The sequence below is a fragment of the Pinus tabuliformis genome, chromosome 7, assembly GCF_031772625.1.
Source record: "Pinus tabuliformis cultivar Carrire ecotype Pingquan chromosome 7, CPIR1, whole genome shotgun sequence".
Classification (NCBI taxonomy): domain Eukaryota; kingdom Viridiplantae; phylum Streptophyta; class Pinopsida; order Pinales; family Pinaceae; genus Pinus; species Pinus tabuliformis.
This window is the reverse complement of record NC_142293.1, coordinates 1228117051-1228189139: the sequence shown is the minus strand read 5'-3', so window position 1 is coordinate 1228189139 and position 72089 is coordinate 1228117051. Positions and strand designations below refer to the sequence as shown.

At 35.9% G+C, this 72089-nt stretch overlaps 1 protein-coding gene and 1 long non-coding RNA gene across 2 annotated transcripts; one reads left to right on the top strand and one right to left on the bottom strand.

Moving 5' to 3' along the window:
* The first annotated feature begins 22253 nt into the window (after positions 1 to 22253).
* On the top strand, positions 22254 to 65985 carry LOC149251815 (uncharacterized). The gene is made up of 2 exons (XR_016266910.1): positions 22254 to 22447; positions 65932 to 65985. It is a non-coding gene; the product is annotated as an uncharacterized LOC149251815 (long non-coding RNA).
* LOC149251814 (tobamovirus multiplication protein 3-like) lies at positions 43458 to 66977 on the bottom strand. Its single transcript, XM_089459580.1, has 11 exons — positions 66102 to 66977; positions 63412 to 63502; positions 62991 to 63043; positions 62742 to 62834; positions 62531 to 62602; positions 44850 to 44922; positions 44629 to 44674; positions 44419 to 44482; positions 44222 to 44275; positions 43929 to 44006; positions 43458 to 43810 (listed from the first exon to the last, which is right to left on the bottom strand). The coding sequence occupies exons 1-11, from the start codon at positions 66225 to 66227 to the stop codon at positions 43718 to 43720; spliced, it is 843 nt and encodes a 280-aa protein (XP_089315706.1). The 5' UTR covers positions 66228 to 66977; the 3' UTR covers positions 43458 to 43717.
* Between the last annotated feature and the right edge of the window lie 5112 nt (positions 66978 to 72089).

The following is a 72089-nucleotide window of genomic DNA, read 5'->3' as shown; positions in this document are numbered from 1 at the left end:
TTTTTGTTGCCTTCTACTTTGGTCTTTGAACTTTGCATAATGATATTTTGATTATTGTTGCAAAGTATATCTTTATTGGATTGCATGATGGTTGGTTCTTGTGTGACAACCATGATTTTGTTTGTATCCAATTTATCCTTTAAGCACTTTTTCAAAAGCCATTGTATGCTCATAATAGCAATGTAATAGTTAATATATGTTGGAAGCATGTGGGCTCCTGAATATGATATGGACATGGCAATATATGAATATGAATGTATTCCCCCCCCAACTGATGGTATTGGCAATTTTATGAAATGAGGAAGAGAAATGTTTTTCCAACAATTATCATTCTAGCTTTTTATGGAATTCTATGGTCAAAAGTTAGAAAATGACGTACCTTCACTTACCCTTTGGAATGGATGAGTTGTATGTGTGGTGGCTGAAAATTTCTGATCATATTCTTCTTCAGGTGGCTGAACAAGAGGAATCATGGATAGAGAGATAAGATGACTTTTTATTGCTTCTACTAAAACTTGCTGAATCTGCTCCAAAATGCTAAAAATAATAGTCTTCATGTCTTCAAAACTCATTGGCACAATTCCTACTATGTGAAAAGATGTTCTGATATCGAACATAGTAGGAAATTGTTGGCTTAGTGGCCATTAATGGATGCTACTAGTCAACACGAGAACTCTCACCATTGATGACAATGAGAGTCAAGATGCCCAAACACATCTTGCTAGGTACGAATGAATTTGCTGAAGTCGAGTCACCTAGAAGATCTGACGAACAAGGGGACATTAATGTATTCCCATTGTTTATCAGCATGAGGACTTGCCATTAAGGCATGCAAGCCTCAAGGTGTTTTTACAAAAAATTTAGACTCAAAGGACTATGGACTCAATAATTTGCATTGAAGCAGGGCTTATTTGCGGAATGAAAATGACAAGAAATGGAAGATGGCAATGGAGAGTAGAAATGGCAATGGGCAATAAGCATATGAATGAGCCTCTTGCTTTTATTTGTGGGTTATGAATGGACAAAAAGAGATGGAAAGTGTATGTAAATGTAAGTGGAAAGTATGGAGTGGAATGAGGTGAATGGTTTATTATGAAGTATGGATGTGATGGACGGATGTGATGGAGACAATAGTATCTGAAAGTTTTTTTTTCAAGTGTTTGGATCTGATTTTGCCATCAGCATATTTCCTCTTTGTTGTTGATCATCCTCTTATGAAACAAATTGGTCTCTTAGAGAGAGACCATTCTCTTGTAGTCATTTGTCCTTTCTCCTGGAACCTGCAAAGAAAACTAATACTTTTTCTGCAATGGAATGTAAGATTATCAAAGGAGAGAGATGGCCAATCTCTCTAGTTATGATATTTACACAAAAAACTAAGAATTTGTATTAATGAAACAAGTTCTCAAAGGAAAAATCAAAAGAATTTATACCTGATTTGGAATTAGTGCCTCAAGTTGATGTTGCTTCTTTTCAGCAATTTATTTTATTATTTTCCATTTGAAACTCAAATGATAGATTTCTCATTGTGTAGATCTTGTTGAGATCTTTCCAATGGTACTTAAATCATCGAAATCTGATTTTGTATGAAAAAGTTAGGTTGATTTGAACAATGAGGTTTTTCTGGCTGCGGAATTGGAGAACAGCTGCGGAATTGGACTTTAGCTGCGGAATGTGCACAGTTTTGTAGCTAAAAATCTTGGATACAAAGTTAGCCATTCATCTTTTATCATCAGTCCAAAATTAATCAATACCTTTAGAAAAGTGAACAAATAACTTATTCATTTCATTGATTCAAAATTATTATTTTTTCTTGACATGCAGTGACTTAGTGTGGCGACTTTGTGATAACACTCAACTTGACTTCCCTTTGACCGGGGTCTTTTTCATCAAATTTGACCGAATGAATAGGACACCATCCATGTACTGACATTCCCCTAGCTACCCATGTGGCTTGTTTTGCTTGATGAACCTGCAACCTAGAGTTTAACAAAACAACTGCGGAAAGTTGAGCCAGCTGCGGAAAGTTAAGCTAGCTGCGGAAAGTGGCTAGAACAGTCAACCATCAGTTCTACGCATATTTTGGATATTTTTTTCATGCATAGCTTTTTATCTCTTTTGCACTTTCCTGTGGAGTTTCTGTAACCTTAAAAGTGAGTGATTCATCTTTAAAACGGAGGTTTTTAGTTGAAACAAAACCAACCAAAAAGATATTGATCCCTTCTCTAATTGAAAATGCCAGTGTTACTACACAATAAGCCCCAGGGTTCCCATACAGACAACAGATAAAATCTGATAAATAGTCAATGATACTAAGGTCGTGCTCAATAATAACATAATTGTTTGGCCTGAGCAGGGACTGGACTATTTGTGCAACTTTATGCTGTAACAATAGGTTGTTTTGAATCCAAGTATGCAATTGTAACTCGTTGTAATTTTCCATCAGAAAAGATTTACTATATTAATTTTTCAATTTGAAGTGGTTTCATGACATTAGATGTGAATTGAGTGTGCGTATATGAATCACGGTTTTTTTTTTGTGTGCAATAAATGCCTAACAGTTGACTGGAACTTCCGTTGATCCTCTATGGTTTGTATGACACATTGGATTCAAGATTCTCCACATCTGTCTACAAGATCTGGTTTCAGCATGCGTATAATCATTATCTTCCCTATTCCATTTTCTCCCAACATTTAACCGGAAGTAACGGAACAGGTACAGATGGGTGGCAGCGACTTCATGGGGTTTAATGACAGAGAGTCGTGTTCAATTGGAATACGTCTCTAAACAGGGGTGAGTTTATTAATATGGAAGGCGTGTAATCAGGTTTTAGATTCCAGCATATAGTTGATTCCCAATTAGAATTCCCTTCCTTAGGCACGCCGAATTGAATCACACATCAAACTATCAGTTAATTAATTCAAATTTCGTTTTCCTTCACGCGGCGACAAAAAAGAGGCTCCAAAGAACCGAGGATTTCTCCCAGACCGCCACAAATTTCTTCAAACGGTTTCTGGGTTATCTAATTAACCCAGCTGGCGAAAAAACCCATGTTTTATTTTCTTGAAATTCGCCTCCGTTTGAGCAAATCGAGCATTTGAAACTTGACGTTTTTCAGCTATTACGCATTTTTGGATTAACTGTTCTGTATTTTGATGAATTGCTGCATTCGGCTTTTTGGCTTGATTTGCAATTTGGAACACAGGAAATAGAAAATGAATGGTGCTATAATTTTCAAGGACATCTTGAACAAGTATTTTGCTCTTGGTTATATGTTTTTGCTTCCTGGACCGTGCTCCCTGCTCTTTGTATAAATACGTTGTAATGAACCTCTGCTCAATTGATATTGCATGTTCTCTTGAATCAATAGCGTAATACAATATAATCCTATATTATGATCCTTGCATCACATTGGAAATTTACTGATTTACTCATAAATGTTGGCAAGTATCTCCATATAGGTATAGTTTTACTTGGAATGTTTTGGCTGGACAGAGGGATAAAAGAATTTCACAAGTTTCGGAGCTTCGGATATTGTGGGAAGCCTACTTCTTCAGCTGATTTTCTAATTCAGTTCAAGGTAAATTGAACTTCTAACCTCGGTCGAATTCTTTCAATCGGAGAGGAGAAATAATTGAGATGACAAATAGCAGCGGTAACAATGCTAATGATACTTCAGCAAATGGATGGAATATGGATGAGTGTTGAAGATTTTTACTAACATTGGCCTGCTGCTATTGATTACAAGTTTCAGAAAAACAACTAGAGGAAGCTAATTCTTTTGCAGGTTCGTTTTAGGGCCAAAGCTTTGAACAGGAATGCAGATTTTCTATTGAGGCCACAGCAAAAACTAGGAATGGAGATAGCTATATAAGCTGGTTTTTTTTTTTCTATCTGAGCTGGGTGACTAGGATAGGATCAATGTCAAGACAATTCTGGAGATGCCCATGTGGTCGATTTTTTCAATGGATGCTTGTAACCTGCTAAACCTTAAAACAGCTGCGGAATTCTCAACTAGCTGCGGAATCAGGGCAGTTTCCGCAGCTAAGTTGCAAAACCTTATTAAAACAAGATACAGTGTTTTGAAGACCACTACAAACCATAACCAGATAATTTTGGACAATTTGAACCTATCAAAGCAGTTGAGTTTCATTTATTTTTTTTATTGAATCAATTGAAATGTTGAAGTTTATTTTGTCTCCTTTTTTTTTCCTTTTTTTCTTTTTTTACATAACAATTTTTTTTCTGATCCTCCAGATCACACAAAGTGCAGGAGGAGAGCATACTCAAGAATTATTATTTCTTTTTTATTTTCTTTTTTTACATAATAATCCTTTTTCTGATCCTCCAGATCACACAGTGCAGGAGGAGAGCATACTCAAGAATTGTTAATTTTTTTTTTAGATGTAAGAAATAAGGTCTCCTAATTACACTTCCCCGGCAACGGCGCCAAAATGTCTAGTCAATTTAACGTCTTAAATTGCTCTACATAAATTATCAATCCAGGTATCGTAAACTGATGAAGTGTGGTGCACCATATGTGCTTAGTTAACCTTTTTCTTACTTCGTTGTTTTATAGATTTTATTTTGTTTTGGGGTTTTGTTTTTGTTGGTTTCCTAAAGTGTCTAATGCAAATAAAAATCCTATTCTAAGGTCTTAAGAATACTTTTAAAGGACAAGTATGGATAGAGATTTCAAGACAAGGCCTATGTCCCTAATGGTAACTTCCAAAACTTAGCACTTCAAAAGATCTCAAAACATGTTATTGGTGGAATTAGTACTTGAACAAAAGTGTAAATATGCAGCTACTTCAATCAAAATAGAATGCAATAACCAATCAATGATCTAGTGACTATGAAACCCAGTATCCTTGCTGTTGTAAAAAAAAAAAAAAAATAGTAAAAACTGAACTTAAAGCAACTCAAAGACTGAAAGCAAAGCAACTAATTCACACTACTTCAACTCTTCTGATCCTTTACCCTTCAGTTCAATCTACCTTATGGGAAGCAATCATGAACAAGTTAAGCAATATGATATCTAAATTGCATAAAGGAAACTAATCACACTACTTCAACTTTTCTGATCCTTTACCCTTCAGCTCAATCTACCTTATGGGAAGCAATCATGAACAAGTTAAGCAATATGATATCTAAATTGCATAAAGGAAACTAATCACACTACTTCAACTCTTCTGATCCTTTACCCTTCAGCTCAATCTACCTTATGGAAGCAATCATGAACAAGTTAAGCAATATGATATCTAAATTGCATAAAGGAAACTAATCACACTACTTCAACTCTTCTGATCCTTTACCCTTCAGCTCAATCTACCTTATGGGAAGCAATCATGAACAAGTTAAGCAATATGATATCTAAATTGCATAAAGGAAACTAATCACACTACTTCAACTCTTCTAATCCTTTACCCTTCAGCTCAATCTACCTTATGGGAAGCAATCATGAACAAGTTGAGTAATATGATATCTAAATTGCATGAAAGTAAATGAGCAAAACAAAACTGAAAGAAATAACAATGCTGGAATTAGAACTCAAAAAAAAAAAAAAATCAGCAGAAGGACAAGATGATTCCGTCATGTCATTAGTCATTAAAAAGCTATGTGCATTATTAACCTACAATCAACATAGAATGCAACAACCAAACAATGAGCTAGTGACTATGAGACCCAGTATCCTTGCTGCTTCAGCAGAAGGACAAGATGATTCTATCATGTCATTAGTCATTAAAAGGCTATGTGCATCACTAATCTACAATCAAAATAGAATGCAACAACCAAACAATGAGCTAGTGACTATGAGACCGAGTATCCTTGCTGCTTCAGCAGAAGGACAAGATGATTCTATCATGTCATTAGCCATTAAAAGGCTATGTGCATCACTAATCTACAATCAACCAGTTGAACACACTTGCATGAATTAAAATTGCATGAATGAAAAATCTAATCTATCAAACTTGAAAGCAATCAAATAACATAATGAAATCAAAGCAAAATTGAACACACTTGCATGAATGAAAAAATCTAATCTATCAAACTTGAAAGCAATCAAATAACATAATGAAATCAAAGCAATATTTACAAAATGAAATCTACTCTACCTTACATTCCACAAAGCAATATTTACAAAATGAAATCTACTCTACCTTACATTCTAATATGCTCCATGACATCTACTTCACATCTCCTTCCATGTTGAGAACATCAAAGCTTTATTCAAATGCTTCAAAAGTACAAAGTACAACAAAGTTCTCCAAAGCTTTCAAAAGCCATCAAGGAAGAACTACAAACTTAAGAACTAGGGATTAAAAAGCTTAAGCTAAATAGACTAACTAATGAAGGAGAGAGATCTCCTATTTATACAAAAGATGAGAAGCCATCTCATTAATGAGAGTCCATGAATCTCTCCCACTACCTCTAGAGTCCTAATCAAAATAGGGACTGATAAGACACATGTCTTCTTAGAGTTACAATACAATTAGGAGATGTGACACATATCCTCATGATCCCATGATTCTTTCCAACCAAATTCGAATTTGGCCTTAGAGTGCCACATAAGGGTCTTCTAAAAGTCTCCTTTCAACCTACACATGTCAACAACCTCAACCCATTTGTTAGGTATAAGCATATGCACATTATTTTCTAATTTTTAACTACAAATTCACTTAAAAGACTTAGAATTAATAAAGATTGGAAAAACATAAATGTGGCCCAATGATAATGAAAGTGGGATAAATGTGGTGACATAGTAGTGAAATGGAGGTGATATAATGGACATAATAGTGAAAGTGTAATGACATTTTCAAGACTCAACACAGTTGTCCTATGACATTGATGGTTGCGGCATCTCTCTTGCGCCTTCTTGGATGCCTAAAGCACTTCTCTTTGATCAACCTATTATAGATAGGCACATTTTTTATGGCTTGGAGAAGTGGTATCTTCACACATAAATTTTTCAATTCTCCCAAGAGTTCAGCCTCTTCTGGGGTAGGCTGGATTGTCATGGATAGTCTCTCAGGAAAGGGTGGATTTGCTTTAGGTTTGCTTTTCTCTTTATCTTCTTCAACCTCCCTGGGTGGAGGCTGGCTATCTGGGAGAACTTTCTCAGATCGCAAGCTAATTTCTTGAATCTCCACAACATAAGTTGGGCATGATGGTTCCCCACTATACACTTGCTGAGCCTGTCTGTTGTTTGGGTTTGGATTTGGCTGGGCAAGCATTTAGGGTTTCCTTGGTGGAGCAGAAGGTAACAGTTGTGGTTGGGCAGGTGGTGGAGGCAAAAGAGCGGGAAGAGAGTTGTATTGGGGCCTCTACCCCTGATGAGATGCATTCCACTGAGGTTTCGGCTAATCATAGGATTGAAATGAATGGGTGGCTGGTTGGGCATGATATTGAGATGTGAAGGACCATGGAGGAGGCATGGACCAGGAAGGATGGGCAGGGGGGGCCCAAGAAGGCATGGAGGTGACTTGGTTGGGGTTGTAGTATGCCTGAGATGTCCCTTGCATCCCCTACTGGTATGGTCTAGGTCCATGCGGCCTCCTTTGGTTTATGTAATAGATTTGTTCAGTGACTCCTTCGGCCCCTTGGTATACATCTTTAAGTCCGGGCAAGGAAGGGCACTTATATGTAGAATGATCTTCTTCACAGACTAAACAAACCTCTATAGAGTTCAATGGGCATTCATTCCTAGGATGCCTCCTGGTGCATCTAGGGCAAAAAATGGCCAAAGCCCTCTCTGCTTCCTCTTGTTTTCTTTTGATATGTAAGGTATCCATTTGCATGGCAAGAGTCTGCAACATCTCACTCTTGAAGTCTTCCAGCATGTTTCCAATTTCACCTTTAATGGATGAATTGGAGGAAGAGGTACTGCCTATGGGTCGACTCCCCCTACCTTTCTTTCTGGCTACTCTATAATGGTTTCTAAAACAATCTTTATGTCCTCATAGGATAGTTGCTAGATGTCTCCCCCAGCTAGTAGATGGAGGGTGTCTAAAATGTCTTCCCGAATTCCCCTGAGCAGGACCAACTTTAGAGACTCAGGGTCAAGTGTACACTTGGCCCTTTTGTAACTAAGCTGGAACCTCTCTTCATAGTCTTCCAAGGACCCATCACTTCCTATGGTCATTCAGAAGATTTCTTCTTTAGTATCTTTTGACCTACAATAGTCTCGATACTTGTTGTTGAAGGCCTGTTGCATCTAAGCCCAATTTGTGATGTTATTTCTAGGTAATCCCATGAACCAGCGCAATTCTACATCCTTGAGAGTAGAAGGGAACAGTTTCAACTTTTTCTTGTCTTCTACATAGTCATAAGTTCGACAGATGACAAAAAACTTGAACAAGAAGGTGTCAGGATCTTCTGTAGTCGAACCATGGAAGTGAGGTAGGGCTGAAGGACTTATATTCTTCATTTTGTTGTCCCCATTGGTCTCCCAAATGGGGAAGGTACCCTTTATTCTCTCTCCATTTCCCCTAGCATTTTTGTTTTCATCCATTGGCTCCAAAGGAATGTTTTCTTCTTCTTCTTCCCTATAGGTTCTTCAAATATGTCTGGATGTTCACCTAAGGGTACTTCTTGATTGTAGCCACCAAAGAAGAGAGAAGGTTGGCTGTGTGAAGCAATGGGGGTGTTGGGCAAAATTTTTCCTAAGTTATCTCTACTCCTACAAGGCATGAAAGGAAATATTTTTGGTTGGTTTTTTGTTTCTTTTTCCCCACACTGAAAGTACCTACAGAAACTGAAATTGTGATTGAACAAAACAAATTGCAACTAGATGAAATGAACTTGCTGAATGGAAATTTGTAGAATTGAAAAGGAAAGCAAGGAAATGTAGAACTGAAAGAAAAGAAATGCCTAGTCTACTTTTTCCGAAATAAACTATTAGCAGAATGTTGCAATAGGAAATAGAAGAAAGCAATAATCACAAAATACTTTGACGCTTCCCCGGCAATAGTGCCAAAAAGTGGTGAGCACCAGTATTGCAGCAAGAATGTTGCAACTCCTGGGCTACCAACTTTACTTTTATCAACCCGGTAGTTCATAACAAACTTGGAAGCATCGGTGCTATATGCACAAGTACTAGTTCTCACTGTAGGTTGTCACTTGGTTAGCTAGCGCGAGATCACTAGGAGCTCAAGCCAAATTCTTTAGATTTTAGAAGAAGATCTATATGTGATGAAAGGAAAGAAAGATTACTCTACATATGCTATTCTAACTGCAGAAAGGAGAAAGACTGGAATGTAAAGCAAAACCTAGTAAAACCTAATTAACAAGCTAATTCTACTTTTGCCAAAAACACTATGAAAACCATGAAATAAATGCCATTACCTACTCAAGGAAGTAAACAACATCTAACCATGCTATTTCTGGAAGTAAATAAGAAAAAAACATATTTTTGGATTTTTATGTGTTTTTATGTGAATTTAACATGCATCTAATTTATTGTGTGTGAGTGTGGCAGCGAACAAGTGGCGTTAGAGGGCGGTTTTGGAGCTTGGGAGGATGTAGGATGGTGTTGATGGGTCATAGGAGGTCTTAGGTGACCTTCTGGAGGGTTTTCCCACACTCGGCCTTCAAAAGAAAGCCTACAGGAAAAACTACAGGAGGACACAGGAAAACTACAAGAGGAAAACAGGGAAACTACAAGAGGCCTACAGGAGGAGGCCGAGAGCAATTTTCGTTGTTTTGAGGGTGTGAGAGTGGGTGGAAAAGGTGGATGAAGGTTGGAATGAGGTGTTAGGGCACCTAAGGTCTACCATGAATCACCAGGAGAGAGAAAGATGATTGGGTTTTCTCAAGGAGAGAGGAAGAAGTTCTATGAAAAATGAAGGAAACTAGGGCAGAATTGAGGTGAGGTTTGGGAGACCTATAGGGCATGGATCAGATGGAGGGTGTGATTGTTGGTAAGCTGGTCTACTACTGGAAGAGATCTACTGCATAGAAACTGACAGTCAACCAAGAAAATCAAGTAACCAATGAAATGAGTGCATCCTAGGAAAAACAGAGTTTTGCATTAAAATGGCCTAAACTATGATGTATAGAAGGAAATGCTAGGAAATGTTGTAAGAAAGGAAAGCATGCAAAAGGACTATTGAAAATCAGGAAGTGAACATGATAAAGAAGATCTAAAGCAAAACAAAACTGGACTATCAACCTACTATAGAGCTGCAAACACTAGAAGTCCTAGGAATGAGGAAAATCTGTGTTTTTGGGGTAGCAAGAGAGTCTTTGCCTCAAATCATGGTCCCATAGGGAGGAAGAGACGCTAAGGCACTTTTTTTATCCTTTTGAATCTTCTCTAATCACTACTTAACCTACTACAGAAAGAACAAATGGAAGCAAGCTACTAAATCATCAAAATCAACCTATTTCCAACCATAAGAGAAATACATCTAACAGCAAACTAATCTACAAACTGAAGTAAAGCATACAAATATAGGTAAAGAGAAGCTTGGCTGCTTGGATTGGGCCCTAACCCAAGAGCTTCAGCCCTCTGAGATAACTCAGTGCTAGCTCAAAAAGGATTCCATCTTCATTATCAATAGCAAGATTACATAAAATTGTAATAAAATAGTAAGCTCGAAATTTGAGCAGAGTTTACACAAGCAAAAAAAAAAAGTCAACCCTAGTGAGGCCCTAGGCCTCTCTACTTATACATTTGAAGCTACCAACAGCTTCCTTAAAATCAGGGAGGCTTGGCTCCCAAAACTCGAGATAACTATCAATCATCTTCCACTTGCTCAGCTGCCTTCTAGTGCATTATACGGCTACTTGTACTCCGAGCTGAATGAAGGGGAATTCGAAGTGAGGAGCAATAAATGAGGGGGATTCCCTCTTATAAGTCCTCTCCTCTGTCTACTTCAACTTATTGCTACAGTTTGACCACTAGATCCTTGACTTTGACCTCGAAATCCATCAATAATCTGCATTAAATACATGTTAGACCACATGGCATAATAACTAACTCAACTTCACCCTATAAGCATAAATATAATCAAAAAATCATACAATAAGCTAAGAGAATGGTTGATTTGACTAGGTTAGGAGGTAAAATGAGTCCATATAATTACCCATTTATGAGGCTCATCACCCACACTTCTTCGTCATTCTTCTATTAATCCCTTGCTTCGTTTATCCAATCTGGTTGGATAATAGAAATGGCACAAAGAAATGCTTCCACGTCCTCATCCTTTCTTGAGAGTGCATATGCCACAACATTTTTCTCCCCTTTTTTGTAGATTATTTCAAATTCACAACCCAAAATCTAAGTGACCCATTTTTGTTTCTCTTCTAAAGATAATATTTGTTCTAAAAAGTATTTAAAACTATCATGATTCGTTTTTACCTTGAAGTGTCTTCCCATTAGGTAGGGTCAACATTTCTTAAGTGCATGTAGTATTGCCAACATTTCCTTCTCATAAATAGCTTTACGTAAATACTTTCCTTTGATTTGACGACTTTCGAAAGCAATGGATCTTTCTTCTTGCATTCAAATAGCACCAATTCCATTTCCTAAGGCATCACATTCCACAATAAAGGTTTTTGTGAAGTCCGGTGTAGCTAAGACCGGTGCTTGGCACATTGCCTCTTTAAGATGTTCAAAGGCCTTCGTTGCTTCTGGAATCCATAAAAATGCATCTTTCTTCAATAATGTTGCTAGAGGTGCTGCTATTCTCTCATAATTCTTAACAAACTTGCGATAATACCCTACCAACGCGAGAAATCCTCGTAGATGCTTTATGGATGTGGGGATTTTCCATTCCTTAATGGCCTTAATTTTTCTAGGGTCTACCTTAACACCTTCATGAGATACAATATGATGTAGATATTCCACCTCTTGTACACCAAAGAAACATTTGGATCTTTTTGCATATAATTATTTATCCTTCAATAATTTGAGCACCCTGTCAACATGTTGAACATGATCCTTCCAAGACTTGCTATATATTAGTATGTCATTAAAAAATACTAACACGAATTTTCTAAGGAAGGGCTTGAAAATGGAATTCATCAAACCTTGAAATGTATAAGGTGCATTGGTAAGTCCAAAAGGCATGACCAAAAATTTGTAATGACCCTCATGAGTTCTAAATGTTGTTTTCGGAAAGTCTTCAGTCTTCATTCTAGTTTGATGATATCCTGAATGAAGATACAACTTGGTGAAGTAAATTGATCCATGTGATTCATCCAATAGTTAATCAATGAAAGTAATGGGAAATTTATCTTTAATACTGAGCTTGTTGAGCTCCCTATAATCCAGAAACATGCACCATGATCCATCCTTCTTTTGCACCAACACTACTGGAGCAGAGAAAGAACTTTGACTAGGTTGAATTATACCAGCCTCTAGCATTTCTGCAACCATACGTTCAATTTCACTCTTTTGGGCATAGGTATCTATAAGGCCTGATGTTTGGAGGAACACTTCCTGGAATCAAATGAATAGCATGATCATGATCACGAATAGGTGGGACACCTTTGGAGTCTCAAATACCTTGGAATGATTGTCCAAGACTTTTTGGAGATCTGGTGATGTGGGAACCTCTAGCGAACATAATTGTGCAATTATGCCTCGTTGTTATTTCTTTAGAAGCTTTGTCATTCCATTAGAGCTGATTATCTTTCATGGTTTCCCTGCGATACCTCTTAATTCAAATTCCTTTCCTTCCGAAGAAAATTTCATGAAAATTCTTGAAAATTAAAAGCTATTGTAGCCATTGAGCTCCTAGTACAACATCAGCACCACCCATTGGAATGGAAATCATTGGGATATTCAATACATATTCTCCCATGGATAGCTTGATATTATGGAACTTTCCAAAGCAATTTATGGTTCCTCCACTTGCAAATATCACTTGACACTTTGGTGCTGGATATAGGAAGCAATTCAATTCCTTGGCTATCTTACAATGAATAAAATTATGGGCACTTCCTGAATCAATCAACACTATTACCTTTTTCTTCTTGATATGTCCTTCTATCTTGATAGTTTGAGGAGTGGTAATTCTGGCCAATGCATTACAAGATATGGTCAGATTCATTTTTTCTTTCTCCAGGGTTTGTTCATGGTGTATATCCTCTTCTTTTGACGTTTCTTGTTCCTTTTCTTCCTCCTATTTACAATCTATGTAAAATAATTTCTTCTCAGCACACTTATGACCTTTAGTGTATTTGCTATCACAACTGTTATAAAGCCCTTTTCTCTTTTTTCTTCCAATTGTTGGGGTGTCAACCTTATAGGTTGTGGAAGGCTAGGTGAAACAACACTTCCATCCTTATAGTTGTGAGTGGTAGGCTTCCTTGTTTCCATAATTTTGTTTTCCATTTTTCTTTCCAACCTGAATGCCTTCTCCAATGAGTCAAGTTCCCAAAGGCGAACCTCATGTTGGACGTTATCCTTTAAATTCCCTATGAACACATCAATCCTATGCTCCTCTGGAATATCTTTTACCCTTATATTCAATTTTTGGAAGTCCTCAATGTGCTCCATCATTGAACCCTTTTGTTTGAGGTTTATCAATTGGCTAAAAAGAGTGTTGCTTTTTGTATCCTCATAATGCGTTATCATTTCTTCTGTAAAAATTTCCCAAGTGACAATTTGTTTACGATAGAAAATCCATCGATACCATACAAATTGATTTGGCCCCAAATATAAAGTTGCAATGCATACCTTTTGTGTGTTTTGCACATTATGGAGATTGAAATATTGTTCCATCTGTAGTATCCATATCATGGGATCCTTGCCATCAAACTTCCTCATATCGATCTTTGGAACATGGTGGGTCTTCAATCATACGTTAGAGTCTATGAGATTATGATTAACATTTCTTTTGTTCTTATCATGAGTTTCACTTGCTACCCTTTCACCATTAGTAAGCATTTCTTATAGCAACTTAGTCAAATCTATCTTCAAATCTTCCATGTCACCTTTCAATTTTGCTTCTATACCATCCATATTAGCATCCATGTCATTCATGTTAACTTCCACGCCATTCATCTTAGATTCCATTCCATTCATCTTAGCTTCCACGCCTTTCTTTAAACAATCAATCTTAGCTTATGTTACCTTTTGTGAGAGTGAAATTTGTTGCACTTGGTCACGTAATTTTGATATATCATGTTGTATTTCTTCCTCTTTTTCATGATTCATGCTAGATCTTTCTGGTTGCTTACTAGGTGTTTCTATTTTCTTTCTTCAAGGCATCAATTAATGATAATTATGCTTCACTGTGCCCTTTGAAATTCAAACTAATTTTTCAACCCAAACTTATGCAAAATTTTAAAAATACTATACACCTTTTTTCGCTTTGTAGAAGCTCGATATTGAATATGTTGTATCTCTGTAATTGTGGATGTCTAAGTTCTGATATTGCTTCTTGCGGTAGCCCTCTGAGTCCTCTTTCCATTGCCACTAGTTTGATCAAAATTGGATTCTCCAAGAAAGAGTTATGCCCAATCGTCCAAGATGATCGGATTATATAATATTTCAGTAGAGCGAACTTGTACAACATGCCACGTATCACTGTTTCAACCTTCGGATCTGAAAAAGATATACAGAAAACTACAGTAAGTTCTCTTCCTGTAACTTCTTACGAAATTTCATTCTGATGCTCAGAGATAAAGTTATGATGATTTTCCCAAGGTCACAGTTTGGAATGTAATTCGGAAGTCTGCAAAAACCATAACTTCCTCATATCATATCTCCAAAAATATAGTGATACAAGATCTGAAATTCAGACCCGAGGTTCAAAATGATTTCATCTCAAATGAATTTTATTTTTTTGCTTCTGAAACTTCGTAGAGAAAATGTTATAACGAAAATTCCATGATGTCCTATTTGGAGTAGCGAAACCCTAGAATCCAAAGCTCCCATACCAAATGTTAAGAAACCAGCTCACCAAAAGATAGAAAAGATATATCAACAACTTCAGAATCAGCCTCTTCGAGGAGGAAACCTCTTTTACATTACACAAATAAACAATTCTTGGATGATACAAATGACAAAACCTCCTTTCTATATATAGGAGTCTAAGGGGTCACAATATAATCAAAGTCGACATAACAATAATAATATAAGGGCACAACAATAACAATAGTGGGATTGTATGGGGCACAATAATAACAATATGGGAACAATAGGGGCACAACAATAAAAATAAGGGCTACAATGACAATAGTAAGGGGGGAATCACTAGTATTATAGGGACCTAACAGAAAACACTAAGAATTAATAAATGGGAGTGTCACTCCCCCATCTTGTTAGTATGATAGCACTTGAAAATTATTGTAGGCATCTTTTGGTGACACCTAAGATCATTTCCAATGTTATGAAGACATACAAAACAAAGGAAATTTCATTCAACTCACTCATAATATAGTTCAAATTTTCCCTCCCTTTCCCAGTGGTTATGGTGTTATACATTAAAAATCATGGGAAATTAAGGAGGTTTCTTATTTAAATGGTATAGTTGATGGAAAATATGATGTCACTCCTTCATTTGATTTAGGTGGTTACTCTACTTAAATATCATGTGGGTCTCTACAAAGGTGGGGCTTATGGGTTTTTAATTGCCATAGTATACTCTTTGCTAGGCATCAAAGGCAGCAATTACACTTTAACATGCCCTAGTTCCTAAAATTGCAAGGATTATTTGGCTAGCAGGGAGTTGTTGTTGAAAAGTGTGCAACAAGAAATGCTTGTTGAGAGTGCAACAAGATGATGGAGCTTAGTGAAAAGAGCCGCCTTCACTAAGTGGGCCCGTAGGCTATTTTTGGCGCAAGTCTATTTTTAGACTATGTCTATTTTTAGACATATGGATCATGTCTATGGATTGCAGGTTGTTGTTTATGGATGATTGGTCAAGTTGGGAAAAATAGATGGACTTCTATTTTTGATCAAAGTGTGAGTGATCACAGTGTGAGTGATCAAAGTCTATTTTTAGACTGGATGTCAAAAATAGAAAAGTCAAATATTATTGTCTCATAATAATATTTGGACTATAAACTTGATCTTATTCTCTTGGAGCACTTCAGTTTGAGCTACAGAGGTGGCACATGCAGCTGTCAGAAGGAAATACGCTTTTCTTATGAGTCAGCTGAGTTGTTGCATGCATGACTTCAGTTAGAACTCAAGTGAGTTGAGTTTAGTGGACTGGAGGTGCAGTTGATGGAGTTGTGTTCAGTTTAGCTTTGTTAAACTAGTTGTATTTAGTCTAACTGATCAATAGACTAGAGATGAGTTGGGTGAATTAGTTATTAATTAATTCACAAGTTATTAACTCATAATACAACTATAGAATACATCAGTTAACTCAGTTGCATGTCAGTGCATGTTCAGTTCAACAGGGACAGGTGGTAGAGAATCAGATTGCTATCAGTTGTGACTATAGTTGTGCACCAGGTCTTGCACAATCAAGGGATTGAGTATGCCAATGAGTTTGCTCACGTATTTGCCCAGTATTGTAGCCTTTGCTCACGTCCAACAAAGTGTGAGTGACTATTTTGAGGTGAAATACGAGTTTGGTGAGTCATTCTCATCAATTCTTGAGCAGGTATTGAGCAGTGGAGGCAGGCAAGCAGTGGAATAGATTTGGAGATCAGAGCTGAGTTGTATTGTGTGTAACAGGTGGAGCTGGTACTGGATTGCTTGTGATAAGCATTGTACTTTGTAATGTTACATGATTCAATCAATATAATATACAGATAGTTGGGGTTTTTAGCGAGATGCTTTCCCCGGGATACATACTGTGTTTATGAGTTTGATTGATGCTTCTATGTGTGCCTGTGAATGTTTCTGCTTCTGTAAATTGATGATCAACGTAGAGGAGATTATGTATTATACATGTTCCGCTTATAATTGTATGATCAAGATAATCTCTGTGAATATGTGTTAAATTATTCAAAATTTCTACAGTTGTGTGGTCTACCACCAAAATATGGAGACCCATTCCCAAGCTAGTTGGAAAAAAATCCATATTTCTCCTCCTTTGAGATCTCAAACATTATATGTACAATGGCTTAGATACAAGTGAAGTACCATCAAATAGAAACATAGTGGACATCCATAATTGACTTACTAATTGAGAAAAGGCAAGAACTCCAACCGAAAGAAAATCAAATAGGCAGCTTGAAGAGTCAAATAAAGGAATTGCAGCAAATTGGCATGCTAGGTACCATGTTTTCTCCTTCCTCTTCCAAATTTACATGCTCTCCTCTCTTCTCCATTCCTATTTTAAATGTAAATGCTTCACTTATGGAGCCTAAACCATCTAAGGTTATGATCAATAATCCCCCATCTGTTTAGATAGCATGCAAGTGAAATTTTGTCTAGTTATGGGTGTATATTATAGAGTCTACATAACTAGGATTCTCATATTCATTGTCATTTTTTGTTGCATTGTTAAAAAATAGATTTTTTTATCAATTGGAACCTTCCATCCAACCTTTAATACTCTATATACTTGGGATTCTCTATTGCATTCCCAAACACAAAATTTAATCAATATAAAATTCTCATTTATGGTATAGAAAAAAAAAGTGCTTGGAAATGTATTAGTAGCTATCCTTTGCTGAATGGTGGTAGAATATTGCCTACCATGTTACGAAAATGTCACCCTATGATACATTCTATGAAAAAAACCATCCATGGTCTCATACTTACCAAATTTATCCAAGATTTGAGAGGTGGGGAAAACCTTGAACATTGGAGCTAACAATCATCTACAGAGGAGACTTTGGTATTGGCTTAGAACCAAATCAAGAAACATGTTTATCATCATCGATCTAAGTGCCACTTTGAATAAGAAGATCATGGGTTGTTGCTCCAACCCTATAAGAAAAGAATGTATCTCAAGGAGAAGATGCAATAGAAGTTGGCACCTAACTTTATATACCCTATCTTATACTCACACGTATGGGACAAGTTTCCTATAAATTGGCTCTTCTAACCACTCTAAGACCCACTCTTATTTCAACTATCATGCTTGAAAAAAGTAGGGTTGAATTTTCAAGTTCAAAACATCACATCCCCAAACTAGATGAATAGTTCCATTTGGTTGCAACCAAATGTAGTTTTGGACAAAAGAGAGTGATTTATGAACCAATGCATTATCTAGGATTCTTAATCCCGTGGACGAACACGCAGCCTAGAGATGTCACATGGAAATCATTCATGATCCTATAACCATTTCCACATCTCCAACCTTGAGGACAACATTGCTTTAGAAGGCAGTGAGCATGCTAGGGTCCCAACCCAAAGCCCCTAGTTGTGTAGGTTCTTACTTAATGTATAGTGGTCATCTTTAATAAATAAGGTCCCATAAGTAGTTGATTTTGCCTTATTAATGAAGGCCCGCAAGGTGGCTAGGGACTAGGATAGATATAAACTATTTATAGAGGTGTAAGATGTGTAATCAAATTCTTAATATTGTATTGGAGCTATGGTCAATTAGAGTTTCCCCCTTTAAGAGGCAAGTGAAAATTGCTTCCTATTCAGAATATCAATAGAGGTTTACCTATTTTTTCAATTTCAATCTTTGGTTCTATTTTACTTGTTTTCTACAATTACATCCATGTCCATATTGTTTTGAGTTCTCTATTGCAGCTAGCAATGTAAACCACAAAGGTAAAACTTGGTGGAAGAGAAAACCTTAGTCACATTTCCATTGATATGATTTTGTCTACAAGGAGCCACCTACAAACCTATGAAGGAAACTTGATTGAAGGGTAAAAACCCATCAAGATTTTATAAGGTAATAAAGCTTTAGGTTATCCACATTTTGATAAGAAATGAATCATAGAGGACCATCACAACAATCACTTAAAGGATTGCAACTACTCTTAGATTGTTGTGTATCACATGTATGCACCACTCTAACCCATTGTTATGACATGTGTGGTAGAGTAGTTTTAAAAAGGAGTTGAAAATCTAGTTGTAACTACCAAGATATGTTATAATGGTTATTGCCTCAAGACTTGACCCAAAACCAATATGAGATCTGGTCACTAGTTCTTGAACTAAATTCGTGCAAGTAATTACCAAATTTTGGCAAGTGTGTATTTAAAGAATCCTCAAAGAGGAAAAAGGGGTCCTTCTAGGAGAAAATATAACATTGTGACTTTTCATGAAGTCACTAGTTCAGTTAATTTCTATGGGATTTTATTGATTAAAAATCAAAAGAGCCTCAGTAGGTTCATTCACATTGGTCTAATAACAGGGAATGCAATAAAGCAGATCACCCAATTCAAGAATTCAATGAACATCAGATTAAAATCCATGGGCATCACAATGGCCCTCCTCTTCCCTTGACAAATAATAACAAGTTCCCCGAGGTGGAATTGGCTATCTCAATGGAGAAGTGTACTAAGTAATTGGAAAAAGAGACATGGGCCATCACCCCGCTCAGTTACAAGTCACCATTTATTGGGATCATCATGATAGTTCTCCTTTGAATCTAAAAGCCATTTTTCCTTAGTTTTTATGTATGTCTTTATTGTAGCTAGTTGGGCATCATTTTTTATGTAGCTCCTTTATTTTTTCCCTCTACCCATATTTGTGTTTTAATTTTAGAGAAGTGAAGCATGCAAGGCTTAAACATGTTAATTTTTTTATATCATTTTGGGTGACTTTTAAGTACTAGTTTTTTTCTTGTACCACCTATTTTTGTGACCACCTTTTTGTACAAAATACTTTTGTATATCACTTTATTTTGAATATAAGTTTAAAGAAATCATTTTCCCCCAGTGAAAAAGACTAGGGGATAGAAGTGATGTGGGAGTAGACTAAAACATGGAAATATAGTAACTTAGCAAGCTTATAATTAGAGTATGGTGAAGGATGACTGAGATAGTCTAGTTTGAAAACATAGAAAAGCTTCAAGGCCTTTGCAATTTTATCTGAATGTTTATTTGAAGAACCCTGCCATTCCCTAATATCCAAGCACTATATCCAACTAAAAATGCCTTGTACCTATGTGAGGTTTTTTCTTGTTGTTCCTACTATTTCTCCTAGAAATAGATAATAAAAAATGAATTTTAAAATTTTAAAGAATAATAATAGTCTAAAATTGTGTTGAGTGTCATTGGGAAATTTTGACTCAATTATAGGTTACATATTAGTGAGTAGGGGAGTTAATAGTGAGTTGGATGTAAAGTAGAGTACCAAGATCACATTCTCTAGTATTTGTAACTACATTTAAATTGTTGATGAGAATGAGTATATATTGCAAATCCATGTTAAGTGCCATTTAGAAAATTTGACTCAACTACAAGATACAAATCAATGACCAGGAGACTTAATATTGAGTTGGATGAAGAGCAAAGGAGAGCGTCAATAGCACAAACTATCGTTTATGTGACTACATTTAATTGTTAATAAGAATGAATAAACAATTGTAAATTTATTTTGTCAATGGGAGATTTTGACTCAACCACATGATATAGATCAATGAGTAGAAGAGTTGATAGTGAGTTGAATGAAGAGCTAAGTAGAGAGCTAAGAACACCAATTTTAATCTGTGTAACTACAATTAATTGTTGATGAGAATGAGTAGACAATTGCCTTGTGATTTGTATGGTTTATCTTTGCTTTGCATCGAACATTATGCACCATATTACAAAGCATTCATCATAGCTTAGGACAATGTATTCATCATTAAATCTTTGTTCATATAAATCTAGTGGCACATGCACCACCCAAAATTATAGTAAATTATTACGACTCTATACTTCTTAATTACATTATGTAGAGATTTAACAACATACACTACCCCAAGTTACAATGAAAATATCACAACTCGATTCTTATTAATCACCTTTATTTATCATGAAAGATAATAAATGTTTAACTTAATATACATTTTGTTATAATGAACCACCACAATAAATGTTTAACGTAATATACATTTTGTTATAATGAACCACCACAAATCATTATTTGTTATATACATTTTGTTATAATGAACCACCACAAATCATTATGTAACAAATATTGATGTATTAGACATATCATACACAAACTCAAACTAGAACATTTTTTTTCGTCAATTAAGTTGACTATTCCCATGTATGTATATAGATATGAAGGGAATTAGTATGGCACACCAAAGCTTAAAGCCACATAATGTACCATGCTTTTTTTAAGAGTTTCATTCGAGATAGACAACTTACTACAAAACAATTTTTTGATTAAATCGTGATCTTTTGTTGTTTAAAATGTGTTTTTGACCACACATATAACACTCTATTTTCTTTTATTTTTATTTTTCTTATCCGCCGACAAAACTAGGAGAGCCTAACCCCAAAGGCATTGAGGAGAATTGACCCCATGACCTCCCAATCAATGAGATTACTTCGCAACGGGAACTCCACCTATATGGTATCTATTTGAGAAGAGTTCACGACTCAAATTTGTGATTCCAACACATCTCTACCAAATTCAAAATCAACCCAAACAAATAAATTATTAATTAATAAGTAAATTTCCTAAAAAACTTTGACGGCGGCTTAAACGTATACACATTAGCACCACCACAAATCATTATGTAACAAATACTAATGTATTAAACATATCATACACAAACTCAAACTAGACCAATTTTTTTCATACTATTCTCATGTATGTATATAGATATGAAGGGAATCACTATGGCGCACCAAATCTTAAAGCCACATAATGTACCATGTTTTTTAAGAGAGTTTCACTAGAAATAGGCAACTTACTACAAACAATTTTTTTATTAAACCGTGATCTTTTGTTGTTTAAAATGTGTTTTTGACCACATATATAACACTCTTTCTTCTTTTAGTTTTTCTTTTCAAACCGACAAAACTAAGAGAACTTAACCCAAAAGCATTGAGGAAAATTGACCCATAACCTCTCGATCTACCAATTATAGGATATTGTTTGAGAAAAATTCACTACTCAAATTTGTAATTCCAACACATCTATACCAAATTCAAAATCGAACCAAACAAATAAATTATTAATTAATAAGTAAATTTCCTAAAAAAAACTTCGAACTTTGACCGCGGCTCAAACGTATGCACATTAGCAGGTAGGTCTAGAGTACACGAAATAACATCATTATACTACATTAAACGTACACACAATATGCGCGTAGCTCTACCAATCAACCTTCGCATGATTGACCAGTAGTTTTGAACATCATGGTGTAGCGAGGGTTGACTTGTAGGAAAACCTACCATACAAACCAACCAACATCGTTAGGACAACCTCCCTCCGGGTCATTTCTGCGTATTTCCAGAATACCATCACAATGGAGTTGTCACAGATCTTCACCTTTTCAAACCATACACAGATGATAAAAGTAGCGAGAGACAGGGTGAGAAGGAAAGAGCTGTGCGATAAATCAAAATCTGGGGCTCTGCTGCTGTTGTTTCTTCTTCGTCGACATCGTGCTATATTTACTGGTAAGCAGTTCATATACCATAAACAAATACACAAATTCAATTGTTATTTCGGGGAGTGCAGCACATTTTGTTCTCATGGAGGCCCCTCTGTTTGTTTGTTCTCTCTCAGTATGTGGAACTGATGCCTTCAGAGTTCATTTGCATATTTTTTTTTTCTTCATAGTTTCTTCTTATATTTAAGAGTATGTTAAAAAAATTGAACTGATTATCTTTTCAGAAAAATGATGAATCTAGATAGAAGTTTGAAACCCTAAGATTTCTTTATGATTTTTCTAGAAAATCTTTGTTTAAATCCCTAAGATTTCTATATAATTTCTTTGGAAAATCTTTGTTTAAATCTTGAATCACAGAAACATATAATCGCAGCAAAAAAAATATCTTAACAATATTCAAAAATACAGTTGGCCCATAAAAGAGATAAAATTATTTCTAAGAGCGAAATTAGGTGAACTTCCTAGTAACATGGATTGTCATTATTTGCAACGTTGGGTTGATTGATCTTCACTGAAAGGTCAAAGACCTTTGCCTTATTCAACCTCATCAGAAAACATTCTATCAGTAAAAGGCAAATTGTGGCAGTTCCCACAGTAGGTCATTATCTGCTTTACATTTTAGGTGAAAGCCAATTCAATTTAGTGAAACACAGTTCGACCCAACAACAAAATTGCTTCATTGATTGCAGTCCAGAGAAGGAATTATGGGTTTATGCATTGAATCTTGTATGGACATAGAAATTGAGTCATAGACTTTACCAATTAGTTATGGGTAATCTTCAAATATCTTGAAAAACTTTAACCCCAACCATTTGCCAAGATACAACAGAGCCTTTATCCAAAGAATGTGTTTTCTTAAAAAGGCTGATGTCCCGATCTTGAGCAACCTGCCTATACTTGTGTTTTCGAAAAGATGCCTATACTTGTGTAACATTAAAGAATTCCTTAGCCATAACAAAATGCACAAGTACGATTTAGTTACGATTTAGTTTTTACTTCTGTAATTTGATCAAACATGAACCTATTACTATTCAGTGTTCAAGGAACAACTCTAAGCTGGTCGTGAATCAACTACAAATCTTTTAAATTTGTGGCCAGCAGCATCTCTTCGGGTGACAGTAAATAGTTTAAAGAAGTGTTTAACTTATTTTATTAATACTGATAATAATTTAATTTTAAGATCAATGTTTAGTTAGACATTGAATTGGTGTATAAAATCTTTTATTTGTGAGACAAGAGACCCATCTCTGTGTAGCAATTTGTTGACTGAAGTCTACAAAGTTGTACATACTCTACCCCTCTAGACTATGAAAATTTTAAAATTAGGACATTATTTTAGTCCTCTTAAGGCACGGCATTCTACCCCTAAAATGGCAATCTATAACTCGTAAAGCTAAATTGAAGGTAATGTTAGATTTTATAGCATTGGATAGGTGTTCTAGTCCTGATTTGTGTCAGAGAAGTTAAGAACAAAATATCTTCAAAACCCAGAAAATGTTTTGTGAGATAAGCTTGCAAAATGCCTTAATTAAATTAATAGCAATTAATAAGGAATGGTGAGAATGCTCTAGAAACTTGTATGGATCGAGTTTGAAATTATCTTAGCCATTGATGGGGATCTAATCATGGTCGTTGGTTCACCAACGAGAGATTATAAGAGAAGGACGATGGGGATGAAGGAGACATATCGAGTGAGGGTGAGATCTAAGCATATCAAATTTCCTAGAAATCATAGATTCAGTGTCCGGAACAATTCGAGCTAGAGATTGAATGGAAGAGATTGAGGAGAAGGAGGAGAGTGATTCTAGAGTATTTTTCCAATGTTGTAAGAGACAAAGAGAAAGGCCGATTCCACAAGAGCTTGCGCAGATCCTCCAAGAGTCAATTCGATTCAACTAAGCAAGAGATCGATCAGGTGTTAGAGTTCATGATTTTCACAAGGAGGCCAAGTGAATCATTTCCATAGGCTGCAGTAAGTAAGACGTCTGATTCAGAGGCAGATCTAGGCAATGTGTGTGAGGTATTACGCAAAGGGTGACGGAGAGACTTTCGGGGACCAGTTTCTAAGGCTGAATTGCTTATGGAGAGAGAGAAATTGAAATTCTCTCAAATAATTTTTCCAATGATTTCTCGGGATAGGATAGCTAGTTTGGCATTCAGTTTATTGTACTAAGATTTTGCTGCTGGATAATAATAAAACCCTCATCTACTGCACTGGTTTTCATACATTAGGTTTTTTCAAATACTTTTGTCCAAAAATAATGGTGTCATTTTATTATGTGTGTGCTCTATTTTCTTAGTTCCATATTATTTTCGCAGTGCATTTTATTTTTAGTGAAATTTTCAATAGTGATTTTATTAGTTGTTTGTCATAATAGTAAATAAACTGCACATAATTATATTTAGTTAGAAGAGTAATTTTTAGTTGCTGCAATGTTGAAAATTTCACATGGTATCAAAGCAATTTGAAGACAGATCAATGGCTCAGTAACGAGGGGAAAATTTTGCAGCTTCAGAGGGAGCCTCTAGGAAAAATTTATGGACCTGTACAGAGGCCAACTAGGAGTGCGAATTAACAAAGGTAGGGGTTTGATTTTCAGTTTGCAAGCAACATAAAATTCGAAGAGCCTCAGTTGAGTGATTTGCAGGCAGTGGTGTTGCCAAGAAGCAATTATGGTGAACAGATCAAAGATTTCGTTGAGTAGATCTGGGTGCAGTGATTTTGCAGCAGTTTTTGCAGCAGCAAATCAACACTGGATGGGAGAGAATCACATATAATTATACTCGGGATGTCTTCAGTAAATTTCTCAGAATTTTAAGTATGGCCGCAGTCAAATTTTTCTTACATATTAGAGGAAGAGTTTGCTCAAATAGATCACTTATCTAGATCAGCTTCACAGGGAGTTTGGTACATATACAGTGAATGTCAGCTCACATGATAGGAGTTAGGGAATACTTCTCCAATTACAATGAGGAGTGGATGGATTTCCATATAACAATGGGAAACAAGACTAAATTTACTCCAGTTGGGAGAGTTACCATTGACATTTAGAGGGAGTCAAGATCAAGCATCAGTGTTACAAATGTATTGCATGTGCCAGGATTAGGCATGAACCTAATTCCAATATCTAGCTATAGGATAAGGGATATGATGTCCACTTTGTAGGGAAGAGGGTGTTCATCAAACATTAGAACTGGAATAAGGTTAAACAGATTAGGGTACGAAGCAACAGATTGTGTAGGTTGGAGTTTGACTCTCCAATGGCAGTAACATTGGGAGAGACCTAAATGATTTATGGCATAGGAGGATGGTACATTTACATCATGGAACACTTAGAATGATCAAGGAGACAGTAATAGGTGTTCTAGAATTAGGAACAGAACACGATGATGTGCGCAAAGGTTACGTACTTGGGAAATATGCTAAGGCAGTGTTCCCAAGAAGTGACAGCAAATCGGATGGCGTGTTACAACTTACACACTTAGATATTTATGGTCCTATGTCTAGTAGATCCCTTCGAGGGTATGAGTGTTTCCTCACCTTCATTGATAACCATTCCATGAAAACTTGGATTTATTTCTTGAAGACCAAGGATGATGTCTTCAATCGCTTCAAGGAGTTTAAGGCTCTAGTAGAGAATGTAACAGGGAAGAAAATCAAGACAATAGAGGGGAGTACACAAATAGTGACTTCACGAGTTTTTGTGCACAGGAAGGCATCAGGAGGGATTGGACAATTCCATACAATCCACAACAAAATGGGGTAGCAGAGTGGAAGAACAAGTTTATAGTTGGGGCTGCAAAGGCAATGTTATATGACCAGGATTTTCCCAAGTTTCTGTGGGCAAAGGAATGTAACACGGCTATGTATATACAAAACAGGGTTCCTCACAGGGCATTGGGGAAGATAACACCAGAAGAAGTCTTCTTAGGGAAGAGGCTAGGAGTCAGTCACTTCAAGATCTTTAGCACCATAACTTATTGCCATGTACCAGATGAGAAGCACACCAAATTGAATCAAACTACAGAGAAGGGGTTCTTCGTTGGGTATAGAGAAACATTTAAGGCATACAAGATCTACATTCCTAGCAGCATAAACATTATCATGAGACTAGACATGAAGTTTATGGAGGAAAAAGACTTCAATAAATCTCGTGAGTTGCTAGCAGTTGATCAGAGTGGACCAACAGAAGCTCCATTAATCAAGCAACGGGGACAACTGAAAATATAGTCATAGGGATCTAGTATAGTTACCCGTACGATCATAACCTCAAGTGCAGGATATTTTGTGAGTTCGCAACAGAGGGAGAAACAGAGGTGGGATGAGGAGTTGGTCAATGCTCTAACCACTAGTGGTCAAACCAATAGAGAAGTTCATTAGACATTGAGGGATGCAAAGGAGTTCATAGGATATCCTAGGACGAACAAAAGAGAAAACGCATGCAGCCAGACAGGTACTAAGCTTTGGTGGCATAGGTTGTCAAACCTTCCCACTATCAGGAGGCCGCATAACATCAGGTGTGGATAGATGCCACAGCAGAAGAATATAGCTCCACCATGACAAATGATGTTTGGTAGGTAGTGTTGCAGCATATGGATCAGGTTAGTTGTGAGTTCTCAGTGGATCTATAAGAGAAAAGGGGTATGCGTAGAAGGAAGGGATAGATTATGAGGAGACATTCACCCCAGTTTCCAGATATAATTTTATCCGGTTGGCTATATCTCTACCAACACAAATGGGATGGAAAATTCACCAGATGGATGTTAAGACTGTTTTCTTGAACTAGGTGATAAAGGAGGAGGTATATATAGAACAATCAGAGAGGGATTTGGGATATCACATGAGAGGGGAACACATGTGTGCATATTGAAGAAAGCTCTATATGGACTCAAACAGTCTCCCAGGGCATGGTATGGTCGGATTGATAGCTACTTGTAGCAGATGGAATTCGTCAAGAGTTATACAGATCCCAACCTTTACTATTTGATGGTAGAGAATGAGACACTCATACTAGTGTTGTATGTGGATGACCTCTTCTTGACTGGGTCATCGGGGCTCACAGAGGACTACAAGAGGAACCTGGCAGCAGACTTTTATATGAAGGAATTGGGGTTGATGCATTATTTTCTAGGTCTAGAAGTATGGCAAAAGGACGGGGTGATCTTCCTTGGTCAAGGGAGATATGCCACAAATATTCTAAAGAGGTTCAAGATGCAAGACGATAGACCTATGTCTACGCTCATTATTACAAACTAGAGGAATATCAATGTATCGCAAGATGAGGACGTTGACCCAACCTTGTATAAATAGCTTATCGGTTCCCTCGTGTATTTGGGAAACACTAGGCTAGATATCTGCTTCGCAATCAACACTTTCAGTCAATTTATGGTGGAACCGAAGAGAGTGCATTTGACAGCAGCGAGGCACATTCTGAGGTATTTGTGTGGCACAGTCGAGTATGGATTGAGGTATAATCGAGATGATGGTATTAGGTTATTTGGATTTGTATATGCAGATTGGGCAAGCAATTCAGTGGATCGGAAGAGCACATTAGGGTGTTGCTTTAGTGTTAGATTGGGGGTCTCTTGCTGCAGTAGGAAGAATAATTTTGTGGCACTAAGCTCTATAGAAGAAGAGTATATGGAAGCTAGCACAGGTACGTGTGAAGTTATATAGCTTTGGAGTTTGTTGGAGAGCTTGTTCAGTCAGAGGTTGGAGGTGACCAGTATCTATTGTGATAACCAGAGTTGCATCAAGCTCTCTGAAAATCTAATGTTTCATGATAGGTCGAAACACATAGACATACGGTATCACTTCATCAGAGATTGTGTGTAGTATGGAGCATTCCATCTACAACATGTTCCCACATAAGAGTAGGTTGCAAATATACTCATGAAAGCTCTAGGGAGAGCTAAGTTCGTCTATTTCAGAGAACATATGGGTATAGTGGAGAACCCCTTTCAATAGAAGTTGGATCATGATGTTTAGCATGGCGTAGTCAAATCTTGAGGGACAATTGGATAGGCTAGGTGCAACCAGTTATTGAAGGGTGCAGAGAATTACTCAGTAGACAGTGCAAAGACTAGATGCAATCAAAGACTTGGGAGACAGTTGCAGAGCTAGTTCAGGGACACAATAGGTTTAGAGATTGATTCTTAATTGCAATAGTTATAACAGTAGCAACATGAGATCAGATGTAGTGGAGAGCAGTGTTGGTAGCAGTGCAGGATTGGACAATGTAGTGTCAGCAACAACGCAAATGCAGGGTGGTTAAGCTACAGAGTTAGTAGATGAATCAAAGTATGTGCAGTGGCTTGATGGATAGGTTTCATACATCAGCGGCATGAGGGAAGATGTTACTAGAGAAAGATAGTAGAATGCCTTCCTCGCTAAGAGGGATTGTTGGTTTTTGTAGCATCGGATAGGTGTTCTAGTCTCAATTTGTATCAGAGGCTAAGAACACGAGAACTTCAAAACCGAGAAATTTTTTCGCGAGATAAGCTTGTGAAATGCATTAATTAAATTAATTAATCATCATTTAAATTTTTCCTAAGTCTAACTTAGGAAACTGGTTAATTAATAGCAATTAATTAAGGAAATGTGAGAATGCACTAGAAACTCACACATATTAAATTTGAGATGATCATAGTTGTTGATGGGGATCTAATCATTGTCATTGGTTCACAAACGATATATTATAAGAGCAAGATGACGGGGATGAAGAATAAACATCGAGTGAGAGTGAGATCTTGGCAGATTAAATTTCCTAGAAAGCAGAGATTCAATGCCGACAAGAATTTGAGCCAGAGATTAAGGAGAAGCAGCAGAGTGATTTTGGAGGATTTTTCCAGTTCCAGAAGACAACAAAGAAAGACCAAGTTATTCCACAGGAGGCTGCATAGGGGCTTGTGTAGAGCCTCAAGGAGGCAATTCGATTTAGTTGAGTAGAAGATCGATTCAGGTGCTGGAGGTTGGGATTTTCACCAAGAGGCCAAGCGAATCATTTCCAGAGGCAAAAATAGACAAGGCGTATGATTTAGAGGCAAATATGAGTAGTGTGTGTGAGATACTGCACAGAGGGTGATGTAGAGACTTTCGAGGGCAAGTTTCTGAGGCCAGGTTGAGGGCGAATTGCTTGTGGAGAGAGAGAAATTCTCTCATATAATTTTGCTAGTGATTTCTCAAGAGAGGATTGCCAATTTGGCATATATTTTATTGTACTAAGATTTTTCTATTGACTAATAATAAAACCCTCATATGTTGCACTGATTTTCCCACATTAGGTTTTTCCAGGGACTTTTTTCCAAAAATAACGATGTCATTTTAGTGTGTGTGTGCTCTATTTTCTCAGTTCGAGTATTATTTTTGCAGTACATTGTATTTTTGGTGAAATTTACAGTAGTGATTTTATTCATTGTTTGTCATAATAGCAAATAAACTACACATAATTATACTCAATTAGAAGAACAATTTCTAGTTGTTGCAATGATGAAAATTCACAGATAATAGCTTTACCAAGTTCAATATGTTTTACCAAAAGTTCATAATATTAGCAGTACCCTTTTTAAAACATTAACCATTAGTCGGCCAAATGAATAATAATGACCTTTAGCAATTCAAGTGATTATACCTTGTCTCTTGAATAATGTGGGTTGGTCAAATTTATAAATAGTTATCAGTTAACTTAGAATTTTCACTTTTACCATATTAACCAGTATAACTAGTACTTTCTTAAACAAGGGTCCTAAGTTTAAAAAGAGGAATCAATATGTCTATTCTATGGCATTGTATCTCTCAACAAGGAAAAATCAAACTAAATAATTTGTATTGACCACTTGGTGGAAAATGCATTAATTAGCACTTTCACATCCACCAAATTAAGACCATATTTTGCAACTATGTTAATAATGTTGCAAATGACAAGTCTCTACAGTTTCAAAACAGAAACTTGTGTCGAAGGCTAAAGCGCCTAGTTGTCATTCTAAATGTCCTTATTAGACTACTTGAACCCAAAGTGAATATGATCAAGACTGTGGTTAAGTTCACGAGACAACCAAGATGTTTAAGAGGAATGGTGTCATAAAAGCGAATAGGAATTACCTCATGTGTGTGCAGTTGGAGATATGAGTACCTATAAGCACAACTAGAGAAAGAGACAACAAAGAATCAAGGTGTTGAATGATCAGTTTTGTTATAGTAAAAAAAATTATGCATAAGTGATATAATAACTCAAGTTACAATCATGCAAGTCTCAAGCTAAGTGTATTGGGTCATTGAAATTCTAAGAATCATAGAATTTACACAGAGAATTTTCATTTTCATTTTTCTTTCCCATAACATTTTGTTTGGCATTAAACCTCCTCTCCATGTATTTTTTATGTTGTGTTGCTCAACAACAAGGTTTGTGAGCTTCATGCCCTCAACAATGTTGGATTGCATATTGTAGTTGTGGGTATCCTAGCAATATTAAGCTATAATGTCTTAAATCCCTGCAACAATGAATCACTAGCACTACTTTTTCTTAGGCACAAAGCTTCATTAGTGAGAAGATTTTTAGTTTCAATACACATTTACAACCAAATAGCTTCATCAAGCATCCTCTTTGGAGAGCAATAACTCTCATTGCTTTGGCATCTAGTTGAAGTCACTTCACCTTTGATTGTTTTAAAGTATATTACTATGCCCAACAAAAATATTGTCCAAGGAAATGTTGTGGAACAAATCTACTTAGCCTAAGTGTTTACATTTTTCTCAAACTTGCTAAAAGGTGCACCAGACTCTACGTTGAAGTCAAGCCCTTGTTATAGAGAGTAATCTCATTGTTCCAACATGGGGTGGAACTTAAAACTTAAGTAGTTTTACTTTGGAAAATGGTCGAGATACGAAGGAATGTCCAACGTGAATGCATTGTCAATAGTTGTTTGAGGATGGGGCATGGACCATACCAAGGTAGTCATTATTTTTGTTGCACCCTGTTAACCTTCCATTTTGTATGTGTAACCAAATTTGGGCCTAGGTTAAGGGTATAAGAAGCTCGATGTTGGTAGTGGCGTCCCTTGTCCAAAGATTATGTAAGCTTTTCCTTAAACTATTAATGCATTATTTGTATCAACTCAAGGAGTCTTTTTATTTTATCTTTCTTTGGTTATTTGAATCAATTCAATTTGTTTTATCATGCTCTTTGAATGTTGGTGTTGTCAAAGGAATTTGTGGAATTATGTTGAAGGAGTCATCATTCTGAAATAGTCCTTGTTCAGAAAAATTCTCTTTTTGACTCTCATAAACACTATTATTAACATATCAGTTTTGTCACTTTGAATGTAGATTTAGAGGAAGATGAAGATGTTTTGCTTGCATTTTCAAGCCCATCATCAAACCTTGGGAATAATGTTGGAAAATGTAATTAGTTTCAGTCTTCATAATTGTCATTGTACTCATGTCATTATGTATATCTTATGTAACAAGCAAAATAAGAAGGAAAAATATTATTTTCAAGCATGGATTTCATTCTCCATTTGATTGGTCAATTAGGTCAAGCATGCATTTTATGCTTCTACTATTTTTCAAGTCAAAAGAATATTTGTCATGAGTCAAGAAAGTCATTATCATTTGTATAAGACCCATTTGCGCAAGTTGTAACAAGTAAAAGATAGTATTTTTGAGTCTAGAAAGTCAAATTGACCTCTAAGACCAAGTCAGCCCTGCCAGTGAAAACTCGGCCTAGGAGAGGCCTATTTGACCTCATGAGAAGGCTATATAAAGGAAGAGAGTTTGACTCATTTCGACATAGTTCAGAAGTTCGATCTCTGGAAAGAAAAGAGAAGAAAGAAGAACGAAGTTTAAGGAAGCAAGAGAAATTCAAAAAGGAAGAAGAAAATGTGATCTTGTGTTGGGATTCTCTCACACATGCAAAAAATAGCGTTATTGCAGCTGCTAAGAGGCCAAAAATTGCAAGTCTGAAATGTAGGTGTGAAATAGAGGATTGAAACTCTACTTTGGCTAGAAATCTTGATGTTCGACTTTCGTTGAACTTGTTGACTTCAATTTGTTTTAAGAAGGAATTGTTGGAGGGTTGACTTAGTACTTGGAGGAGGTCTCATCGTTGGTCTTTGGGTCTTGGATTTACCATTTGATCTGATTCTATAAGAAGAGAAGAAATTATTTCTGGGTTTTCCCCTTGGAGGGGATTTTCCCAACCTTGGAGACTATCCCTTGTGTCTACTGTCTTCTATGTTTTTCATGGTTTATGCACTTGATATTTGTTTGATGAAAAAAACCTAACTAAGAATAATAAAAAGTTAACATAAGTTCACAAGCTTTTATCAAGGATAACGATAATTGTTTCAATAGCTGCCCTACTTGATTCTCCAATATGGTATCAGAGCTAAGGTGAAGAGAAGGCAACTTGAAGATCATCTCGACATAAGAAAAGGGTGCTTGTCAAAGGGAACCATTTGCAAGGACACAAAGAAAGACTCTAAGAAAAATATGAGGGACACAATAGAAGAATACAAAGAAGGCTACAAGAAAGAGGAGTCAAAAGGAACATCTTGAAGGAAGGAAGCATCTTACAAAGTCAAGGAAGACAAGGAAGCATCAAGAATCATGGGTACATCATCCACTCTTTGGGGTAGCTTGAAGACACTATTGTTGAAGGCATCCTAGAATTCATCACTCTAGGTAATCTTTGAAGTTTCTTGAAGATTCTTGAAGGCATCAAGATAGTTGAAGACATCGTCAAGAAGGACACTTGTTTGACAAGTAAGTAGCACATTGTTCTCCATGTCTCGATATGCAAATCAAATGACTTTGTTTTGAAAGGAAAGCAACAATACCGTTGGATCAACAAACTTCCTAACATGGAAGAAGAGGATTGATTTGGTGCTTATAGAAAATGAAGTCATGGAATATGTTCTTGGATAAATTACTCAACTAGACAAAGAGAAGGCTCAAGAATTAGAAAGATATAAGGAGGGAGAGGTGAGGGCACAAAGAATTCTTATTGAATCCATAAAATATCATCTCATTTCCTTTGTTTTTGATTTGAGTACATCTAAAGAAATCTATGATAAGTTGATAAAATTGTACTCTATAAGTACATCAGGTTAGAAAATATCCTTGAGGAATCAACTTTATAGAACAAGGATGTCAAAGGATGAAGATATGTCCACATATCTTATGAAGATCTCACAATTAAGGGACTAGTTGCAAGGGCTTGGGGAAGTCATTTCCGATTCAAAGATAACTACTTGTGTACTAAATGCTTTGCCACCTAATTGGAGCAGTTTTGCAACTAGTGTTTACTCAAGAAAATATACTACTCCATTTGATGAACTTTGGGCTCAACGTATCTTGGAAGAAACAATGATAAAGGCAAAGGATGACACTGGATCAAACGAAAATTCTCAAGCCTTTGTTATAAAATCCAAGAAGAAGAAGAAAGGGAATTTCGGAAAGTCCAAAGGAAAAAAAGATATGTACAAGATTCAATGCTTTGGATGCAATGAGCATGGACATTTTAAGAGGGATTTCTCAAACAAAAAGAACAACAAAAGGAAGGAGAGAAGTGGATCTCACATAGCTTAAGAAAAAGAAGAAGTCGAAAGGAGAAGACCCCAAATATATATACTATTGAAGGAAGTTCCATCTCTATCAGGCTCATTTGAAATTTAACTTTCTTTCATTAGAAAGTAGCGGTTAGAGTAAGCATGCATCGTTGCATTCTCTAGAAGAGTCTTTGTTTTTATGAAGCATGGCACCATAGAAGGAAGCATGTGATAGTAGAAGGTTTAGAGTTTACACGATCAAATTGCTTTGAAAGAAGTCATCTAGATGGAAAGAATGAGAAGATTTGAACCATCTAGCACATCATAGTCCATCCAAGAATTTTCTCACATAATATTAGAGGTATTCATCTTGCAAAAATGATCATCAATATCCTCCAATAAGAACCATCATTAGGTTATTTAATATTTAGAAGCATTATGACATGACTAACAATAGTCTTGAAGGATGAAGGGATGATGATGGTCAAGTTGTAGTTTGAAAGGTGGAATTGAAGTCTTTCTCCTCTTATGAAGGAAATTTTATCTTCAATAAAGCAAGCTCATTCAAAGGAAGGATGGCTAGATGATTGTATGAAAAAAAAGGTATGCATGTATTTAGTAACTCTTCTCTAGTAGGTAGAAATCATGTCTACAAGAATCTTATAGAAAGAGTTGGTCATAAGAATGTGCTCGAAAGTCTTTCATATGATTACTCGATGCTTGGAAAAAAGAAGTTTGGTATGCTTGGGAATGGCTAAAGATCAATACTCTTCCATACGATAACATGACTTAGACATGATGGTATTGATCAACGTCAAATATGGTCTCCTGAAGAAAGAAAGAGAGTTGATAATGACAACTCCAAGAAAGAAGATATTGTAGCTTGCTCCATGGGCACTTTGATTAAAAGCGAATATTGGTTATCTAATCGGTATATTACTTTGCTACCTGGAAGAATGTTGCAGAGACACATAAATGCAATGTATCTACAATTGTGTGTTTTGAACTCAATTCAATAAATACGTGGATTGAGTGGATGGCTTTGATAATCCTTGGAGGATTATATGGTCAAAATGTCTACATCATCTTGGGAGGTGGCATTACAAAATAATAACCTGGTGCTTTGATGACAATGAATATCACTTTCATGATTAAAGGAAGCTATGATTATCTCTACCTTGATTGGCTCAATATAATGTATTTGTTAATGATGACTAGAGGAAAGTGATATGAAAGGTTGATGACTTGAACCTTGTCACAGTTTGAAGAAAGTGTGGCTCCACTACCAAAGTTCAATATGATGAGATGCAAAGGGAAGGAGGAGCCATGCAGCAACTTGAAGACCTCCATGAAGTAGTTGATGTATTGATGAAGACACGCTAAATAAGTTGACTTCCTAATTAAAAGGAAGTAAGCAATCTCCTTTACGTTTGAGAGAGAGTAAGAAGTCTCCTTACATATTTAAGGAGCAAGGATCTATTCCCTGATCAAGAGGGAATAAACACCTCCTCTCTAGATGAGAGGAGGTGATGTTAGACATCATATTCTCCATGTGTCATGCACTAGATGAGGACTAATAGTCGTAAGTCTTAGTGAAGGAACTAAGAAGGAGAATAGATGATTGGCTAAGCATTTGAGATTGATACTCCTCGAGGATATATAATCCAAGATAGGGTGTTAACCAACACTCCTTAAGGATTGGATAACCAAGACAAGAGTGGTTGAAGAGGATTGATATTCTTTGAGGATGGGTAATCCAAGATAAGAATATTCCTAAAAGGACATGCCTAGCGAACATCCAAATGGGGTATGTGCCTTAGGAGGTAGTGTGGTGTCTCACGTAAAGCCTCCCAACGTTATTCTCTAATATAAGAAGAGCTTGTCAGTTAAGGCCTTACTATGTTGACAATGTTGGTTATGACTTCGATGCTTAAACATGGCTTATCACTCTGACTCTTCTTAGGAGAATATTTCAGTTTGAGAGAATCCTTGTACTGGTTGTACAATTATGAATACCTCCCTAGTTAAGAGGGAGTGTTGGAAAATGTAACTAGTTTCGGTCTTCATAATTATCATTGTACTCATATCATTATGTATATCTTATGTAACAAGCAAAAGAACAAAGAAAAATAGCATTTTCAAGCATGGGTTGCATGCTCCATTCGATTGGTCAATTAGGTCAATCATGCATTTTATGCTTTTAGGGTTTTTGAAGTCAAAAGAATATTTGTCACGAGTCAAGAGAGTCATTATCATTTGTATAAAACCCATTTGGAAAAGTTGTAACATGTAAAAGATATTTCTTTTAGTCTAGAAAGTCAAATTGACCTCCAAGTCCAAGTCAACCTTGCCAGTGAAAAGTCAGCTTAAGAGAGGCTTATTCGACCTCATGGGAAGGTTATATAAATGAAGAGAGTTTGACTCATTTAGACACACTTCAAAAGTTTGATCTCAAGAAAGAAAAGGGAAGCAAGAAGAACAAAGGTTAAGGAAGCAAGAGAAAGTCAAAAAGAAGGAAGAAAATTTGATCTTGTGCTTGGATTCTCTCACACGTGCGAAAACTAAGGTTTCTGCAGCTACTAGGAGGTCTAAAATTGCAAGTCTAAACTACAGATCTGAAATAGAAGGCCGAAACTCTTCTTTGACCAGAAATCTTGAATTTTGACTTTCATTGAACTTATTAACTTAAGCTTGTTTTAAGAAGGAATTGTTGGAGGGTTGACTTGGTACTTGGAGGAGGTCATGGCTTTGGTCTTTGGGTCTGGGATTTATCAATTGATCTGATTCCATAAGAAGAGAGGAGATTATTTCCGAGTTTTGACCTTGGAGTTTGGGTCTGGGATTTATCATTTGATCTGATTTTATAAGAAGAGAGGATATTATTTCCGAGTTTTGACCTTGGAGGGTTTTTCCCTGGCTTAGAGCTTATACCTTGTGTCTCTTATCTTCTATGTTTTTCATGGTTTTTGCTCTTTATAATTGTTTGATGAAAAGAATCTAACTAAGAATAATAAGAAGCTAACATAAGTTCACAAGATTTTATCAAGGATAAGGAGAACTGTTTAAATAGTTACCCTACTTGATTCTCCAACATATAAGTCATCTATCAAGGATAAGGAGAATTGTTTAAATAGCTACCCTACTTGATTCTCCAATAAATAAGTCATCAACAAGCAGCACAAAACTAATCTTGAATACAAAAAGGAAGTGACATTTCATACTCCAAACCAATCCAGTTCCAAAGAATGGGTTCTTTCAATAAAATTCATCTTCATCCACTCCACTTGTATCTCAAATACCCAAGTGTCAACATTGTCATCAAGTTGGCCACGTGAAATATCGGTGTTTTGATCTTCATCCTTGTAAGCATTGTTGAAAGCATAATCATCATTTAGATATATTTTTCAAACATAAAAACCCTGCAAGGGTAAATATTCACCTTGGATGGATCGCTTCTTGGCAATGGTCTTTAATAGCCAAGAAGATGTATCGATCATACCAAAAAATTCATTCTCAAGCTTTGACGCATCTTGTAGCAGAAATATTTCCATCTTCCCACCTTGTATCTAACAAGGGGAATTGATAGTCAACTTCAAGTTTCAAATTCTTATCAATCAAACAAAAACAAACAAACCTGAGACACAACCAAAACGAAAGTGTTGGGTATGTGTTATATTTTTTACATGACTATCCTCACATGTTGTACAATATGCGAAGAGGGGCCCGGGGGGGTTTCCGAAAGCCTCCCCTATTTGGGTTGTTCGTAGGTGAGCGAAAGCACCCTTGCATTGGTTTTTGGGGCAGAACACCCCCCTCCCCCCTCCCCCCCACCCAAAAAAAAGGAAAGGGTTGTTTTCTACATCCATTTTTGGCAGTTTTCGGCACAAGATTTTTGATAGAAGCAGTGTTTTGGTGAGTGATGTTTTTGCCCATGATCTTGTAGTTTGATTAAAGAACTACTGTTGTGTTCTAATCCAAGGTAAATGGATTGACCGTTCGTGGATGCCACAGAACATGTATTGTAATATTGTATAGAAGGATATAGATTGAAAAATCTTGTTGGTTTTCTTGTGTTTGGGTTTCCAAGATAAAAAATTTGTGTTTGTGTGTGTTTGTCATTGCATCTTTTCTATTTTATTAAGAATTTGTTTGCAACAATGAATTGTACATGGTTAAACCTACACAGAGATAGTAGCCAAATCTTAGAGCAAATTCCAACTTGAGTCAAAGTTAAAGTTGTAACTAGATACATAGCCATGTTCCATGAGCATGGTTTGATTTCTGGTCATCTGAAAACCAACATTTCGTTTGTGGCCTTTTTTAAACTACCACTTCGTAGAAAATTTATTATTTTAGCTAGACAAAATTTTATGGTTATCTTTATATTGCCACTTGATAGAAGATTAATTGCTTATGCTAGACAACAATTTGTGGTCATCTTTAAACCACCATCAGAGAGCACTTCCATTTCGCAAAAGACATCAACTTCTAGCTAGATTAGGTATTATTTTGTGAATTGCTTCAAACCTAGTCCCAAAGTTGGTTGTCAAGATTAAACCTCCATTTAGTAAAAGACTTTAACTTGTGTTACTCATTTGGTTTGTGGTCTTCTTTAAACCACTAAATTCAAAAATCACATTCAACCATTGGCTATTGTCTACATCAAGATTTCAACTTTCTTCTTGGACTCACGTACACCCCTTCAAATTAAGTGGGGATGTTGGAAACCTAATCCTTTGTGATTATGATAAATTTATATTATTCATTTGAAAGAAAGATGAAAAACCACAAGTGAACTTGAATAGTATTCAGAAGTCCAAAATACCTTTTTGAAGATAAAACCAAGGGTCATAAGATAATGTATTTATATTATTAATGAAATGCATTCAATTTCTATTCTTCAATCAACTTGCATTTCTCATTGTAATGTGTGGTCACTCGATGGAAATAGTACTGCTTTCCACAAGCAATTAGGTGCCACCAAGGATTGTGAAAGTGTAATCTCAAATTATGGGTTGCATTACATCACAACTATGGGTTATAGAATAATGTCTTCTTCCTCATCCACTTCTAAATAGATGGTGAATTTGTGTAACTTTAAAATGCACTATAATGTTTATTGTCTCAATGTTTGTTAGAGGTATTTCCATTAAACTCTCCATACTCTTTGATACCCACAAAAATAAAATGTTTTCCCTCTTGAACTTTTCCCAACTAAAAATGGGAACTCTTCCTAGTCAAACAAAATTTCCATTGGTGCATGCATAATTATTTTTAGTTGAGCAAGAGAGTTTTTTATATACTTGTATATTCACGGCAAGGAAAATAGACATCGAACAAAGATTGTCACTTGTTAGCTTCTCATTGTCCAAATTTCCATCAGATAGTTTCACATCCAATAATGGCACTGTGATATTTAATTCCCAACTTCTTGTTGATCATCATCACCCTATAGGGCTATTATGTGAGTAAATGTGTTTGACGTAAGTTGTGTTGCTAGGTAGGCTAGTAGTTTGGTTAGTGGTCTAACTAGACTCTACAAGGCATCATAATTCTTCCAAGTGTATTAGTTGAGCCTCATGGAAGGCTCAACTTCAAAATGTGGTTTGTTTTCTTATGGATTGCCATTTAGTTATATTTTTGTCTAGTTCATTGATTTTACGAGTTGACGACCTTTAATGACATTGTTCATCAATTGTTTGATGTTGACTCCTTGTTTAAATCATTCAATCTCGAGGTGGCTTTGAACTTCACTCTGATACTAAATTGATTTAGACTTTTGTTAGGTACATATAACAACCAATATTTCTTAAAACAATAGAGCTATGAGAATAAGTGTGAATCATTTCATATGAATAGCTATATGAAGGTCTGAGTCCCTACACAACACAACAAGAGAGAGAGAGAAAGCAATGGATCAAGATTTCGAATAATAGAGTTTAATCATAGGAATGAAACTTTGTAGATAAGTGATATCATAACTTAGAATTAAAAAGTAATGTCTCAAGTCACATGGAAATTGTTTAATGCATGTTAACCCTCAATGAATATGACACATATGTATTGATTATTAGATCACTAAGATGCTAATGGTCATGGAAATTGGAAGGAAGTGTTGTGCCCATTCAACTTTTTTATTTTTTTCAGAGATTATTTTGTTGATGGTCCAATTTAACTTCCTTCTGGACACATTGCATTATTTTGGTGCAACGTATTACAGATTCTATAATTTAAACTATTTATAGTGCCAAGATTACTATGTTCCCAAAATGACCTAACCACATCTCTTAGTCTTTGAATCGTACCTTTAATAACACAAAAATGATTTTTTGATTATCACTGGACATTTATTCTAAGTCCACTTTGCGAATGTGTTGTTATACTCTAGGAATCAATATGCATGTGACCTTTAAACTCGTAGCTTACTATGAGTAGTTTTAGTGTGGATCATCTCACATACATAGGTGTATGAAGGTGTGAGTTTGTTTTAGTTGAACCATATCCATGTTTCATGTCCATTCAAAATGTTTTATAGTGGTTCATGTGCTAAAACCTATTGAAATTTTCTCAAATGTTATGACTATGGTATTTTGTGATTATGGTGTTTTGTTTAAATTCTGATGTTTCAACAATAATGCTCATCTTTGTGATTATGATGTTTTGTTTAAATTCTGATTTGAAAGCAATAAACCTCATCTCCCATTTGTAGACTTGCACCTTTTACCATCCATGTTCTTGTCATGGCATGGGAAGTTTGCACACTTTAATCATTTTTAAATGTGTAACCCTACACTAAAGTCATCATGTTCTTGTCATGGCATGAGAGGTTTGCACACTGGAATCATTAAGTTCTTGTCATGGCATGGGAGGTTTGCACACTAGAATCATCAAGTTCTTGTCATGGCATGGGCAATTTGCACACTGGAATCATCATGTTCTTGTCTTGGCATGGGAAGTTTGCACATTGGAATATTTTAGAACTTGTTTTCTTAAGCCTTTCAACCACTTGACATTTTACACAACTTCCTACCAAATAATCCAACATTTAGCTAACAAGTCTTGCAACTTAGTTCCACGACTACTCGTGCCTTATAAATATAGACATTCTTGACGTGTTACGAAAGAAAAGAGATTGGATCCTAACGTGATTTAAAAGTACCTCTAATGTAAAGTTAAGAAGAGTCAAGGATGACAAGATTGCCTATCAGCATATGCCTCAATTTTCTCATTTCTAGTTGAAGCAAAGTTTTACCTTATTGCACAAAGCTCGCCACTAAGGCTATACAAAGCTATAAAAAACATCCAAGCTTGTGATTTATCATAAAGGAACAACCAAAGAAAAGAAAAAAAAAACACCATTTGTATCACAAGTTGCTTCAACTTTGTCTATGTTTTGCCACAAAATTCATGATGCTTGAGGTAAATTAATGATAAATGAACCATATATATGATCTTCAAGCTTCAATATTGAGAAAACCAATGTTAAAACTCTCACAAAAGCATAGATATTGCTTGTTTGGAGATATGACAATCTTATTTATAATAAATAGAACTGAATGAAGAAAGTTTAATGGAAAGGTCACATTGCTTGCTTCTTGGGTGGATTTGATAGAAGGCCAAAGCATCAAAGCTGATCAATCAAAATAAAATCCTTGAGCTCGAATTTAAAAACCTTCCCTTTAAAATGTTGAGAACTCCCATCAATCAATCTTACATCTATATGATCTAATCAATATTAGGGAGCAGCGTAGATCCATCTTAAGTACGGATCTAACATGATCCGAGAGGGATCAAATTTCTTCACATGCAAACTTCTTTAGAGTGCAAAATACAATGTGTTATTTTTCATTGTTTAAATTGTATTTTTGAATGCTAAATAAAATATATATAGGACCAAATAAAAATCAGTTAGGATAGATCTTCCAATAGTTTATTTAAATCTCTAGTTAAAATATTTTTGAAAAGTATAAGATTTAAACATTTGATTAACACATTTTTTTATTTCTAATTACTTTACGACATATTCATTTTTTTAATTATAGACGACATTATTTTTCTATTAGAACATAATTTTCAATTTCTATTTCTATTTTAAAAGTATACGGACGGACGCACGCACACACCCCCTCATACTGAGCTGTAGCTGTAGAACGAGTCTCTCGGCTCAACAAGCTGGACGGACACATCCCCTCATACTGGGCTGTATAACGAGTCTCTCGGCTCAACAAGGTCAAGTTTGTGATTGCTCGCCGGCATGACCCCACATCATCCATATGATTTTTAAGTTTTATAATATCTACTAAGATTAGCAGATATGTGGGTTTAAGCGTCTACCTTCTAATTAGGCACCCCATTATTCCACTGAAACCTCTCAATGATCAAAGCTACCTCTGACTAGAGCTAATTCCATTGTATGATCTCTCAATGAGGTTGTCCCAACATGTGTGGAAAAACTGCATAACTTTTGCCAACCAATTTGGCATTTAACAAAGTCCATTCCTTCCAGGTTTAACATAAGATGGCTGAAAACCAAAGCCGCCCTCAAGTAAGTTGAAAAATACCATATAGAGAATACGATGCATAAAAATATTTCATTCGCAGTTGCAAGTTAACCGAAGTTGAGTGGTTTCAAAAACAGTAATACAATAGGGAAAAGACAGAATAATCGGACATACGTTAACAATGAATAGTGGCATTCCCTCGGGTTTAAGAAAACATCACAGCGAAGGCTACAAAACAATCCCCAAAATTCCATGCCTGGCACAGTAATCATTCTTATTATATTTCTACAGATATCAGCTTTGAAACTGTGTTATAGATAATAAATTCAAAGTGTATCCAAAATGTAAACAATCTGAGAGCAATATTGGTTTACATGCCAACTATTTTCATCTGGGATGTCCCTTTGGGGTTCTCTCCATTCTTGAGAGGTGTTACGAGAGATTAGGCCAACTGCAGATTATAACCCAGGTAAACCTTAAATTAACATGGGAAAAGAATCTAAACTCTCAACCAAGAAAAGCCCACACAGAGATCCATACACTGCATATTTGTAACTCCATTTTTGCAAATTAGAATATTAAACTTTCAGACTGCCAACATATAAGTTACCATAGAATCATGACAGCATTCAGCCGAATAGCCTGATAAGAGAAGTTAATTACATGCAGTAGGGGATATGTTTGTGCAAGCATTGTCATAGCTGGTGTCTGAAACCTGATATACCAGCTCACAAAAGACCAAAATGAAATGCAGCTTGTGAACATAGAAACTGTAGGGAGAACATCAGTAAGACTAATTACTATATCTACCTATCTTTTTTTCAAACAGGAGAAAATGCAATTTAACTTTTCAGGCTAGTACGGTAGCTCGTGCATTCAGACTAATCTAAAGGCCACACAAAATCCTTGAAGAAGATACAGTGCAGGCCTCAAACTAGGACCCTAACTTCAAGAGAAACACGCCCTTGCTGATCTTAATAGAATACATAATACCCTTTTATTAACAAGACACAATCACTTTACAATAGCAAACTTAAGGACCATGATGGCTAAAACCTTCCATTCAAGCCACGATGGCCAAAATAGCAATAGAAAGTGCATCCCAACCATTAAGCATACTGCTGTATAGTTTCACAACTCCGCCCCACGATCTTGATAATATGCACTGGCATATGGACATTCGCAAATGATCAGGAAACTGTCTGTTTTCCTTGAAACCATTTGTGACTTCAACGGATTGGATGATAATGAGCTGTACCACGCTTTGGAGGCAATTTCCGTAGTATTATGAGAACAAGTGAAGATGGAACTATTTCCACTATCTGTTTCATCAAATACATCATACCTGACTAGTAAGTGACTGATGTTTCAATCCTAAAGCCAATAAAACTGGACACTAGCATTCAGAAAAGAACCAAATACTGAATTTTCTTAGCTCACCAAGTAATACATGAAGTTCAAGATCGGATGATCCAAAACATCAAGGTTTGCACCTTTGTCAAATGCAGAGAAAAACATCTGTTTTACCAGCCAAAACAGATCAGAACTGCCTACGCAATAATGTAATGATAAGGGGTGGAGGAAAAAATTACAAAAAATCAGATGTATGCGCTATTCTAGCTGTTGCTATATAATATTCCATGGAAACTGTAACAGAACAAAACCATATTAAAACTTCAATATTGCCTGGGTTAAGGTCATTATAACAGATCTACAGAAAGTAAGAAACTTACCATGACGCATCTTATGAAAAAACAAGTAAAGCAGATTGTAGTAACATAGCCAACCTGTAGTAGAAATAAATGTAATTTCTAGGTGAGAAACATTACACATGAAATATGCTTGGTTTTGAATACCTCATACAATGTCAAATAGTAAAATAATCTCTCTCAACACTACCAAATTACTGAACTCCAGTGTATACTTATACCTCTTGCAACTTCTTTCTGCGTCCTGTTGATTCAACTGGAAAACGTCGAAGCATGAAGAACAGTCTGTCAATATTGACAAGAAAGAATGAATCGTGAGCAGCTATAAGCCTATATTTCCAAACAAGAAACAATGGTAAAACCATGCACCTTCCCATTCCCAAACCTTTGAAAACCTGTGCAGTATATTATTAAATCTTCGAAAGCTTTACCTGCCACCATAAAGTAAAAACCCCAACGCTGCAAAGAAGGAAACACCTGAAAACAAAAAGGCTGAGTTATAAAGCATCAATAGAAGGTAAATAAATGTCTTTGGTAAATCTATCCTGCATCTAGGCAGCTCTTTCCTTACAAAATGTGACCCAAGTGACTAATTGGCTAGGGAGCCTTAGGATCTATACAGTTCACTTTCCTCACAAGGGAAGTGCCCCACCTGCAAAGAATAACTTGGAGAGGATCTCAACAACTGGACTAGGGCTCCACCAAGAGTAAATCCATATGCATATCTGTGAAAAAAATATACAAAAGTTATTTAAATTTTACAATTTTAAAAGAAACCTGATGAGATGGATCTACAACAATGGCAGAAACAAGTATCCAGAAATGGAAAAGGCTGGGGTCCAGTAACGGCATGAGACTTTGAGTTAGGAAACAATTGAAATGGGGGAAAACAGCAGGACATGGGTTTCTGGAAATGGGGAGGAAACTTCCATTAGACATGAAGCATTAGTACATAATTTATAAGCTTGAATCTAAATGCGTATGATTTGTATTGCCAATGCGAAGCTACATTCAATTGGACACTCTAGATCAAGAACATATATCATCATCTATTGGCGGTAACTAATGAACTTCCTCATCTATGCCAGGTAAACAATATATCTCTGTTGGCAACCTGTCATGCATCTGCTCCGTGAACATCCTTACAAACCACTAATCCCTACAAATGACCAAATCTTTATAACCTCTTTATAAGTCGCCTATTCCTCATCACTGAGCAAATAAAAGGATGTGTGCACTAATTCCTCATCACTGAACAAATAAAAAGGATGTGTCCACTAATTCCTCATACATGCAAAGGAGTTGGCAGCTTAAAAGAATAATTTAACAACCAACCACTGAATCTCTGAAGCTTGATGTCTGTACATCATCCAACAACTAGCTGAGTCTGTTCTGGCCATTTTGTTATATCCTCCTCTGCTAAACTAGACACAACCTCATTCCCCAACAAAACAAAGAAAAGAAAATAGCCTCTTAAAGATATATTTTAATAAAGCTTCAAAAAATCCTTCTTTTACTTCCACGTCATCTATAGGTGGGACCAGTATTACAGGTCTGAATTCATTGACTCGGAAAGAAACTCCGCAAAAAATCAACAAACAATTGAAAAATGCATAGAAATCGATTTTTTTCAAAATTAAAATATAAAATTTATATAACATTAGATAATCACAAGCTCCTAGGGGCAGCTCAATTGGCGATGGCCGTGAAAATTAAGTGTTATGTGTGAGGAGTAAGAGGTTCATATGCCTGTGCCTGTGGAAGGGGAATATGTAGGCACCTAGAGGTTATATTGATAGCAGTTCAAATTGACACTGTGTCGCACGAGTACGAGACCAGCCGAGTTGCTGATTCAAGGGTGAACGTGGCTAAGGTGAATTGGTGAAAGTCATGGGTTTTCTTTGTGGAAAGCCACTTTCAACCTCCATGAAGGACATGTTTAGGAGGAAATGCAATATATACCATCTTAATGCAGCTCAGGATTCATAGCTCCCCACAGAATAAACAAAAGCATTTACAAATACCATAAAACTATGTTACCGGATCCGTCAGCCATGGGGGATGGATTCGCAGATCCCCGGATCTGATCCGGATCCGGATTCGCTTGGATCCGCCTAGGGACCCATATGAAAATGTTTTCTTCACGATAATGTGCACCCCGAAATTCAAACTGCATTCCCGCAATTTGGGATTTTTACGACACAAAAATACCTATATTCACTGAATTAATTTTCTGTTAATATTCGTTGAATTAATTCCTAACCCTTTGGTCACGGGAGAAGTTCATATTCGCTGAATTAATACTCTATTAATATTTGTTGAATTAATACTCTGTTAACGGGAGAAGTTCATATTCGCTGAATTAATACTCCATTAATATTTGTTGAATTAACACACTATTAATATTCGCTGAATAAATACCTAGCTTCAGCTCACGGAAGAGGTTATTTCCCAAATGATACTTAGCTTAATACCTGGCTAGTAAAATGCATTCAGTGGGTTGCTTGTAGCCACCATGGCGGGCACCCTCTCTGGGTCATCCCGTCACCAATGGAACATATCAGTAATGTTAGAAATACTATGGTATCGGAAACCAAGGGCTAACCATTCGTTGGAACATGGGGACATTTGGAGATACTTACGGAAAATTTATTAATGTTCTAGAGATTATTCACGTTCAGATGTCGGAGCTCAACTAGTAACTTATTAAGATTAATAGCTATATAATTTATAACATATAATAATAATAATAATAATAATAATACAGATAATACTATAAAAATTTAAATTTATAATATCGTAAGCTCATATATTAATGAACTCAGCTTATAACTTATTAATATTAACAACTATGTAATTTATAATATATAATAATAATAATACAGATATATTATACAAATTAAAATTTATAATATTGTAAGCTCATATATATATATTAATTAAATTTTAAAATTTGGTATTTTAAAGTTAAGTTTTATATTTATATTTTAATTTCTAAATTAAAATTATATATATAAGATTCAAACTTAGATTTTAAAAAAATTATAATTTAGAATTAAGTTCTATATTTATATTATAATTTATATATTGCACTACAAATAGAAATATTAAAATTTATATATATCTATTAAATCAAATATATTAGTTTATTATATCATATATTGAAAATATATATTTATTATTAAATATCGCATAAAATATAATTATATATTTAAAATTTTGTATTTTTACAAATTATAATTGCTAATGTTTATCTTCTTTGAAAGTAAGGAAACATATTAATGGCTCAAGGCCTAAAAGTATCTTGTGAGGGTGGAAGTTGCCCCTATTACATACCACATACAAGTTATTTTTAGATGGCCAATTTTGTCTACACATAATGATGTAGCTGCATGCTGAGATATTCAGATTGTATCAACAGAGGTTAGACCAGTAACCATGAATATTGTAGCCTTTTCCATATTATATAATATACATGTCGTTTCCCCGCCGTATCCGGATCCTGGCTTTTAAAAAATCTGACGGATCCAGATCCATATCCGCATCCGGATCCAGATCCGGATCCTGGTAACTTAGCCATAAAACAATTAGGTGATTGCAATGAGACATAATATGAAATAAAGATATCCCATTAAGATTTTGTATTGCTTCAACCTTCATGTTATAATATTAATATTATACACATTGTTTTATATTAATACTAGTTTTATGCATACTAATATTTGGCCCTTTTAACATTAATAGGTATTAATGATCAAACATGTTTCAAAGAGTATTGAATAGTGCCCGTTGCTAAAGCACCTCGCCATTGGGAGGTCGAGGTTAGGCTCTGATTAGTTTGGCTGGTGGGATGCGATCCCTGCAGGTGGATCTGCCCGGATTTTCCTCGAAAAAATAAAAATAAATAAAATAAAATATCATTAGGTAGCTCCCTAATGTGTGTGACTCCCCTATTTTTCTTTATTTTTTACTTTAAATGTGCATTTTATTTTTCTTAATATATATTATTGTTTCTCCCAACCTATCTTTTTCATGGACAGTTGGGCAATACTTCTAGTCAGTCCAAACAAATGTGCCAGCATTCCGGCTATCCATGCATTCCAAACATTCTCATGTTCCAAAAACTAGTGCAACATAGCATTAAGTCCATTCTATGGCCGAAGTCCTCACATTGTGTCTTGTCAACCACATATTCTTGGACCTTTTACCAGTCTCTGATTTGTATATACATATATATAGTGCATATTGCTTATTTACATTGCATCATGCATTGAATCAAAATAGAATAAGAAGCATACCTTGTCCTATTGAATTAACAACTCCAAGCGTGAACACTTGTATATGATCAAACAAAACCATTGATTACAAATATACATTTGTACAGACCTAACCTGTAGGTTTCTTGACAACCCAATTGATCATTCTTGTAACTTTCAACATAGTATTATGCATGCACTACACACGGTATGCAAAATAACTGTTAATAATTGTGCACCAACTATAGAACTGCAAATAGATGATGCATCTATGCCCTCCTAAACTATGTTTGATGCTCCAGCCTCCTCAACAACGTCTCTGTGAATCTCATATTGGAAAATTGTGTCATTATTCTTTCTAATGCAATACATTGCATTCAAGAAGTAAAGACATTCAAAAGAGTTCATAATTATGTTGAACAAGAAAATGACATCTCATGTCTATCTAATTATCCATTTTGTTCAAACAACCAAACTTACAAGTTTGATTATGCCCAATCATTATTTGTTCCACTCTAATCAAAGCCCTATCAATAAAGGTTGGTTTTAGTTCATCGCGATGATGGGTTTTGAATCCTTGTGATGTATATATGATTCGCTTTCACCACTTTTTGAACATGCAACACTAAAAGGAATTCGCATTTGTATCTTCTACCTGCTCAAACATAGGGATGTTGTCTGTGTCCACCATGGATGGTGTTTGGTCTTTTTTTATTTACCAATGCTTGTCATTGATATAAAGCAAATGTAAATATTGTGACCTCGCTTCTCCAACACCCTAATCCAAATCAACTTCATCGTCTTTGTTCAAAACAAATTATGACATCTTTCACAATGCAAACTCAAAATTATCGTCATGTCCTTGGGAATATCATCACAAGCTTTCACTACATGGCCTTTTGCATGTATGAAACGAGATGAGTGTTGCAAGGACCCCCCCCCCCAATAACCACACTTTGCGCAGAACATCTATGGAGTGACCCCAAGGAGCGCACTCCCAAAATTCAAGAACATGCTCTAGATGAATTTGAGACATAACCTGCCCTTACTTAAAATTCTAACATTACAATTAATAGTTTCAAGATGTTATAGAGTGGTTCCAATGTCATCATACTTAATATGGGGAAAATTGAATTTTATATCCCACTCAAAATTTAGTGAACTTAACAATTTTCAGGATTGATGCGATTGAAGCATTTTTATCGGATTTTATCACATATGAGGGTATGTGATTGGCAATTAATCAAGAGCACCAAATCCTATATGTACCCCAATGTTGATGGTGTTGATTGTTGAACTCCTTTGTCATTGCCTTAGCAAAAATGCACCCTTCACTCAAACCAAAATCACTGATCGGGCATGTTAAGCTTTTTTCTTGCATATTTTAAGGGTTGGATTACGCAGTTGATTCAAAATTGGGTAGTGTCAACTGATGATGTTAATGATGAGGATCCTGATATAAGTAATGTTGAAACATTACTTGTCAAGGAGTGGTGTTCATGCATGGTGGTGCCACCCCATAGCTACAACATTTGGCAACATGGGTGCTTTCACAAGTGGTGAACACTTCTCCATATATCATATAGACTTTATGAGATATACCATAGATGACAGATTCATAGTAGTATTTAACAACTAGCTCAGTTTATCGTTCTGGACCTTTTGGTTTTCATACCGTAGTGTGCAGATGGCCTATTTTGTAAACATAACTATTTTGTCATGTTATTATTGACAATTTCTAAATAACCTGTTTCATTCCATAAGTTAATGGTCTACTTTACTATTATACGGCTTAGAAATTTGTATGTTTGAACAATCTAGATTCTAGCATGTTTGAGTGATTAATCATCGAGTATTATGGATGCCATTTCTACCTTCATTAATGTACAAATAAGAATGTTTTCATATATTCTACAATTAATTTGGCGTTATGACAGGTTTTTTATTAATATAAATGCATATATATATATATATATATATATATATATATATATATATATATATATATGTATATATATACGCTCTCGTGACGCTCCATTCCCAAGGTTCAAGCATAATCCTAAAAACCCTAGGCAACTTTAAAGTTGAATACCTATCACAATAGAAATTCTTCAAATCCTAGAATCTACAAGCACATGGTATAGTAACATAATAATAGCAAGTACACAAATTTGAACTCTTAATCACCTATGTCTTCTATTGACTACAAAAAGAAAAAAGAAAAAATATATTGCAATAGCTCAAAACCTTATATATATATATATATAAACATACGCTCTCGTGACGCTCCATTCCCAAGGTTCAAGCATAATCCTAAAAACCCTAGGCAACTTTAAAGTTGAATACCTATCACAATAGAAATTCTTCAAATCAAGCACATGGTATAGTAACATAATAATAGCAAGTACACAAATTTGAACTCTTAATCACCTATGTCTTCTATTGACTACAAAAAGAAAAAAAGAAAAAATATATTGCAATAGCTCAAAACCTTAAACTCACTAACCAACTCTATGGTGTGCCATGCATCTCCACTAGCCAACACAAAGATGCAACCTACATCTCCTTTATAGAGTAGGAGGCATGGGAAGATATAATATATCTGATCACATGCATAAAGTGCTCAAGGTGATTCCATTAAAACCTAACCCTAATTTAATCACCTAGCTACATGGATAAGTGTGCCAAGTGTGCATCAACTAGTAGATGAACTAGAGCATGCAAGCATGCATCCTCTCACTTAGGAACTACTCCCTCTACCTAAACTGGAATATTTACCCATGTGAGCACCTTAAGCAACCTAGGGGTCAATGTCTTGTTTGAGAATAAATCCTCCATGTGTTCTAAAGTTGAACTACACTGAAAGTTGAACTGAAGCAAATTAGAAATTGCTAAATTTGCAACAATTGTAAATTGGACTTCATTAAAGATAGCAAAACTAGAAATATGCTTAAAAATTGAAGCATGCATGTGCACTCTGCTCTCCTACATAATTGTGCCTCCCCCCGCAATTTGTTGTGCATAAGAACCAAGGCAAACCACAACCTTAATGTTGTTGTCACGACCTACAATAAATGCAATATGCAACTTGGTCATATGGATCACGCACCATGGTCAAATAGGTTTGGTCCACTTTTGTACTTGTTGAAGTTGGAGTTAAGAGTTGAAGCATAGGATTATTAACACTTTAAATTATTGTTCCTTATTCTAATTTTCAAATCTCACTCTTACCTTTAAAATCTTCCAACAAATTCTACATAAATTGCTATCATATGAAAAAACAATGCCCTCATCTAAATTCAATGTGCCCCCTAAGAAACTGCAGCTCTTTCATATTGCTTTCCCTGCATTTCTCTAAAAAGAATCCCCCTCTTGGTTGTTGTTTTTCCCTCATTAAGTTCATTAGCTAATTCCCAGTGCATTTTTCATGTTGGTTAAATTTTATTGTGTAGTTTAGGTTTAATGGGGATGGGTTAAGTTGGAAGGTTTTTCCTTTTTCAATTTCCTAATTCTTAAAAAAGGGTGTTTACAAGTTATAACACTTGCCATTTCCAAAAATCCTTAGGAAACTGTTCAACGATTTCCAAAAACCATTGGAAACCACCAAGGCAGTCCTAGGCCCATCAAAAGCAACTGAAACCATTCTGACATCTCATGCAATTTTCAAACTGTAAAAACCATCCTAGGTGCAATTCTCAGGTTTCATTGATCTTAATAAGTATCATTGGATAAACTTCAAATATGACTCTCTAGTTTCATATATTAAATTAAAATGTATCCATAAATTGTATTTCATTGCCTTATTTTCTTGCTTCAATCGTAAAACCAAATATCTGTGGGAGAATATAAATGCACAATTCAACCACTATGCACCATAGAAATAAAATCGTACTAGGATTTACAACTTGATATTTGAAGTTTTGAGTCAAAAACAATGTTTTACATAATTGTCTCCCATTAATAACTATTATTTCTAGTGAGAAATCTTCCATTTTTTATGCATGTCCCTTTTCCTTCACTTCTTACTTTCTATCCCTTTGTCTTAATCTTTGTATGCTTTTGCTATTATAGTGGTATTATATAGAGAGCTAAGCGACAAGTTGATTTTCAAAGTTAACATTTGATTTCAAACCACCAAGTTGGTTTTCAAAGCTATCATTTGACTTTAGACCACCTTATTACTCTTAAGATTATAGATGAAGATTGTCAAAACAAGAAGGTTAATCTCCTTTGTTTTTTTCATTTCAAAAAAGCAATTGACAAAAATCCCTATAAATAACATCTAGAAGAGGCTAGAAGATATTGGGATTCCTTTTGGGTTGAAGACCTCTGTGATAAGGTAATACAAGAGGGGGTCATTGCCAAGTTTACAAATAATGAGGGTTGGTCAAAGAATATCAATTGTAATATAGGGGTTAAGCAAGGTTGTCCTATGTTGCCTACTAGTTTTGGTAGTTATATTGCTAAGTTAAAGACTTGCCTAGAAGGATGCACATTGTGCAAATCATATTGTCCTTTCAACAAGGAGTTGCTTTAACCTTGACAAGAGACTTAAAATTCTTTAAGAAAATTATACCAACTTTGAGATGTCTCTAAATAGTAAATTTAGAGTAAACAATGATAATGGTCATTAAATCAAAACAAATTACATACCCTAATTTTGCTGTGATAATAGCAACTTGGAAGAAATCGATTTTTACAAAGTTTGTTGGAGCTAATTTCATCATGAGCTAAATAGGAACTATATTGTTAAGAAAAGAATTATGGAGGTTGAAAATTTTATTTGGATCTTGAGAAAAAACCATTATAAAGTTGCAAAATTTTGGCTACGGGAAACAAAAATGTGGTCTTCTTTGATACCATTGCTACCCCAATGACTATATGGTTGTGAGGTTTGAGAATGTGCTCTTTCGAAGGAAACTTGGAGGAAAATCATGCAAATATTGAAGCATTTTATAAAATAACCTAAAAAGTGCGCCCAAGATACCTTCACCAAACCTCCTTTTCAAATTAAACTTCCACCCATTAAGAGTGAGGTTATGATCAGGTACTTAAATGTAAAAGCACAAGCTCACTAGCATGAAAAATGAAATGATTCCTATAACTACTCCAAACATCAATATAGGTCACTCAATGTTGAAAAAGTTTGGACTAGAGATGCAATGTCTTGGTTAAACCGAGATCATGGAGGATGCTCTCCAAGGTACCAATCTTGTTAAAAGCATTAAAATGACTAAGTTTAAAGAGAGTATGTGAAGCAATAAGGAGACTTAGAATAAGATAAAATTGTACTACAAAAAATCATAACCCAAAGTTAGTGGTTAGCTTTTAGGGTTATTCCAATAGTATTTTCACCTCGCTAGGAGAGCATTATGTCTACTAGCCCCTTAGCAATGCTTCATGGAAATACGGATGGATGTTTGACTTGTGTTAGAATGTTGGCATGTCACCCTTATCTAAGAGATTGCTACGCTAATCAGAGCAATGACTAACCCATTGGGAGCATAGAATGGAGGAGTAGACTACTCAATTAAGAGAGATACCTACTTATGAGAAGGAGCACTATGGACTTTTAGGAGGGCATTTAGCCCTAAGGGCATGGGATCATGGGACATACAGATTGAAGATTAGACATTTAATTTTGGGATGCTTGGGTTAAGGAGCATACTTCATGGAGGTTGGTTTTGCACCTAAGCAAATATGTTGATGAAAAGCATTACAGCAAGGTAATCATTTTTTGGCACACATGGCCTTGGACACATGAGCGAACATGTGGCACACAGTTAGGGGAGAAAGGCCTTGTATGAGGACACTTGGAAACCAACATGAACAACATAGCATTGGAATAATAGCATGTTGGGGAACACGCAATCTTGAAGAAGGGGCATTGAGCCCATGAAAGATCATGTTGGAGGGTGTTTCATCTTATGGATTGGATAAACCCTAGTATGACACTCGTACATCCTTTGTATTGTAGAGTGCTCCATGTGGGGTTGCCTTGTAGATTACTTGTAAGAACATAAGTCATCATTTTATGTTTGTCTCCCTCATTATTTGTATTCATAAAGGGAGGAGAAAGCTTTGTTATTACACATCATCATTGCACTCTATTCTATCTTTGTAATTGTCTTTGAGAAGTCTTGTAGTGAGAGAAAAACTCTAAGTTATATTATGTAAACCCTAGGAGAAGACATGAAAAAGAGAAAGATGTCTTGCATGTATTTGGAAAGTTTAATCTCTTGAGATGCTAAAGTTTGCTCTTGTGATACACTGGGCTATGCTAGTAAACCCTACAGACGAGGATGATGCTAAAGTGATGATTTGTCTTATACAGCTAATGTCTTGGATGATATTGCAACCTTGTTCTTGAGTAATCCATGGAAGCTTTGAGAAGACCATGGAAAGCCTAGCTTCATGAATCTTGAAGTTGGTGTGCTACTTTGCTTGGGAGAATCTTAGAACACTTGTTTATTGATGTTCCATAATGTTCTTGGTGGTTATAATAATGCATGAGTTGAAGAGCTAAGGTTTGAGCATAGTATTAAAAATTGGAACCGATGACTAGACCGGTCCATCGAATAAATCGGGTTTCAAACCGAGACTGGTTAGATCTCAATGAACCGATTTAAAAAAAAAAACATATGAAATAATTAATTTTTAATGAAAAAAATTATTTTTAAGATTTAAAACCATGATTCCAAACCAATAGACACAAAATATGCAAAGTTTGCTCATATATATACCATGTAAAGGTAAATATATCAGTGCAATATGTATCAACAACAAAATATATAATCAATGAGGCTCTAAATGGCCTCTAGAGTCCAAAAACAAAGCTTACAAGCTATGGGGTCATTGGCCTACTACAAGTCTACATTTATGGTATTAGTGATCAACATTATCACTTGAAAGTTGAAACGTCTCATCATGATCAAACTCAGTTGGTTGAGTCTCGACTCCCAAACTTTGCAATTGCTTTTAGTCACAAACTTCTCTGTTGGTTCATTGACTTGGGTCTCAAACTTCTGAAAGTATTTTGACCTAATATGCCCTATTACTTCATTTGATGCTCCACATGGCTTTACATGGCCTCCTATCCCAACCAAGCGTTGCTTGAACCTATTAATACCCCCTCCTTAAATAGATTTTTGGCAATATTTGCAAATCATTTTGCCATCGATCATATCACAATGAGGCCATGTAGTATCCTTGGCTTTTGGAGGCATGATGGCTACTACCAAACTCTTAGTTGTTCCACTACTCCAGCAAAAACTCAACACTCTCCAAGCTCACAATGAAGCTCACAAAAACTCTAAATGAGATGTGTGAGGCAAATGAGAAGGGAGACCTCCTTTTATTGGCTTGAAGGGGTTGTTTTGGAGGGAAACAACTCTTATTTTCTCTCCAAACCACCTCACAAGCTTCCAAGAATGCCTCGGGTGCGTTTGTGACCGACGTGGCAATGAACTGGCTGGTTTATGACAGAACCGACCGGTTTATGACAAAATTGGTCAGGTTATGGGAAAAACAGTCAGTTCCGTCATAAACCAGTCAGTTTATGCCTGGTTTGTCTAAAAAAAGGGTGTATAAGGGCTATTGACAGGGTTTTTTTTACCAGTTCGGTTGGTTTGGTCAATGAACCAGCAGGTTTGACCAGTTTCTGGTTCAAACCAACTGATTTTTAATACTATGGCTTTGAGAACCCAAAGCCTAAGATGGACATCTACACTTGGAGATTAACACTAAAGTTGTCTTGCCATGTACTTAGGTGATGCACAATGGCTAAGATTTATAAACCCTAAAGAAGATAAGAGCACTCATGAGAAGAGCTTGTGATACAAGATTGGTGAAACTATGAAACGTTAGGGAGGACATGTCGATGTGTTAAGAACCATTGGTGGAGTTGGTGGCTAAGATTTTCTTATGGTTTCCCTCGTTATGGTTTGCAAACCAAATGTTGAGAAATACTAACATTGTGATAAACTTGTGGTATGCACTTATACTACATCCTTTATATAATATGAAGTTTTCATCATTCCATATTTTGTGTACTTCAAGATTTTATTTTCATCTTATGTTATCTTCACAATTGAGTAGATTCCAGAGCTAGTTATGCATGTTGATTTGACATAGCATAGACCTAGTTAAGTGATTTAATACATCTAGAAAATAAGTAAGCAGATTACTCCAAGATGCAATTTATTGTTATAAGACATTTCATATCTATCATATGCTTGGAAAGTGTGCCTTGAGGGCATTTATGGTATTTCTTTTCTTGAGTTGTCTTGTGAAATTAGGTTGATGAGAAGTAAAATATTGCTAATATAGATTAACATTTCAAATTCAGCCCTAACACTAAAAGTTCATAGAAAATAGAAAGGGAAAACCTCAGTCCTCAAGGTTGATGTGAAATTTTAGGATTTGCATTAATTGCTCGATTACCAAAATTTCTAATAGTTAGAAAACCAAACCTATCTTTCTATTGTTGTCAACTCAGACAACAACAAAAAAACCCAATAAAAAGAACAAGACAAAACAAACAAACAAACAACCAAAAAAAAAAAAAAAATTCCTATCAGCTTCATAGTGAAACAAAGCATTGGACAAGACCTAAAACACCTTGGCACAAAAGAATAAAGTACAAGATGAAAAGCACTTTCTATTGCTATACCCCACCTACAAAGACATTAGATCAAATTTTCAAAACATTTGTGATAAACGAACACATAACTTATTAATTGATAATAATAAAAGGGAACTTGGAGATTTCATGTCCATGTTATTCACTCATAGAAACAACGTAATAAGTCCAAGTAAATAATTTAATTTTATAGGTCCAATAGAGCAAAATTGGTCTCACCAGGGGAAGTAGTCATCACCATCGTCATACACAACCAATAAGTGAGTTATGCCAACACAAATTGTAGAAGTTGATCCTAGCTATTTACTAAAATGATAGCTTGCCTTGACTATTCGGCCATAACTATAAACTTTATTCCCTTTCTTTAATAAAAAAATCTCTTAAATTAGAATGCCAATTCTTTTTACATTCCATCCTAGCACTATTCGTTTTCATTATTAAATGAAACTTTCCTCGACTCTCCCAAAAAAGGGACCAATTCAAAGCCTAAAAAATGGCATCTTTACATTTTTACATCATACCCTAGTAAAAATTTAGAAAGAATTCAACCAAGGATCATCGATATCTAAAAACATAAATAAGTGAAACAACATCATTTCTACTTGTCGCAACAAAATATACCACCCACAAAGTGTAAAGTCCCAATCACCAAGGTGTTAGTTTTTTGCAACTTGGGAGGGCTACCCACTATCACCTTAGTAGTTCTTCCTCTCTCCTTCGGTTGGCTCTTCTCGAACTCAAGGAGGGCTTCTATAATGATACGGTTATCAAGGCTATGGAGTGGGGATCAAGGTGAAAATGAATAGTAAGCCTTGATATAACAGTGTTAGAGTATGGTGTGTGAAAGTGGTTAATGCGTGCAATGTGCCTTGTAAACACATGCAATGTGCCATGTGTCACCCTCCATAATATCAAAGTGCATGCAAGGGGACACTTGTCCACCTAATATGCCACAAGCCCCTTAATAAATCAAATCAAATAGTATATGTGCCAAGTCAAACAGGTGAGGGCACTCTCCAATAACAGTCAAATGATGCCAAATGTAGCTAAAATATCCAAGCAATAATGATGAGAGAACACCTATAAGAGGTACAACCTAGAATATTGTGCCATGTAACTACCACAACCACCTAAAATCAATAAAATAATATCCATGTGAAGTGCACCCTAGAGAAGTGTGCCATGATCCAATAAGCAATGAAATAATGCATGTAAACCACGAAATATGGGAGCACTCAATTAAAACCCCTCAATCAACCTCCAACCATGTGAAGAGGTGCAAAATGCATTAGGACACCCAAGAAAATCTGGATAAAATAGATTAACTTAACCATTGAATTTAGATTAGGACCTTCTCTTTACTTAGAGTATTAGTGTGTTCTTCTTCTTCAAACAACTACCAATGCATAAACAATTAAGAGGCAAGTAACACAGAATGTAGGCGATCAGCCAGGGCCAAAAACTCTCCAACTTGAGAGGAAAACCCAAAAAAATTCTTCTTATAGAGACTTCAATTAGCGAATACCAAGACCAAGACCCTTGACACAACCTCTCCAAGACAAAGTGATAAACCCTTATTTATTGCTTCTTCTTCTTGACCAAGTCAACACTAGTCAAACTGATTTCTAGCACTGCTAATTTTGGCTATTCTGAACTTTGGCCTTCTTCCACAGACCTACAACTCTCGGCCTATCTGTACCCTTGCAATTCACACGTGTGAGCTGATTTGGAGATGCCTTCCTTCTTCGCTTGACTAGGAGTCTTATCCTTGTGACCTCGACTAGAAAGTATGTTGATATAGAGACCTTCTTGGCTTCTTCGTTCGCTGAGGAAACCCTACTGCAGAACCCTAATACTTGTCACACATGCAAGGAGAAGTGACCAAGAATAGTGCCAAAATAGTTTGGATTATCATCCTTCTTCCTGAGCTGGATGAGAGGCTTCTATATCTCCCTTTCTCGCACTTCCTGGTGTATTTCAAATGCATGACCGAATTCCGTCTCTAGGATGAAGGTTGAGTTGCCTATTAATAGTGGTTTGCCCATGTAAATTAGCCGACTTGACTTGGAGACTAGGCCGACATGCCTTTTGGAAATCATCTTACTCTCTTTTTGTAAGCCGACTTAAAGGAATGTTTGTGACAAAGTCTTGGAGGGGTTATGACACAAATAAATTCTCTTTTACAATGTGTAACATACCCAAATGGGTCTTTCATCTTTGACATTGACTCTATAGACTTTTATGACATGATGACTAATCCTAAAGGCTCACAATGGGAGCCTTAACTAAAAATAAAATTCCTTGTTCATGAAACCCATGAGACAAGCATTACAAAAGTAATTTTATTTTTCTTCTTTACATCAATTACATAAAATCATAATTACACGTCATTATGAAGACCGAACTTAGTTACACTTTTCAATAAAATCAACCTCAACATATATGCACAAAGGTTAATGCTCTTATAAAATCGTAGTCCACCCCCAACAATCACTAATTGATTAAATCAACATGAACATGAGTGCCAATAAAGGGGGTGTGCTGCAACAAATGATGTACCATGAAAATAAGATGTTCACCCTAGTAATAACCACACCATGATAACAACATAATGATAAAATAGTAGATCAACCTAGGCTTGGCCCTCAAACAAACCACCAAATGACTATTACATGATTAATATGCCATCAAAACTTAGAAAGAGGTTCCCCAACTCCGCCCCCCCATCCCCCTAAACCAAATCTAACTCGAACTTAGGAAATAACACATTAATGAGTATTGACATCATTAAACACAATCCATTTAGGTGATGTCTAGCAAATGCTACAACATTAAGTTATATCACCTAGGGAAATCCCACAAACACAAAGTGCACTATCACAACACACAGATGCAAAAGGAAAAGAGAACATGAGAAAAGTGTTAGCTCCATCTCACGTCAAGCACATCCCCACCACCCATCCAACCAAAAAGGACCAATGGACCATGTATAACATCCACTCATAGTGACACAAATAATACAACATCATCCCATATAATCACTAGGAAACTTCAACAGCGGCATGAAACATCTATCTACTAACACCATCATCTAACCCCTTGGGTTTCTAAAACCATCATCTGTGATCAATATATTGCACATCCAAGATAAACAAGTATATCAAGATTCAAAAGCACACCATGATGAGATAGTATGCTCTATAACCATCAAATGTGCAACAAAGGGGTGATCAACAAGGCAAGCACATATGAGAAGACCACCAAACTAATTTGTAAACTGCTATGGATATTCCACTAGACAATTCGTCACAACAGACCTAATAAATTATACTTAAAAATCCAAAATCTACAGTATGAGGGTTTATTTCTCTTTATATTTTTTGGATCTATAAATTACTGTTTACAGTGTACGCATGCAAATTATAATTATGTAGAAAATAGAGAGCAACGAAATAAAAACTCACAAACCCTGGGAAATTATAATTGACACAATTTATCCTGGGAAACTCGTTCGAGAGAAAACTCAGCTGGAAGGTGAGGCCACTCTGCTCTCTTTCTCTGAATATAAAATGGTTGAGTACAATGAAGTAAGGTCTGTGGCCCATGTTCTAACTTCTACTACAACACACAAATCCTCTCTGTGTGCTCTCTCCCAATCCCTCTCGGTTACTTTGCTCGTCTATGGAACAAAATGTGTTGGGAAAGAATAGAATCTCCTTTTTTCCTAGTGGCCCGGTTATAACATAGCCTAATGGCCTACTAGCAGTTACGTTTGACTGCCTAAACTCTTAACTAGAGTTACAATATGGACTCCTCTAGAGTTTTCTTCATTGTGACCATGTGGCTAGCCCCTTTTCCATGAGTAATGGGGGCTGATGTGGCATCCTCCTGAATTATGGTGGTCAAAATAGAAATGTCAACTTCCAAGTGGCATAACTTTTACATACAAATTATGATTGAGGCAGTTCTTGCACCGTTGGAAAGGTCTCTATGTGTAGAATAGGAAGAAAAAAAAACATGTTACGCTAAAGAAGCAAAGTTTTACCCCCCAAAAATGTCGTTTGATGCTTCAAAATGCTCCTGAAAGGTTTCAGACCCCAATCTGTCCAGCTAGGTCCTGCCAATAAAAATGGTCCTGTGAGCTGATTCCTCCACTTTTTCCTTTCTGAAAGCATCGCGATGGATGACAAATAATATAATGACCCAACTCAGACCACAAATAGGCAATCATAATCATCCAGCCAAGGAGAAATGAGACTCCCCCAACCAAAGACCTCCATCAAATGATCTAATGCCAAGAAAATAAAGCACTCCTTGAAGATGTATCCCCCCAAGCCATTCCAATGATCCAAGGTATCAGCAACAAATCCCATCAATATGATGAAAATCGCAATGTGGAACCTCATACAAATGAGGTGTAACATGGCCTGATGGTCTATACAGCAAAATAAAGTTTAAGTTTAAATGATAATAAGGTCATCTTGGAAAATAATTCCAGACAACTCATGAATGAGAAAATAGGCCAAATCTAGGCATGATAGAGAAACTAATCCTTATCAATTGAGTTATATACTGGGTGAATTCATCAGCTACTTAGTTGACCATTTTCCTCTAATGGGACCAGGTTTTCATTCAGATTTTCTCATGGTATTTTTGCCATGCAATGAGAGTTTTATCGATCTGTTCACCCAATTCTTTCTTTATCCAAAGTGAGAGGGTGGCCTTGATGGTATTATCGAGTGAGTTTCGATCTTTCACTATGCAAGGGTTGCGTGACTTTGATGTAGTAGAAGTTCACCCAATTCTTTCTTTATCCAAATTGACAGGGTGGCTTTTAAAATTTATACAACTTTTTATGTATAAACACATGTTTCTTTTTAGCAGGAGATGGAACTGAACAACCTGCAGACAACTAGCCTCAACCAACCAAGAAGTAGATAACTCACAGGGCTCATGTCATTCCCTCCTAAAAAGGAAAATAGATGGCCAGCCAAAGAATCCATAACCATAAAAAACACTGTATTACAGATTAGTTGTTAAGACTAAATCAAGCCACAAATCATAAGTTAATATCTGCATTTGATTGGAGAAAAAATTTCCTTTAAAATATCTAATTCTTCGAATTTGTCGTTATCCTTGATCTTTTTATTTTTAATATATTCATTAAGTTTCTCAAAATATTTGGGACTTTCTAAGAGAATTTAATTCTGGTTTATGTCAATTCATCCTGATTGTGTAGTGTTCTCCATGTATTATTATGCAACATTCTGACTGTTTGAATTTGGTCTGTTTTAGAAACATCATTCCATATTTTTACTCTTGCAACAACTCATACTTTAATGGTTCTGTTTGCTTCAGCTATTAATAGAAATTGAAGTCAATCTAATCTAAGCAAATGTATTGGGGTAGATGTTAATGCTTACAGCTGATTTTTACCTGAATGAGATAGATGATACCATTGATTGTGATAAAAGCGGGTCTATAACCGTCTACTGATATTGCCCGTGCCTGCAGATATTATTCATTCTCCATGGTTAAATTATAGCCAAAGACAATCACTTAAAAATAAAAGCAAAAGAACAAGTAAGCATAATGCTTTGGAACAACATGAATAAAGCATAACATGAGTAAGAATTTTAAAAGAAACCTGATAGTATATTTCTGCCCAAAATAGGACCAACAGAGTATACGTGGTAAAAAATAGCAGGCCAGGCATATCAAGCAAAACATGTAGCAAAATCTACACATGTCATGGTCACAAGAAACAAAAGTCAGCAAATAAAGTCTAAGTTGCAACCACAAATAAATAATGATAGATGAATTTACAATACAAAGTAATTGAGGATCCATATGGACAAAGCAAGGTACAGAGGTACCAAGAATGGGAAGAATTTACCGCAGGTTTTATGTACTGCACACTTCGGCGAAATATGAAGACAACACACCGAACTGAAAAAAGGAGGGTACAATAATTTGTTCAATTGATGCCTTCTCATTAAACAAAATTGCACAGGATGACAAATGACTAATTACAATATTATTTTGAAGATTGGATATATTAAAAAATATATATATATCCAGATATAGATTATTCTACTGCAAGATTGGATATGCCATGAATATGTAATTAAATGCCAAACCTAGATTATCCTATTGCAATTAAACACCAAAAGTCTTCACCTAATTATCTTATTAGACCGTAATTCTATTTTGCAATATTAAAAACAAACTGAATCAGATTTCCATATAGCAAAATTAGTGTACTTAAAATAAATGCATCTAATGCATTTTACCTTTAGTATTTATCCAAAGCTTACCTCCATTCACAACAACATTAAGAAAATGAAAAACTTTCTGCGTTGTCCACCCATATTCTGGCACTCTGAGCTCAATCCTTATAAGTTGAATCTAATCCAAAAGGAGACAATAAAAACCTTGACCATCAGTAAAGCCAAATAATTATTTAAACTTACAAATTCTCATTTTCTCAGTAAAATGAGAATACTAAATCATAAAGCAACCCACAAAACTAATGTCACTTCATCATTTAAACTAGTTAAAAGAATTACATATTAATTAATTTTCTTTTATGTTATCCACAAAAATTACTGAATCCAGGAAGGAAGTCAAATCTAAGTCCAGCGAAGTCCTAAAACATACAAAACTCACACATGGGTATTACTAAAATAAAGTATCTCTCTCTCTCACTCTCTCTCTCTCACACACACCCATATCAATGTTATCATACTCAGAATTGGATCAAAAACATTTTGCCCCAAAAGTACAACTCTGCTCGGACTTGGAACATAACTATTCATCAATTCAGGAAACTTGTCAATAGATAATGTGTGTGTGTGTAAAAAGAGAGACAGAGAGATCAAATGTAAATCCAAACCACTAGATGCCAAATATGTAAAGTTTGTTAATTTATATTGCATGTAAAGGTGCAAATAGGCAAAAATTTATCGAGATACATAAATATTAAACTGTGAGCCCTGAGATACAGTCCAGAAATCATAAAACTGTAGTCACGACTAAATATTGGGATCCCTGGAGATGACCCTGGGTCAAACCAGTTTTGAAGCATTTAACTTAAAGTATGCCTTAATAACAACATACGCTTCACTAGACACTCTTTGATTCTTCTTTGTAGAAGTTTAGTTTCTAGGCTTCACTCTTAGAATCCCAAAATTTCCAGTTTTAGGTGTGCAGGATGAAGGGGTATACACTGAAATGCTAAGAAGTAGTTAAGCGTGTTGAAAAATGAAAATCACCCCAATTTATATCCTCTCCACGTGACATCCCATCATCAAACATACCGAAACGGGGTCCCACTTTAACTTTAAGGTAAACGTCAACATTAACTTCATTATAAGCAAAATATAATAAACGTAAATGTCAACATATGCGTGTGTAGATAGATATGATACAGATCAGTCTTCATTATTGTCAATGCTTGGAAGGGGAAGAAAAGTTCAAATATAGTTAGCAAATCCGTAATTTATATTGTTATTAAATGGGCCTTTCCATGTCCTTTACAGCGTAATTGTCAAAAAGAATATATAACATAACAGCAATGTCCTAGTCATATTGCAGACGGACAAGAAGAATCTTGAAGTTAAAATGACAAAGGAACAAACAAATCCAAAAAAACGAACTCAACCTGACAAAATAAAATTTAAGGGTGCAATTTTCAGATCATTGCTAGAGGAAGACACCCACTTGGGACGAAAGCACTCAACCTGTATCATTCATATCAAAAAAAAAAAAAAGAGAACCGAGAGAATCATTGCAATAGCCTATCTAGCATGCAAAGCTACACAAATGTAGGGACCATAGGCAGTAAGAAAAATTGACCCACTATATAGGCAGTCGATGAGATTATCCAAAAGATAACTTCATATTTTAAATTACATTACAGATGAGATGATCAGGGAAGTATGGGATTCAAAAGGCTTCAAAACCAGAAGAAAATTGGCCTGCTAAAAGGAGGGCATTTCCTTAATTCCTGTCCCATCTAAATGAACTCCACAACTGGAAGAAATATACACGGGACAAAGAAGGCCAACGGCCTACAATACGAACTACAAACAGGCAAAACTATCGGAGCAAACTAATGCATGTAATTTCAGCAATTCATCTCAAATTGATGAAGAAGAGAACATACCCTTTTCACGATTAAAACTGCACAAAACTAATATCGTAATCGGACAAAATCACATCTAGCAAGCACAGCAGTATCTCTGAAGAACAAAACAAGTTAGACCAACTAAAGAACATAATTGCAGATATATTAAAATTTACAGATGGAAATTGTCAACTTGTTCGGCAGCAAACGAGCGTGTTTCCTATCCGCTACAACATTTAAATCCCCCAGAAACACGTTTCTTCCCTGCTGGGCCGTCTCGCCAATGCAAGCATGATATCTTGCCTGCACAACCAGGCCGCCTTTCAGATGGGGCCAGGTGCAAGCCCTGGCTGCATTTGGCAGTGTAGACTCCTCCCACTTTTCAGCCAAGGGATATCTTTCAAGTATTGTAAGCCAGGACCATTCTATTGTAATATCCCCAAAATTGGAGAACGGCTCCCTTGGCACCAAGTTATTTCAGAAAGAAAAAAATAGAGACAAAAAAAACAAAAAGACTCTCAGAGGAGGAGAAGAATTGTAAGAGAGCCTCTCTCTCTCTCTCTCTATATATATATATATATTAAAAAAACAAACAAGCAAACAATCAATGTATATATATTCCCCAAAACCTATTTGTTCTGAATTTTTTCAATGTATATATATTCCCCAAAACCTATTTGTTCTGAATTTTTTCCCCCTTTTTGTGCAGGAAAGATGAAATCCTATGAGAGAAATTACAAACTGATCGGCAGGTAGCATGGCGGTACATCTCAAATCATGTGACATGTCTTAGAACTTTGAAATATTTTTTTAAATGGATTTTAATCCAATAACAAACATCAAAAGAAAACAACATGCAGGCAATATAATTATACTTACAAGAGCAACTGCCGCAACGAGTCCGTAGAGCCCGGAGAGCGTGTAGAAAATCTTGTCCTGCCAACCATTCGAATTATTTACATCTACCCACCAATCCATTGCTCCCTGCACAAAGGCTTCCGTCATCTCCTCGGTATTTAACAAGGCTCCCCTGCGAGAACCTAAAAGACTTTATCCGACAAAAGGGTGCTATTCCAGATCGATTCAAACCAAACCCAGATGAATTTGGTGGCTTTTCCCTCTACCGAGTTTCTGGATTCGGCCTTAGGGCTCCAAATAATTTAGAATCTAATGGGCGATTGTGTAATCAAGTAGCAACCCACTGGCAGAAAGTGCGCCAAATTTCTTTGGACCATGGGATATCAGAGAGAATTACTGGTTTCGAAATGGAAATGTATTCCAGCTCCCAGAAGGTACTTGCGTAAGGGGAACCGGCCAGTCCAGTGGCACTAACCTCGCTGCCGACATCTGGCGATAGGTTTCTACTCTATGTTGTTGCTGCTGTCGGGCCTTTTATTCTTGAGAAAACGTTGCCTCTCTTCTGTCTCCGACGTGGCAGGGCAGGCTGGCGTGAGGACCTATCTGTGGTGGATCTCACTCGCAGACAGCTTTGTGTGGGAGAAAGGGAGGGCTTAGTTTTCAGCTGCATAATCTAAGGCTGGAGACACGTAACTAAGCGTGATACCTTGGAAGTGAATTCCTTGCACTAGCACTTGGATGAAAAGTAAAGGAAAAGTTTGTTACATTGTTGTTGATGGATGCATGTTTAGTGATCCAGGATTTTATTATTTACTTCTTGAGTTGGTTATGGCTCAGCTAAAATATATTATATTAAATTAAATAATTAAATTAGTTATCAGCTTTTTTTTAAAATAGAATTTACTAAATTGAATGACTGGTTATTTTATTTTATTGAGAGTGGATATGAATGATTGATGTTGTTATATTAACATCTATTTTTACTCTATCTAAATTTCACTTTTTTAAGAGATGGTGAATATGAATGCTGGATTTTTCTTTATCAGTTATATTAACATGTATTTTAACTCAATCTACATTTTAGTTGTTAATTTATTTTTATATGTGGTTGTAGTTTAATTTTTATTGAGAAATTTTAATTGTTTAATTTATTTTTATAGTGGGGTGTAGTTTAATTTTTATCGGGAAACTTTATTTTTTTATTAATCAAGAGAATGTTGTAAGAATGGGAAAATGCGAAAGGTATTGTGAAAAAGGTGATGTTAAAATGGAAAAAAGACATGTGAGGTTAAGTATTTTTATAAGTTATTTTGATAGATATAATATATTGTAAAAAAATATGGTAGTAATAACTCTATTTTGTGTCCAAATAAATAGACTAGTGATTCAATTTCATTGGAAAATAAAAGAAATAGCTTTTGCACCAAGTATTGAACAAAATAGGTCTACATGGATAAAGTGAATTGGTGAAAGCCACTATTATAAGGAAAGCAATGTTTTGGGAAAGTTTTAGTAGAGTATTTTAGTGTTGTCAAATTGGACAAACATATTAGAAAAACCTTCATTGAAGCCAGCAAAGATTTTACAATAGGATTTTTCTTCAATGTTTAGCATATAAAATGGAGAATAAGTGCATCCACACTTAAGATGCATTAGTGCATCTTATGTAATAGAAAGTACTCGTGCACCAAATATTGTTAATCGTTGATGCATTATATATCTTTATGCATCACAAAATCCTATTAATGGTAAAATAACAATAATGATCACCATAACCATATTGTTTAAAGTATCAATGTTGATGTTGTAATATGAGCATTCATGCTTCATAATTAAACATGCACCTTGTAGGTTTTAACCCTGTACAGAAATTACCTACATACGAATTCTAAAAACAGAAAAATAAACAATGGCAAGAGCATAAAACATAAAACAGATATACACAGATATTTTCCCCTCGATCCCAAAACTAGGATTACCAGATTGATTTTTGATTATATTCCTTTCAATGTTACAATACATATATATACATGTCAAAGCATCCATTAACCTTGGATTAGAACATATTTGTAGTTCCCTTGACCGGATCTACAAAATACCATGGGCTGAAAGCCATCATGCCCAAAACCATGTGTGAAATTCATGCACAAAACCATAGGCAGGTCCACCCACCTAATATAGGGTCAAAAAAAAAAATCTCAGGGCACTACGCATAATGCAACGAAAGGGGGACTAGCCACCCCCCAGCTTCGTGTGTGGGGCTAGTCGTGGAAAGGATATAACATACACCCAACATTCTCCCACTTGTTTTCTTTTCCACACAAGGGGTCACAGGAGAGCTTAGTCATTGGTCCAGCCTTGCAATGCCCAATGTTTCTCTACACCAAGAGAACTTCTCAGTGCTCACAGACTTTGTCAATGCATCTGCAGTATTCTTCAAAGTGTCCACCTTTACCAGCAACACATTTTTGTCCTCAACCATATCCCTTACAAAGTGACACTAAACATCAATGTGCTTTGTCTTTGAATGATAAGCACGGTTCTTTGCCAAGGAAACTGCACTTTGGTTGTCACGGTCTATCCTTATAGCTCGATGTACTAACCCCATACTTGAACACAATCTCTGCAACCAAACTACTTTCTTGCTTGCATGAGTGGCTGCCGTGTATTTTGTCTCTGTAGTTGAAAGTGACACTACAAAATGTCTCTTACTCATCCAACTTACTACACCTCCAAATAGGTTAAACAGATACCCACTTGTAGATCTTCTCTGATCCAAAGCTCTAGCCCAGTCTGCATCAACAAAGCCACGGATGTCCAAAACTTTGTTCAATCCTTGTCTTCCTCAGTAGCACAAACCATAATCACTAGTGCCACACAAATACCTGAAAACCTACTTCATTGTTGTCCAATGCTCCTTCTCTGGTTTTAACATAAACTTGCTCAATACTCCCACTGCATGTGCAATGTTTAGTCTAGTATAAACCATTGCATATATCAGGTTGCTCATGGGACATGTCCTCTTCCTCTTCTTGTGTCTTGGGACACTTTTCAGCAAATAATTTTACACCACCAAGAATAGGAACCTTCATTGGTTTACTATCCTGCATATTAAACCTTCGCAATATTGCCTCAACATACTTCCTCTCGTTTAACCAGATCTTCCTCTTTGCCCGGTCTCGTTTAATTTCCATGCCCAAAATATAGTTTGCAACACCAAGATCTTTCATGTCGAAATTGGAGGACAATTGGGTCTTTAATTCCTGGATAATTTCTTTGTTATTTCCAATCAGTGACATATCATCCACATACAAGACCAAATAAAATAGCATGGTCATCAATTAATTTAAATTACACACAATAATATGCTTTGCTTCTAGTAAAGCCAAGGCCCCGTATAAATGTATCAAATTTTTGATACCACATCCTTGGTGATTGTTTTAACCCATACAAAGACTTTTTTAACCTGCATACCAGTTCTTTCTTACCCTTCACCGCAAAGCCTTCAGGTTGCTTCATGTAGATCTCTTCTTTCAGATCCCCATGAAGGAATGTTGTCTTCACATCCATCTGTTCTATCTCAAAATCAAAAGTAGCAGCAACAAATAAAAGTAATCTAATAGAAGCTACCTTTGCAACAGGAGAAAAATATCACCAAAATCAATTTCCGACACCTAGGAATAATCTTTTTCTACCAACCGAGCTTTGCATTTATCTACCTTGCCTTTTGCATTCATCTTCTTCTTGAACACCCATTTTCTTCCAATGGGTTTCCTTCCAGCCGGTAACTCCACCAGATCTCAAGCCTCATTTTTGTCCAAAGATGTCATTTCATCAACCATGGCATATTTCCAGAGTTTACCATCCACTGAATCTACCACCTCCCTGACAGTTATGGGATCATCATCAGTAATAGATAAAGCAAAATTTGAATAGAAAGTAGATGGACTATACCTTTATGTCTTCCTTTTTTCTCGAACTAATCTTCTCACAGTTAGATTTTGTGGCTCTTCATCTTCTGATTCCTCTCATGTTGTAGAGTTTGGGTCTTACTCCTTTAGGTCAAACTCTATTCTCTCAGGTTCCTTTGATAGGAATTCATGTTTAATAACATATTTCACCTCTCTAAACACCACATCTCGATTGTACACATCCTTCTTTGTTTTTGGGTTCCAAAGCTTATAACCTTTTAGACCATCTTTATACCCAATAAAGATGCACATTTCAGATTTACTATCCAACTTGGTTATTTTCTCCTTTGGAACATGTACATATGCATCACAGTCAAATACCCTTAGATGTGAAAGAGAGGGTTTCTTACCAGTCCATACCTCATGTGGAAACTTATCCTCCAACGTCAATGAAGGTGATCTATTAACCAGGTAACATGCAGTCTCCACCGTCTTTGCCCAGAATTCTTGTCCTAACCCAAAACCATTGAGCATGCTTCTTGCCTTTTCCATCAACTTCTTGTTTATTCTTTCTGCAACTCTATTTTTTTTAGGTGTGTATGGAGTAGTTTTATGTCGTATTATACCACACTTCTTACATAAGTCTTAAAATTCCTTCTTGTAGAACTCTCCATGGTTATCTGTCATCAACACCTTTATCTTCTTCTTTGTTTGGTTTTCCACCAGAGCCTTAAATTCTTTAAACATGTCAAAGACTTCAAATTTCTTCTTGAGGAAATATATCTTTGTATTCCTTGAGAAGTCATCTATAAATGATACATAGCACACAAACTTACCCAGTGGTGGAACTGTCACAGGTCTAAACACATCACTGTGCACAAGCTCTAATATCCCTTTCGCCCTCTTAGCAATAGAGGGGAAACTCACCCGATTCAGCTTCCCGTATACACAATGTTCACAGTAATAGAAATCCAGAGAGCAATTAGACATACCTTATACTATACCATTACCATGAAGTATTCGAAGGTCCTTCTCTCCAATATGTCCAAGCCTTTGATGTCATAGCATGGTCTTTTCTCCACAAACCACTATATTTTTTGCTCCACTTTCAGGAACCGCAGAACTGTTGCACCCATCAATAACAGTATTACCCATAAACTTGTACAAAGTTCCAACCCAAACTCCCTGTATCAATATCAGTGCTCCCCGAACCATCTTGCAGGTATCTTTCTAGAGCATTGTTTTTGTACTTGCATCATCCATCTTGCTTATAGAAATAATATTTTTGGCCAATGCAGGAATATGTAGAACACCTGGAAGTGTTCTAATCCTTCCACCTTGCAACTTCAGCCTGACTTTTCCGTGTCTGATAATTCTAGCCTTCCTGTCATCCCTAAGAAGACATCACCACCATCATATTTCTCATGCTCGCAAAACCACTCCCTGTGGGGAGTGAAGTGGAAGGATGAATATGAGTCAATCAACCATGCCTCATGATCTACATGTGTACTTGAAGAAGAAGCCAAGTACACATCCCACCTTCATTTGAGGTGGTTTTCACCTCTACAAAAGGAGCATCATCAGATCCCTTTCCTTTCTCAGAAGCTTTAAATCTACAGCCATTTTTGAAGTGTCCTTCCTTTCCGCATATCCAGCACACCTGTACAGGTTTTCCTAGAGATTTAAATCTCCCTCCAGATTTAGATCTCCCACTCGAGGACTTATTTTTGTTTTTGTCCTTGGACCGTCCTCGTTCAGACAAGGCATCTCCATTATGGCCCTCCATATTTTTCTGTCTTATCTCCTTTGACAGCAAGGATGAGACTATTTCATCAAACTACAGGGTAGTTGTATTGCTACATATTGCAACAACCAGAGTATCCCACGAATCTGGTAGAGAACACAACAAACTAATGCACTTATCTTCATAGGAAATTTTAATATCAACAGATAACAACTGGCTTACCACACAAATAAAGGCATTCAGATGCTCTGTAACCAAGTCTCCATCCTGCATCCTCAGGTTATATAGCTTTTTCCATAAGAACAATTTATTCACCAGAGACTTAAATTGGTACAAAGTCCCTAACTTATCCCA

Coding starts and splice junctions, on each gene's coding strand:
- LOC149251814 (XM_089459580.1), bottom strand. CDS start 66,227: ATGACGGAAGCCTTTGTGCAGGGAGCAATGGATTGGTGGGTAGATGTA. Junction 44,675..44,849: donor CTCCAAGTTATTCTTTGCAG/GTGGGGCACTTC, acceptor TTTTGTTTTCAG/GTGTTTCCTTCTTTGCAGCG. Junction 44,276..44,418: donor GCAGAAAGAAGTTGCAAGAG/GTATAAGTATAC, acceptor TTTCTACTACAG/GTTGGCTATGTTACTACAAT.